The sequence below is a fragment of the Prionailurus viverrinus genome, chromosome A1 (genome assembly GCF_022837055.1).
Source record: "Prionailurus viverrinus isolate Anna chromosome A1, UM_Priviv_1.0, whole genome shotgun sequence".
In the NCBI taxonomy this organism is placed as follows: Eukaryota; Metazoa; Chordata; class Mammalia; order Carnivora; family Felidae; genus Prionailurus; species Prionailurus viverrinus.
In genome coordinates this window covers 198,253,881-198,325,969 of record NC_062561.1, presented here as the reverse complement: position 1 = coordinate 198,325,969, position 72,089 = coordinate 198,253,881, and the positions used below count along the sequence as shown (strand labels likewise).

General features: G+C 40.4%; 1 protein-coding gene across 8 annotated transcripts; it reads right to left on the bottom strand.

The window, feature by feature from the left end:
- Window positions 1-17,991: 17,991 nt before the first annotated feature.
- CSNK1A1 (casein kinase 1 alpha 1) lies at window positions 17,992-64,903 on the bottom strand. Of its 8 annotated transcripts, XR_007149969.1 has the most exons (12): window positions 64,226-64,903; window positions 63,503-63,609; window positions 46,122-46,248; window positions 41,383-41,481; window positions 38,893-38,976; window positions 34,483-34,622; window positions 33,041-33,119; window positions 31,972-32,046; window positions 28,785-28,891; window positions 27,677-27,789; window positions 23,626-24,030; window positions 22,415-22,874 (listed from the first exon to the last, which is right to left on the bottom strand). XR_007149969.1 is itself a non-coding variant. In XM_047848653.1 (11 exons), exons 1-11 carry the CDS (start codon window positions 64,346-64,348, stop codon window positions 20,512-20,514), a joined length of 1,062 nt encoding a protein of 353 aa, XP_047704609.1. In that variant the 5' UTR covers window positions 64,349-64,901; the 3' UTR covers window positions 17,992-20,511. The 8 variants fall into 8 exon arrangements, 7 of the variants coding, with proteins under 7 accessions (XP_047704609.1, XP_047704541.1, XP_047704600.1 ...); XM_047848653.1 differs by lacking the exons at window positions 22,415-22,874; window positions 23,626-24,030 and adding an exon at window positions 17,992-20,519 and having other exon boundaries at window positions 64,226-64,901; XM_047848585.1 differs by lacking the exons at window positions 22,415-22,874; window positions 23,626-24,030 and adding an exon at window positions 17,992-20,519 and having other exon boundaries at window positions 27,641-27,789; window positions 64,226-64,899.
- Between the last annotated feature and the right edge of the window lie 7,186 nt (window positions 64,904-72,089).

Sequence of the window (72,089 nt, the reverse complement as noted above, 5' to 3'; positions counted from 1 at the left end):
GGATACAAGGCTTTCGTTATGGTGCTCGTAAATGGCCCCTGTGTTCCGTGTATTTCTTCCGTGCTCATTCATAGAATGTTAGGCGAGTTGAGGAAATTGAGGCTTAAGCAGGCAGCACTGTGCGGGGTGAGGGAAGATGACCAGGAAAGAGCTATGGGTTGGCCTATTGGGCAAAGATCCCAATAAAGACAATTGTGGAGGCGTGTCTGATGGTCTAAGCCGTCACAAAAATAACCAGCGTTTGTCCAACCTCTGCCAGCCCTGAGTACCAGACTCACGGATCATTTTCTGTGATATTCAGAGCAATGCCATATAGTCGGTAGTATAAATATATCTGGATTCTATAGATGAAGACAAGAAGTAAAGGCTTAGTGACTTGCCCGGTCACCTTCCCAAGAAGTAGCAGATGAGCAGTTTGAGCCCGAGCCGGATTCTAGGGCCCAGCCCTCGCCCATGATGCTGGTCGGCCTTCCAAGCACTATGATGAGGTCCCCAAGTCCGGAGCGGGGCAAATGAGCTCCTCTCCAGCCTGTGCGTCCACAAAACGCCAGAGACCGGAGGGCTGAGCGAGTGTGGGGGCTCCCCCAGGTTCTCCGTTAGGCCCGACGAAAGAACTGGCCCACATCATGTAATCCTGACTCGAGAAGATGTGAGGAGGAATCTGTACGGCAGTAAAAAAAAAAAAAAAGAGCAAACTCCTGTGCTACGTGGAGAAACTTCATGAACACAACGCTGGGCCAAAAAAGCCAGGCACAGGGGCACCTGGGTGGTTCAGTCGGTTGAGCCTCTAATTCTTGATTTCGGCTCCCGTCATGATCCCCGGGGGCGTGGGACCTGAGCTTGGAGCCTGGTTAGGATTCTCCCTCCCTCTCCCTCCGCCCCTCTCCCCTGCTTTTGTCTCTCTAAAATAAAAATAAAAACTAGCCACAAAAGCACACATACTGTGCCAGTCACTTAGGTGAGGTTCTGAAACAGAGACAGCCAATTCTGTGACGATAAAGTCAGGAGCGTAGCTGCCTTTGGGAAGCCCCCCGGGGGGGGGGGGGTAGAAATGGCTCACATCTTGGATTGGGTGGTGGTTACCACTATGTAAAAAGTCATCAAGCTGCATGCTTCGGACTTGTGCCTTTTATTGTATCTCATTTATACCTCCAGTGGATCAGACAGATGTGAAGAAACCAGACGGTTTTTGACTGTGGCAAGAGGGGTGGACTCAGTTCTCTGAAAAATAAAAGACGGGATTGGAGGAGGGGGGTGGAGAGGGGGTGGAGGTGGTGATTGCCTGGCGGCGCTCCTCCCCCCTCTCCCCCCCCACCGTTTGGTCAATTCCCTCTTACAAAGTCTGTAGAGTCCCACACTTTTCAGGAGTTCCTGAGCGGGGAGGGGGGACGCCCTCTGCCCAGGAGAGCAAAGAAGCTTCTGTTGCTCTCTTAATCTATTTAGTCATTCCCTCATTTATCCACTCAGTGTTCACCAGGGGTTCGTGGGGGGCCTGCTATGTGCCAGGCGCTACGTGACATCCCGAGCACCCAGCAGTGAATGAACAGAGCGACAAAAACATCTGCTCTCATGTTGCTGCCTTCCTGGTGGGGTGGAGATGACGGTTACTTTAAAGTAACAGGTGAAGTATATAGTATGTTAGTTGGAGAAAAATAAAACAGGGAAAGAGGTGAGGACTGAAGGGCAGGTGGCATCTTCAAACAGGGGGATCCAAGAAGCCCTCCCTGAGAGGGGAACATTTCAGCACAGATCAGGAAGACTCTGGGGGACGGCCCCAAGTGCAAATGTCCTGAGACCGGTGGGTGGTCACGTTTGGCAAGAGGGAAGCAGTGAGGGGTCAGGTTGGCCGGAAGGGGCGATTAAGGGAGAGTCACAGAACTGCAGTCTGGGAGGTGATGGGAAGGTGGGGGGGAATGAGAGTCAGAACTTGTTCAGACCTGGGCATTACTGGACAAGAGGAGGAGTTTGGGACCTGGCTGCATATTTGTGAAGGATGACTCAGCAAGTCCCGTAGCTCACTCAGGGCACTGCGCCTCTGCTCTCCCACCTGAGCACCTCTGCGCTGGAGAGAAGGGGAAGGGGCCCGGTGCCCTGGGAGAGGGGGAGGCGCAGCCCCGAGCCCCTCTGGACAGGGCGCCAGGGCCTTTGGAGAATGCAGCTGCAGACAGGGACTGCTTCCTTGCAATGCCTCTGGAGGCTTTCCAAGGAGGCAAAGCCTGCCCAGCCTGGTTCAATAGAAACTCCTGCCCGGAGCCAGGGAGGGAGAGGTGAGGCAGAGACCAGATCATCCCAGGCAGGGCGGTGCCTCCTCTCGCGCTCCCAGAACTGCTGACCTCATCTCCTCTCCCTGACGTGAGAGCCCACATCTTGGGCCTGGGGGAGGTGCACAGGGCCCTGTTGGGGCACGACCGAGGTGTCCCTCCCTGCCACAAGGCCCTTTCTTCAGGGGGAGGGACGGAGTGAAAGGAGGAACCCCACATCCGTAGGCCTGCTCTCTCACCACCTGCCGTGTGGCTTGTGCACATGGAACTCCAGCTCTGGGCTCTTCTCCTCCCTGTGAAATAAGGGGCTGGCCCAGGGGCTCCTGGTTTTCGTTTAAAATTTTATATTTAAGTAATCTCTACACTCAAGCTGGGGCTCCAAGCCACACCCCGAAGATCAAGAGTCACATGTTCCAACGACTGACCTCCTGATTTTTCTTTCATTCTACAACGGGAGCCAGAGCGAGTGCTGCACCCTGACTTCTCTCTACACGGGGGCCTGGGCCTCGAGGAGCTCAGATCAGGGGGCTCCTAGAGCTCTGCCTCGGGTCACTCCCTGGCTCCTGAATTCTCTCAGGGTGAAGCACAAGCGTGTCCCAGGCAGGCTGACGTTTTGCCTTGTCCTCATTGCCTATGTCACCTCACCGAGGAAACGTGCCAGGCCTTACGCTGGAAGACACGGTATAGCTCTGCATTCCAGAGACCTGAAGTCACCCCTCCTCCCGCAGACACAGTCACAGGCTCCCCGTGACTTATGGAGCCAAAGCCTGCCTCCATAATCTGGTCTTCGTGACCCCCACAGTCGAGGCACCTCCCCGCTTGCCGCTCCCTTCTCCTGCCCGCACTGACTACTCAGCAGCCACCTCAGTCCTCAGAAGGACCTCACTTTCTAGCCCCAGACCCTCCTTTTGGCTCTGGCTAGAGTGCCCTCACCTCCTAAGGTGCCCTCACCTCCGTCAGCTAGGCCTCTGCTGAGTCCTTCATATGGACCTTTGTTTTAGGAAACATTGAGGTTTCCCGAAAGCCCCGTGGGGCAGGCACCCTCGCCTCCTCTGGAGTTGAGGGGAGTCATTGGCCTGGAGTCACAGAGCTGGTGAGCGGCCCGGAAGCCACACCCAGATCCTCTGAGACTCCTGTCCCCCGCCCGGCCTCCCCGAGGACCATGGCTATCTGCCAGCAGGGCCTGGGCCTCCTCCCGGCTGTGGGCCTCGGCTGCCTGGTGCAGGCTCTTTCCTTGCTCCCCCGGGAGCCTTTCCTCTTGTCCAGCTCGGAGCTGGGGGAGCCAGCTCCTCCCGGCGGCCGCCACAGGCCAGGGCTGGCCCTCCCAGGTGCCCCAACACCCCATCCTCGAGGCAGGTAGGGCCAACTCCTGCCCAGACAGGCAGCTACCATGACTCACCCACAGCCTGGGCGGTGCCCCACCTGCCTTGAGAAGAGCTGTGGAAAGCAGCTGGGTGGCTGCGAGCTGGCAGAATGGCCCTTCCGCCCCCTCCCCCTGCCCACCCGGGCCCCAGGAAGGCCCTGGCTCTTCCTGCCTGGACGGGGATGGGGGGCGCTTAAGGAGACAACGCTTCAGACCTCCAGATCTGCTCACCGCCTAGCGTTCTGTCTTCCTCCGTCGGAATCTCCCGGATCCACCATGTGCCCTGAGATCACGAGAAAGATTTCCTCCCAAGACAGGCCTCGGATTCTGGGGAATAGCTTCCTCTGGGATATTCACAATGGCCACTAATGGGTTCGTCAACAGCTGACTGTATGCTTGGCACTATCTAGACAGAAAGCTTCTATTGAATTCCCCGTGATCCTGGGTAGGAGGACACGACCGAGAAAACATTCGTATCCAGTCGTTTAGATGCAGGACTGCGTGTCCCTGGTAGAGAACAGAGCTAACCTGGCTCGCTGTCGGTGACAGAGCGAAGCCTAGTGAACTTGGCGTCTGTCGCCACCAGCTTCCGTGCTATTTCCAAGGCATCAAGCTGCCTTCCAGGAGCAAAGAGGATTCTGTTTCCGTTTCAGAGGAAAGGCTAACGATGCAAGAAGTCACCGATCTACACGGCTCTGAGGTGGCGACTCCATCCTCGTTAGAAACGGGAGCAAGCCGAGGAGAGGGTCCTGGTGAAACCTGAGATAATTAATGTGGTCAGAAAGAGGCAAGGATCCAAGCAGGCCCAGGTCCGAAAGCAAAGTTGATGCCTTGAACTAAAATGCTAACGGAGGCGAGTTGGGGCCAGTGGCACACAATTTTCTAGAGTGGTTTAGTGAACTGGGCAGAGCCTGCTCGTTGCCTACGTTGTATAAGAGCTGATTGTAAATGGCCCAAAAACATCACTTTAGATCACTGGATTGATTGGCTGATGACACAGGGTGAGTCTTTGTCCTGCGGAGACAGACAGCTCAAGGAGAGGAGTTGACAGAGTGGGAGGCAGAGAACAATCCCAATTTTCAGCTCGAGAGACTCTCCGGCCGGCACCAGATCCAGAGATTCCAACCCGGAGAGGGAAAGGGATAGGCCCAAGCTGGCAGAGAATGACTGGAGGCTTCCTGAGGGCCTCGGAGCCCGCAGAAGTCGGCTTCTGTTCTCACGGGCCTCCAACCAGGGGTCATATTGTAAACCGCTCTACCTCGTTCTGGAAGCTCCTTCAGGGAAACAGCCTTAGCAAAGAGAGGCTTCCATGGCACAGCACTGAAGGAAGGTCTAATGGAATTGTTCGTTAATTTTTTACAAAAGCTCCCCGAGTAATTCTTGGCATGTATCTTGGAAAGAATTCAAAGAAGCGAGTTGTAATGTAATAACCAACCCCCTTCCAGTCCCATATAATGGTGTGAGCAAAGGGCTTCAAAACTCAGACGTGGATGAAAATGAAAAGCAGGGGGCAGGGCTGGTGGCGGCGCCTATCTCAGCCCGGGAATAAATAGCGTTGATCAATGTATATATACGCGAGTATGCATTGTAAAAAATCCATCTCATTAAACAAAATTCAATGCTCCATATTCAAATCGCTACCCAAATTTCTAATGCACATGGGTGGCTCTGATCAAGGAAGTATCATAACCGCAATAGCATCTCTAGCCAGAGGAAATGACACGTCAAGGTTTATAGTCACAAGAAATTGCAAATTAAAATTGGAGGGGCGCCTGGGTGGCTCAGTCGGTTAAGCGTCCGACTTCGGCTTAGGTCATGATCTCGCGGTCCGTGGGTTCGAGCCCTGTGTCGGGCTCTGTGCTGACAGCTCAGAGCCTGGAGCCTGTTTCAGATTCTATGTCTCCCTCTTCCTCTGACCCTCCCCTGTTCATGCTCTCTGTCTCAAAAATAAATAAATGTTAAAAAAAAATTTTTTTTTTAAATAAAATAAAATAAAATTGGAGGAGGCACCTGGTGGGCCTCCGTCAGTGCAACTTACAGCTCTTGATCTCGGGGTCATGAGTTTGAGCCCCATGTGGGGCTTAGAGCTTACTTAAAAGACATCAAAATTGGAATTTAAGTGAGTATTTTTGTTTCAAAAAAAGCACAATAGGGCGGCCATGAAAAGACAGTAGGGCATAAAAATGAAGAGAGTGTATGATAAAGTTCTGTGATGAAGGTGAAATGGAAAAAGAGGAGTTGGAGGGAGAGAAAAGAATGATGTAAACGTTCTGGCCGGAACGTGTCCGTGAACTTTTTTCAGAGGATGAAGGTGGGCGGAGCTGTCCCCAAAAGGTGCGTCTGTAGTTCCTCAACAAGTGCCCCAACCCAACATAGCTGCTTGGAAAGAGGCCAGGCTGTAGATGCCTTTTATTGACCGCCTTTGGGGATATAGTTGAAGATCAAAATTTCAAAACTAGATTCTAATGGTGTTCAGAAAAGAGAAGCCAATGTGCTGCACCCTGCCAACACCTTCCAAGCATACCCTTTGCAACTACTTAAGGTTATAGGGGGGAAAAAGGGGGAAAAAAATTGATGTCCGCTTAAAAGTATACATTAATATATACCTGAAGGTGGTGCACCACTTTTCAAATGTCTTTTAGCAGACATAGGAGCAAAAGAGTATGAAGATAAAAAGTCTAAATCAGCACTGACAGCCAAGGTGACCATCCACACTCCACTTTTCACAAGAAACTTACCTACAGGGGGCTGTGAGTTTAAGACCCAGGCTGGGCATACAGATTACTTTAAAAAAAAGAAAGAAAGAAAAGAAAAGAAAAGAAAAGAAAAGAAAAGAAAAGAAAAAGAAAGAAAGTGGGGCACCTGGGTGGCTCAGACTTTTGGTTTCAGCTCAGGTCATGATCTCAGTTTGTGAGTTTGAGCTCCACATTGGGCTCTGGGCTGACAGCAGGAAGTCTGCTTGGGATTCTGTGTCTCCTTCTCTCTCTGCCTCTCTCCCCAAAATAAATACACATAGGCAGAAAGAGGAAGGAAGGAAGGAAGGAAGGAAGGAAGGAAAGAAAGAAAGAAAGAAAGAAAGAGAGAGAGAGAGAAAGGGGAAATGTGTGTCTGAATAATTGCAGAAATACAACAGCAAACACAGTTAGGAAAGTGCTGCAGTGAGGGCACCGAGGAGGGAATGGTCAACCTTTCTGCTGGAATTGGTGAAACTTTCTAGAAATACTCGAATTGAATTAGCGGGCAGACTGGAGGGGAAAGTGGAAGTCATCTGTAAGCACAGGGAAAGTACATGGAAACACGATGGGATAATGTGTCCTGGGAAATGCGTGCATATCTGGAGGGTAGAGGGTTGGGAAGGAGATTGGGGCCGGGATCGAAGTCAAGAGATTAGCTGGGTTAGGTTGGTAAGCAGGAGACAGATCCTGGAGCTCGGTCAGCGTCTTGAAAGGAGGGGGAAAAGGGTGTGGCACATTCAGGAAGAATGATGTGGAGAATGGATTGGAGAGGTTAGACCCAAGGCAAGGAGACTAGAGCAGAGTGTAAGGCAGGAGTTCGGATAAGAGGTGACAAAGGCCCAGTGTAGGCAAAACCAGTGAGGACAGTGAGTAATTGGGCTTGATAAGAGAGCCAAGGAGGCTCTCAGGTGTTCTGCTTACAGTTGCCTTCCATTCCCCAAGAGAGAATCAACTATAGGAGGAAAAGCAGGTTTGGGGAAGCAAAATAATAGATTCATTGGGAGACATGGTGAGTCAACTCTGATACTTGGGTGGCCGTTGTAACGCATGGATCTCAAATCCCGGGGTACACAGCATAACCAGCGTAACTAGCCACCTCAAGCGTGGGCTCTAGAGCCAGCTAGGAAGCAGATTCAAATATGTGTTCAAGTCAGCTTCCATGGGTTTTTAGGAAGCAGAAGGGATGGCAGGTTCTTAGGCACTAGGGAAGTGTAAGAAAGTCCTTCCGTTTCAGTCTTTTTGAAGGGTCAGCACGGAGGAAGAAGAAGAATTAAAATGGTCAGATTTAGGGGCGCCTGGGTGGCGCAGTTGGTTAAGCGTCCGACTTCAGCCAGGTCACAATCTCGCGGTCCGGGAGTTCGAGCCCCGCGTCAGGCTCTGGGCTGATGGCTCAGAGCCTGGAGGCTGTTTCCGATTCTGTGTCTCCCTCTCTCTCTGCCCCTCCCCCGTTCATGCTCTGTCTCTCTCTGTCCCAAAAATAAACGTTGAAAAAAAAATTTTTTTAAAAATGGTCAGATTTAGGTAGACCTGTAACACTGACCTTTTGAAAGCACGTTGTTGTTTTTTTTAATGTTTATTTTTATGTTTGAGAGAGAGAGTGTGAGCAGGAGAGGAGCGGGGAGGGGGGGGAGACAGAGGATCTGAAGCAGTAAGGAGAGAATTACAATTCTGTTTTCAAAAAGCTGAAACTGGGGAGCTTTTGCTGATCTCTTTAGGGGGCAGTAACATTTGATGGAGGAGCCATTTAAAAGCTCTGAATCTAGGGGCGCCTGGGTGGCTCAGTCTGTTGAGTGTCTGACTCATGTTCTCTCAGTCATGGGATTGAGTCCACACTGGGCGTGCAGCCTGCCTAAGACTCGCTTTCTCCCTCTCCCTCTGCCCCCCACCGCCTGTAAACAAACAAACAAACAAACACACATTTTGAATCCAAAAGCAGCAGGTAGACAGGGCACCCGGCTGGCTCCTGTGGTGGAGCATGTGACTCTTGATCTCTAGGTGTGGGGCTCAAGCCCCAGGCTGGGCGCAAAGCTTACTTAAAAAATACGCATAAAATCAGCACATAGACCCCAAAACGTATTTATTATTTTATTTATTTATTTGCATAGGTTCAAGATAGACGTGGCCCTGGCAACAGACATCCGATGAATCAACAGCACGCGAACCACTGCTGAAAGAAAGCGAACGCTATCCTGGATTCGGATTCTAATGGCAGTTTAACCGGTCACCTTCCTGTGTTAGGCTCCCGTGTACAAAGGACAAAAATAATTATGCCTTCTGCTTGTAAAGAAACTCTGCTCCCAGCAGGAGAGACACACACTCTTCTCTTCCTTATTCCTATGCCAACACACAGATATAGCCCCCCTCGAAGGTCAAGCAGCTGTGGGGCATCGACGGGCGAGTGGCAACTCTAAGGCCTCGGCAGATAGGCAGATTATTTCTTGCCGTGTTTACGGGTTTCCTAGCAACAGCGACTGCGTGGCTTGTTTTCCTATGTGACAAGCCCTGGAAGAGAGGCCAGGAGACTGTGCCAGAGGGCCATGGGAGTTTACTGGCTCCAGGCTTTGCCTTCCTGGAAAACCTAGCCTGGATACGTGAGGGTACAAACAGCCAGGGGCAGTTTTCTGACATCCAGCTTCCTGTACAGCAGCACTTGCCAACAAGCCGTGACCAAGAAAACTAGGTACCTAAATAGCTACCCTCTCCCCCACGTCGGTGAGCCTCCTTTGCAGATAGAATGGGCCTGACTGGTTCTGGCCGATGGTTTATTTAAAAAAAAAAAAGTGATACATGTTTGTCCCGCTCAGGCAGTTCATTGCTGACACATTTCCCTGCAGCATCAGCCTGGAAGGCCGAGGTGGAAGGCTAATCCCTCACACTAGGGAGAAATACATGTTGCATAAAGCCATTAGTCTCGAGTTTGGCCATTGCAGCAACTAGCATGAAGCGTCTTGACTCATCAACCACTCAGCTTCCTTCTCGACCTCTCCATATGGCACTGCTGAGTTCCCGGACGTCCTTTGTGACAATTCCCAATCTTCTTCGCTGGTTCATTTTGCTTTGCCCTTGTATGTCCCGGGGTTCTGTGTTCAACCTTCTTCACATCCAGCTGGAAATGCAGTCTGGAAAAACTCCCCTCGTCCTGGGATTTCAACTATCACTCCTATGGTGACAGCTTCCAAATCTACATCTCTGGCTTGGGGGCATGTCTGACCCTAAGCATTAGTTATTCAAAATGTGGGGTTTCACAGGGCTCCTAGAAAAGTGGTTTTGATTGAAAACAGAGTCCTGTTAAGATGTACAAATCGGGTTTCCCCCCCTAAGTTTACATTTTTTTTTAAGAGCTAGCAACTTAGGGGTGCCTGGGTGGCTTCAGTCGGTTAAGCGTCAGACTCTTGGTTTTGGCTCAGGTCACGATCTATTTCATGAGTTTGAGCCCCGCATGGGCATCTGTGCTGACGGTGTCCTTGGGATTCTCTATTCCCCTCCCCTACTCACCCTCTTTCTCTGTCAAACTAAATAAATAAGCTTTAAAAAAATAAAAAACAAAAGTTCGCAACTTAAAGGGACTGTATGTCAATCATTTAATTTTAACTCAAGTTCCGAGGATTACAAACTAGGACAAAGAAACATGAGTTTTGCAATCTGGAACCCTTATATGCTAAAAAAACCAATGGGGGTGGTGGTGATGGGAATGGTGTGGGTGTGGGAGGAAAGCCCCAGATGCAAGGTTTTCCCCATTTCCCACTATAGCTAATTTCTACTTACCAACTACTTTTGGCCTCATTCTCTTTTGCCAGTGTTGCTCAAACTTTAGCGAGCATGAGCAGTATTTGAGGGGTGCTAACACACAGATCGCTGGGCCCCATCCTGAGTTCAATTCAGTAGGTCTGGAGCAGGGCGTGAGTTTGTATCTCTAACAAGTTCCCAGGCTATTGGTGCTGGAACTGTACTTAGAATCATTGCCCTGTGCCTAGAGTAGCAGTTTAGTGGCAAAGGGCTCCAGCTGGATTCTTTCCTAGATCTGCTGCTCATCAGCTCTGTGACCTTGAGCAGGCTATTATTCCAAAGGGAGACCACAGCTTCAAGTTTCAATGATCTTATTGTTTACTTTCACGTAATGCTGTTCTTGTGCTTATCCATCTTAGCCTGCTAACGTGCCATATATAGAATTCAAAGACAAAAAAGCAGAGCATTGGGCACCTCCAGATTCTGCAAGCAGCAAAAACCCCCAATGAGGCTTAATATTCTCCTGGGTGACAATACACACCCGGAGTAAAATTAATGTATAATATTGTCCTTCCTGATGTTCAATTATTAGGATATTTTTATCTAAAGATAGAAATTGAAGATTGACAAGAGCCATTTAAAAAGACATTGAACACATTTATCCCATAGGGGCACATCATCAGCCTTAAAACCCAACAAAAGACTTGCCTTGATATATGTAATAGAATCCAAGGACTCCTAACTACCGTACCTAATTTATGAGGTTATTGATGCAACTGTTAGCAATCTGTGGACATGCTAGAAAGGGTTGGAATTGGTGCGAGATGAGGATATTCTGCTGTCTGCTCTGAAAAGCACCTCTCTGCCACCACCCGGCCCCACCAAAGGTCCAATACGTTTCATTAGTTTAGGCTTGCTGCTTGGATTTTGTCACACCTTCCCATTCCCCCCCTCCCCCCCCCCCCGCCCCCACCACTTGTCATTTTATCTCATGACCGTTCTCAGATCTCTTCCTAGACTGAAATCCCAGGGCTTGTATTCCAACTAAACTGTCTTTACTTCCAAATTACTTCAGCTTTTTGTAAAAACTTCCGTATGGCTTACATATTACTCACATAATCTCATTATAAGAGGTGTGAACCTCCAGCATTCACTGCCTGAAGCACTCATCTGGCTCTAAGCTGAAGGAGTGGGTATTCTGCCCGATTAAATTCTTCACATGGGTGTGATCTGCTACCATTCCTCCGGGATTAGCATCAAGGTGAGGAGTCTCCTCTGCTTGGTGAAATCTTACTCTTCCTTCAATAGGCAATTCAGAGATTATCTCCTCTGACCTCCGTCTATATTGCACCCATTCTGGTAACATCCCACATTGCATAGTCTCGTACGGTCACTCCTGAATTCCCAGGGAGTAGCACAGGGCCTAGCACTTAAGAGACTCAGTAAATGCTCTTTAGCTACTAATCTACTTAACTATAATCTATTCTAACTACTGAACTTGCACTTTTTGTACACAGGCTTAAAAAAAATCATGCATGCTTGTCATATGAAATTCAAGACAGAGAAGCAGTAAGTTACACATTCTTCATTTTGCAGGGGTTAGGGCGGTCAAGAACATTTTCGTAATTTTGGTGTCTTTATTCGCCCTTTTTCTCACACACACACACAATCTAGAGGCTAATTAGTTTTACTGTGTTTCTAAATCTAGACTAAAACGTTATACTCTTAATGGAGTTGCAATGTTACCACAGTGCAAACCAGCTTTGCAATTAATAAAAAATATTTACTTAGCAACTGTTGAGAGCAGCTTCTAAAAATACCCACCTCCCCTTTTCCAAACCTAAATATCTAATGCAACACTTTATCACCACCATGATTTGTGTTAACTGTCCACTGGCAGAAAACCAAAGTGTGCTGCCTGACACCCCCCAGAAATTGTTTCCAATGGTTATTCAAACTATTTACTTCCCTGAATCAGTAACATTGCAGCCTTAATATGGTCATGTTGAGAATGGACTACATTTTTTTCTACCTAACACATTATACTCCTTATATAAATGTCACTCTCGGGCTTGGTACAGTACAGGGCGGGGGGAAGAAAACCCCTTCAGTGAATGTACTAGCATATTAGAATAACCTACACAAACCTGGCCACATGAATATGCTCCAAAACCGTAAATGAAACATTCCCCCCAAGGAAAAATACCTTGACCAACCATCGAACAGAATGCGATTTTATCAGTGCATCCCATTCTTGGATTAGGTATGAATAACTTATCTTACAACACTAGTACTTCATCATTCTGATTTCAAAAAACGGATTTCAATTTCTAGTAAGACTGGTTAATAGCAAAATTGGCTGACATTTTATTAGCACACAGATGGGTACTTGGTGGTAACTAGGTAAAAGTTGGCTGATAAATGCATTATATAGAAGAATTCCTCTGGCTTAACAGCAAGTTAACACTAGGAAAAGAATGTCTTGGTGTGAGTTCTAGTCTTGGTTGTGGTAATTTCAATACATCTGTACGTCTTTTTGGGCTTCATTTCTTTCTTTTTTTTTTTAATTTATTATTTTTTAAATTTTTTCAATGTTTTATTTATTTTTGGCAGAGAGACAGAGCATGAGTGGGGAGGGGCAGAGAGAGAAGGAGACACAGAATCTGAAGCGGGCTCCAGGATCCGAGCTGTCAGCACAGAGCCCGACGTGGGGCTCCAACTCACGAGCCATGAGATCATGACCTGAGCCGAGTCGGAGGCTCAACCGACTGAGCCACCCGTGTTGAGCCACCCAGGAGGCCCTTTTGGGGCTTCATTTCAATCAACTTCCAAGAGACTAAAAACAAAAACAAAAACACCAAGATGTAGAATTTGGTCCTAAATGCGGGACTCAAGTATACGAACAGCCAAAATTGAGCTATGTTTATGAGGAACCTTTTATGGCACTGTTTTGCACTTTGAAACTCTTAGACTGCCATCCTATTCGATATGCATTTAAAGATACATAGACTAGGGGCACCTGGGTGGCTCAGTTGGTTAAGTGTCCAACTTTGGCTCAGGTCACGATCTTGTGGCTCATGACTTCGTGCTCCGTGTTGCGCTCTGTGCTGACGGCTCGGAGCCTGGAGCCTGCTTCGGATTCTGTGTCTCCCCCCGTCTCTCTCTCTGCCCCTACTCCACTTGCACGGTCTTTTTCTCTCAAAAATAAATAAACATTAAAAAAAAAAAGATACATTGACTATGTAAATTAAAGGAGGAAAGTGAAGTTCCTGAGAAACTACGAAAACATAAAGTACCTCCTGCAGCCCTGTGCCTCAGGATCTCCAAAAGTAAACAGGAGACAGGACTTACCTCATGGGAAGCTGTGACAATCAGGCAAATTAGTATTAGAAAGGTGCCTGGCATACAGCATTCAATAAATGGTTAATATTACTAACCTCTGGGTTTCAAATGGTGATAAAATTTTAAAAGGGCACCAGGTCTAACCATATAAAAACTAAAGGAAACCAGGTTTAGGTCTTGGCTTTATAAAACCTAACAGCTGTCACATCTTGGGTAGTCCCACCTTTCTAAATTCTTTTCTATCGGGAACAACAGTAACTGTCATGATTAAGGACTGACATGATGTCTGTTGGACAGCTTTAGTTAAGTTCTAGATGGATTCAAATTCTAATTCTGCAAGATACGCTATGAAACCTAGAATTTGTCTTTAAAATGGAGATGATCGCACCACCTTTCCAATGGAGGATCCGGGCCAGGTATTTTTTAGAATGCTCCTTGGCAAGTAATGCGTATTTCTACTTGGTAAGTAATACTTTTGACAACGTAAATGTTCGTGCTTATCAAACTTGCACTTGCTCCCTTTAGTAAAATATTGACTTTTCAAATGCAACATTACTCTTATCAGCATTCAAGAGCTTTCCTTTCTCCTCCTTTTATACAAATATGGAAACCATGGGTATTTAAGTTACATTGTCATCAGCATTTTCATATAACTGATACACTTTTGGCCAATAAGAACCTTTCAAGTGGCTCCAGCGTCCTGACACATACTCATCCTTTTTTTGTGATTTCCTTTCTTTCTGGCACAAGAATATTCCAGGTTCACCTTGTATTTATTTTCTCTACCCCAGCCCTGAAGTCAGACACTTCAAGAAGCCGTGGTTCCTTAGTATTTAGAAATCAAGACCTGGGCGCCCGGTGTGCTCACTGCTACTTTAGTAGCATGAGTTCCAGACCCTCAGCGAACACAGCTGGAAAATGAAACCATACACATGCACATGCGCATACACAAACACACACACACAACATTAAGGTCATGAAAGAGGAAGGGTGAGGAACTGTTCCAAACTTCAAAACATAAGTAAGTACGGTAAATGGCTCTTTTGTTGGACAACACAAATTGTCCTGGACAATTTGAAAGAAGGGTTATGAAAGACACTGGGACTACAGACGGAATTGGACTAGAAAACTGGGTCAATCTTAAAATGTTCTGATCTTGATTAATTGTACCATGATTAATAGTTTATCTTTGTTCTCAGAAAAATTAAAATACTTCCGTAACCTACTCTCAAATGGTTAAAAAGTGTATGTTTAAAGAGCGATATGCAGGGGCACCTGGGTGGCTCAGTCAGTTGAGCGTCCAACTTCAACTCAGGTCATGATCTTGCAGTTTGTGGATTTGAGTCCCGCATTGGGTTCTCTGCCCCTCCCCTGCTCATGCTCACTCTCTCTCAAAAATAAAGATGAAAAGAAAAATAGATGTGCAAACAGATTGGGCAAAATGTAAACAACTGTTGAATCTCCTGAGCATAAGGAAGAATCATTGTACCATTCTTGTAATTAAAGGTGAACTAACTCTATGCCTGATGTGGGACTCCAACTCATGACCCTGAGATCAAGACTGACATGTTCCACTGACTCAGCCCGCCAGACACTCCTTAAGTATCAAAAGGACAAAGCGTAAGCAGCACCTCGCAGACTGAAGGACGTTATTTCCACAGGTATCGGCTCAGTTCAGAGATGACCTAGCTCTGGCCTTGTTAAAGTTTGAACTAGGAGATTTAGTAGATAAATGTGCACAAGTCACTGTGTCATCGATGAAAAGGGGGATAAATTTTTTATCTTAAGAATAAGCTAAAACAGTCTATGTAACAGATTTTTTAAAGAAGTAAACTATGCGGGGGCGGGGGGCACGTGGGTGGCTCAGAGGTTGAGCATCTGACTTCAAGTCAATTAACTCACAGTTTGTGAGTTCGAACCCGCTTCGGGCCCTCTGTTGTCAGCAGACAGGCCGCTTCAGATCCTGTCCCCCTCTCTGCACTTGCCCTGCTGGTGCTCTTTCTCAAAAATAAACATCAAAAAACAAAAACAAGTTTTATGTCCAGCATGGGACTTAACTTCACAACCCCAAGATCAAGAGCTTCATGGCATCAAAGAAACGTATATATAAACACCTAAATTTTGCTATAGGCCAAGGGATTTTTGAGGGTTAATAAACGAAAGTAGTTTCATACAGCTGTTAAATTTCATCCTAATATGGAATCTCTCCCCACTTCTTCCAAATAAGATACCATGCTGGAAGACTGAGATTTGGACCTGAACCATAAATTCCTCTAAAATGTCTCCTTCAGTAAATAAGACGCTTCAGTATTTTTCAGGATTTTGACAAATAGGGCATACTCTGCAGATTCCACAGTCCTTTTCCCACTGCCACTGGATGATCTAATCCTTTCCACAGCTTTTGGGTCTATGCTAAAATGTAGAACTGTAAAGGTCTCTTCAGTCGGGAGCCTCAGTCACAAGTTTTCCACACTTTTTTGCTTTCTTGGAATGGCCCTGGTCTCCCTACAACAGCTTCAATGGTCTCCCTACAACAGCTTCCATACTTTGTGATCCTTCCAAAGGGCACCTGAATTTTATCCGTACCTTTAATGGTCCTGCAGCTACTTACTACCTTTCATAATTAGTCCCATCTTTCAGATTTTTCATGTGCTGCTCCATTTGTCTACATTTCTTTGCTAAACGCCTTAAAACCCTAAGACAGTTCGACGTCTCTATTAGGTGCTCTCATAACACCCAAATGCTTACTCTTTAGCAATGGTTACAGTGATACAAAATTGCTATTTCTTCTCTTATACTGAGCTGTTAAAAAGGGATGGTCTTGGGGCACCGGGGTAGCTCAGTCATAGCTCAGTCGGTTAAGCGTCTGATTTCGGCTCAGGTCATGTTCTCACTGTTCAGAGTTTGAGCCCCACATCAGGCTCCACACGGACAACTGGAGCCTGGAGCGTGTTTCAGATTCTGTGTCTCCCTCTCTCTGCCCCTCCCCTGCTTGCCCAGTCTCTCTCTCCCTAAGATAAATAAACATTTAAAACAAGGCTGGGGGGGGGGGGGGCGGGGATGGTCTTGGTCACTTCTGAATTCCCTGTAGCTTGGCATAGTCCCGGACAGTCTAAAATCGACTTGGAATGTGCGCTACAATGCCAAAACAGTTCATTTTTTCAAACCCTTCTGTATCCAAATATTCACCTATAAAAACATACATGGCTGGAGTGACAAATGGCCAAGTAGAATAAGAAATCCTGAATTTAAACACAAGATGAGTCACTACAACCCCTACATGTCCTGCTTGGCCTCCTCACTATGAAGGACACTGATCTAATCTACTGGCCACTTCAACACTCTCTCCACCTCCACTTTACTGTTCCTCCCATTTAGGGAGTTATTTAGGGAGTCAGAAGTTCTTTAGGGAGTCAGGTGCTGTGGCTCAGGTCTACGGTGGTACGGACACCAATGAACTCAACACTGCCCCAGCACTCAAATCGCCATTACAAACATTTCTTTGCGATTTTGATCCTGACGGGTGTACACAGTAGCCAATGGTAGCAGTTCCCCGAAACACTTCTTTAAGGGATCTGATCTGGTACAGGCAGAGGCAGAATGAACCAAGTCACCATGCCAGGCTGACAAATAGCAGAGACCAAACAACAGAATGAAGTATGAAGTCCCAAGAGGGCTCTCCCAACTCACAAGGAGGAGAATCTTCCTTGTCATTGTGGACTTCTAGTCACCGTGGGTCCACAGCCTCAAGCAACAGACACAATGCCATCTGACCAACAACGTGACCGCGGCCATGGACGGCTAGTCTGACAGCTCTCCTACTGTTCAACATTTTCACTACTTTTGCATTATGTCCTCATAACGGGTCTAACAGTCATTTCAGAAATCAAGTCATCTTACTTCAACAAGGTACTGTTTGATGATTCAAAGACCGATGAGATCAACTTACTCTTGATTCATCACCATCTTTGGCCATTTTAAAAGATGAGAAGAGCACGAAAACAACCCTGTCAAGGTACAGTCTCACAAGGACTCACTTTAAAGGGGACGGCAGATCTGAGATAAATTTTTGTTCATGACGCTTTGCTATATTCCTCGTAGAGACCCACTCACATTTTGATCACATGCTTATCCGTTGAAAAACTAACAAGAAAACGTAAAACATGGCTACATATCCATCTGGCTCAGGAAGAGCCCTTGTCAGACCACTGAATTTTCGGAAGCGGAGATGAAGAAGTCCAGGGGCACCCTTCTTAGAAGTCCTACAGTTCATTCTACTCAAGTCAGAAGAACCCATTCTCTGTATTTCAGCAAATGGTAGGGAGAACTAGCTTACTGGCTTGGTTTCTAAAATCTTGACTGCTATGTTTATTATAATGGAATTCAGTTTATAGCCATTACAGTATTCTTCGCTTGAAACATTTTTAGCACTGCAAGCACTAATAGGAAAATCTCTTGCTATTTGTTGATGGAAAATAATAGAAAACGCAAACCTCCCAAATTCCATTTGTAGGCCATAGGAGCATGAGCACAACCGTATGGGAGGAGATAACCAGTCTCTCCCTTCATATATATTCTTTTTTATTTTCTTGTTATACCTTCCCAAAACAGAGACATTCAACAGTAGTTAGAATGGCCATCTCCCGACATTTAAAAAAAACTGCACCCCCCAATGGGTGAACAAAGTAGAGTAGTAACCTAGAGTTCAGCTGAGTAAGCCACTGCGGAGCCTTAAGTGGTGAGGTCTTCCAATTTCAGAGTGATGTGTCTTCAACTTGTATCATCATTTTAGTGGAAAAACATAATTTAATTTTGGTGAAATGAGATTCATCTCCCGACAGGATTAGGAACAGCATTCACTGAATTTCACATTCTTCTTTTGTGAACTGTGAAGAAAATGAATGGTAGCTAGAAGATCAATGGGATTCCAGCTCCAGCTGCAGATGGAATGAAGATATACCAGGACAGAAACACCTATATTTTGATTTACAAAGCTAACAGCAGTTTGAAATCTGCAACTTAATTACAGACCAACTACACCACAACCTTTTCAAATGGCAAAAATACAAAAAAGTTAAGTGTTACAAAAATATTTCAGAAAAAGTGCATAGTCTAAGTGCATAGTAAATAAAAGCACTGAAAAATATCTTGCTAGAGGGAGTTCAGCTCGGAAAAGTTATTACCAAAGCTAAACATTTTTATTTTACACAAACTATACTCAAAAATAGCTTTATGAGACTGATTTCTGGCTAAAAGTATCAAAGGGTTTATTAGTCAAGAAACAAATACCTTAACTCACATGGGTGGATAGAAAAGAAACAAGTAAGCTGCCTACCCCAAAAGTTCGCACTCATTAAGATTTCTGCAGTGGGAGGGTGCTAATATATTCTGTAATAGCAGAATGTGGTGATCATGGAATTAATTATTGCTAAAGTAGATTTAAAAAAGAAAGAGAAAAAAAATAAAACAAATTAAACCTGACACAATCTGAACAAACCTGTCAATTTACAGTTTCAAGGTTATTTTACAAAATACCTACATTTACAACAGGCTCCTGGCAGCATTTTCAGACAAAGGTTCTTTTAATTAATCCTGACATGCTATAAATGAATAAATTACGCTATTTAAAGAATTACTGTCAATAAATTTTTCTTTCTATTGGGTCAGAAAGAGGAAAGAGAAGAGCGCATTTAAGATTAAGAGGAAGCGCACAGAGAACTTAGGGGAAAGAATGGGGGCTTAGGGAGGGTCAGGAATCATAGGAACCTCACCTGGCCACCTGGCGGGATGCTCTCCAAAGTTAAGAATCAATCTGCTCAAAGCCAAATTAACCAGGAATTTAAAGAAAAGCTACAAAATGGTAGTTAAACCCTTTAACGCTTTCATTCTTATGCACAATCAGTCCAGCGGTTAGTGCGAGGCCGCGGGAGTTAGAACTCGGAGTCCCGGCTGCCGCGGCACTAGGTACTGTGCCTGTAAGTCATTATAAAAGGAAAAATAAAGAATGCCTTTCCCCTTCAGACCAAAAAAAAAAAAAAAAAATTTTTTTTAAATAAAAAAATCTGAGGAAAAGTTGTAACACTAAATCTAAAATGATTCGCAAAGGAACTGTATGTAACAAATGGCTTGAAGTAGTCTATTAAAAAATTGGGGAGATTTTGATTTCATAGTGAGTCAGCAAGGCATTTTTGTTGTTTAAAAAAAATCTCATTTCCTTACAGAAACAGTTTTTAGTTTTTAATGAACTTGTAAACAAAAAAGCTCCCATTTCAAAATAAAAACAAAATCCCAGATCATATAGATGTTTACAGTGATTACATTTATCTAAGCAACATACATACATGTTCAGTTGTAAGATGTTAACTAAATTTCTGTGACAAATATGCTTTTTTTTTTTTAATACCAAGAACATTATAGAGTTAATGCAGAGTCCTAAGGATAATCTAGTAGTCACTAAGTTTTTCTTAAGTCTTCACTTTAGATGCTGTTATTTCTAGCACAGGTAAGCAGGCAGTCTTCCGAATGCTCAAACACTGGAATCTTTGGTTGCTACCGTATCAAGCTGGCTTGCAAACAAGAAGCCAACCATTTTAAGAATGTTTTAAGTGAACAACTTGCAAACCCCAGGGGTGGATAAACCCTAAGAACGCACAATTGTGAGCATTTACAACCATCACAACTGTGGCTGAAGACTGTTCATGCCGTTCTTCTGAAATGAGATCTCAAAGCAGTATAGTTCAAAATAAAAGATTTTAACAAAAATTGGCATATGCACAATTTCTCCACCAATTTGTGTGTCAACCATTTAGAGTTAACTTTTCCACTTGAAAAAATGCAATAGAAAACTGGACACCATGTTTCACTATCTCAGTTAATATTCACAATTACAGCGGCTACAACTCAGGACACGGCATCACCAATGCTGCCCAGAGCCAGTTTATACTGAAATTAAGTTCTTTACACCAAGTAAATGGTTGTTCACAACCACTGTCTAGTGTACATATGAACTAAAATTCCTAGATTTGGGGAGAAACAAATGCTGCTCCGATCATCTGCTCTGCTTCTTCTGTTCCTTGATTCATGCTTAGAAACCTGTTTAAAAAAAAAAAAAAATCGAAACAAAAAAAGAATGTTACAATTCCAAGTTACAAAAGATTTTTAAAAACCACACCCAAAACTGGGAAATTGGGTGGAACTGGGCCAATAATTACTTTGTTAGAATGGTGACTCAGAATATTTTCATCTATTTGAAAATCACAGCTCATCTTAAAACTACATACAAAAACTTTTCTGTTCTAGGTGCCTTTACGTAGGAGCGGTACACAGTGAATCAAAGCCTTCCCAGTCAGCATACACTTTTCAGGCCCGAGAATTACTGGGAATTCCAATGAGCCTGTTTTATTTATTTCTAGACTTCTAGTACCTAGAGCATAGAATGTGTTCAAATATTTATCAAACGAATGAAAAATAAGATGGTTTTGACTTAAAAATTACAAACTATAGTCTTAATCATACTATATGCAGGAACTTTTCTGCACATTATTTCTGATCCAAACAAGGAGCAATAAGCTTTAATAATAAATGTATTCAAGACATAATTGAGTTATTCCATAGAACACAAACCTGGTCAGTATGATTTTCATCACAGAAACCTTAAACCTTTAAAAACGTTGTACTTCCACCAATAATACATTTAAAAAGTTTTGCCCTGGATTTGAAAACCTAAACAAGTGAGGCTTTTTTGTTTTGGCTTTATTTACTTTGCAAGCCTTCCCACCCTGTAAACACTACCTCCCTCTGCCACAATTAGACTCTTAAGACTTCCACACATAGGCAGGTTTGAATAGAAACCAGCCTCGGGTAGTAACAGCTGCATGTTCCATCTGTGGCAAAAGACCACTAGAGCAAATGCTTATCTCTATTACCTACAAGCTTTATCTAAGGCAGAAAGGAAGTATGCCTATTCCTCAGCCAAAACACGAAAACCCCATCAGTACCACCTCTTCTCACCAAAAGCCTTCCCTTGAGGTGACCATGCCCCTTGGTTCATCCCCTTCCAAACCCCTATAGCTGGCCTCATTATAGCTCTTTCTAGCCCACTCTGATCTCTCACTTCTAAATTCAGCATGGAAACCATGTTTTTATTCATCATAAACTTCTCCCTTCTTTGTGCTTCTCAAACATTCGCTGGACCATTTCCAATGGGCTCTGTGGGACAAATAATATGCTTCTAAAATCTATGCCTCCCCACACACCCCACCCCCGCCCCCCGGAAAGATAACACCAAACATTTATATATCATTTTGGAGGAAATATGGGCTCACTTGTTAATTAGGAATTTGTTCATTTGAGGGCTGAAAGTCATCTTAATTCGTTTAAAAACATATTGTGCTAACACTGTGAGGACAGTGCTGTACACATTCTTTCGCTCTCTACGCCGACTAACAGAGTAGACACAAAATAAACCTCTGTTAAAAAAAATAAATAAAATAAACCTCTGTTGCCTGCCCAAGTACTAAATTCATAAAGTAAATGCCAAAATGAAAAATTTTATGAAGATTTCTGAAAATGAACTTCATCACAAGGAATATTCTATTTGGTATATATTACTAAAGAGAATTAGCAAGGTAAGCACAAAAAGAAAAGGCTGTCAGATCAAACCTGAATTAAAACCCTTAAAATTAAGACCATATTCTGTAACGTAATTCCAATGTTAAAATACAGAATACTGTGAAGCAAATTAAAACTATGAATTAGCTAATTAGAGGTGACCCTTACCCTGATGAGCATTTGATTTCAAGTCCTGCAATTATTCTTAAATATGATAAAGAAAAATGTTTACACAGCTACTAAAACTGTTTAACACACCTTGCTATGTGATTACGTTATACTGAATAATCTAATTACTACGTTGAATATCCATCCAAACAGCTTTAAAATAGAAACCGCTATCACTAACTAAAAACAAAACGTAAGTTACAATGTCAAAATATTAGAACACTCTTGTGTCTTTAATAGGGATAAAAATTAGATCTAGGTAAGAATTGTATCTGTTCATCTGATATTTGAGAAATTACTGGGTCAGTTAATGATTACAATTGCTTAGGAATCAGACAGAGGCTAGCCTAAAAATATTCCTGGAGGAATAGAGCAGTCAGATCCAGATGTAACTCTTCAGATTGGCCAATGGGAGGATACTCCACCCAGGGATCAATGTTTCTCCAGAGAATTGTCCTAAGATGTTACTCAAGTTTATGTAGGAAAAATCTCAATGGGAGCATTCAGCAAGTATTCAACATTCAATCTTCAAGTGCATTCCTTTTTCCAGTGTGCATTGATTCCTTGGTTTTTATCTTGTAATTTAGGTGGTGTCTCCTGGCTTCTAAAAGTCCAAACACCCATCTTCACTGCAACAACAGTTAAAATAAGGAAGGGATCCCTTTGCTCCTAAAAACAAAAAAAACAAAAAAAACAAAACAAAAAAAAGGGAGCAAAAAGCAAAGTCAAAATTGAGTTGGACCATCACTGTAACTACTGAGTTAATAGCTACATTTAAGTTTCTTTTCAAATCTGCAAAAGGAAAAAAATGTTTATGTAACTAGTGAGATTCTACCCCTTAATCCAAAATCTGAAAAGTATACATTGGCTCTTATTTATGAATGCATTTCTGATGTCCCTGATTTTTTTTTTTTTAAATAGAACCACAAATTAGTTCAAAGGGATATTTATATAATAGTAAGGCTTGAAGTTTGTGATGGGCTTTTTAAATTTCAGTATCCTTTCCTAGTGGAAGACATAACTTTTTAAAAGTAGTCTGAATGCAGTATTCACATTCATGATGTAATGCCATTTATTATTAGTTAACATGCCTGTGTTTTTTCTTTTTTGGTTTTTTTTTTTTTTTTGGCTGCACAGAAATCATAATCAATCTTGGAGAATTTTGAATCAGATTGGCACTATAAAAGCTCAAGAATAAAAACACAAACAGCTACAATAAGTTTTCCTATGCTAAACTAAAACAAAATAAAAGTTGGGAAAGAGATTTTTTATCACTACAAATAAGATAAATGACGACTTAGTACACACATTACCCCTTCAACTGCCTTTAAAAAAAAAAAAAAAAAAAACAGACTGGTATCTCTTTTTTTTTTTTTGTCTTCCCTATTACAGAATTCTGAGGTTGTTGAACTTGAAATACCTGTTACAATTGATTCCTTCCCCAACTGGTAGATGGTCTGCATTATACACCATTGAGTCACAGCAACACTGTACTCCTCTAGGTCTTCTGACTGTTGTGGTATCGTCCAGATTTTCTGACAAGTTCATGTTTGGTAAGTCCAGCCAGCCTTGGAGATGTGAGATTCATTCAGATGACCACAAATCAATTCTTGCACACTCGTCTTCATTTCCTGTTGGGTTACTGAGCTCTTTTCTCTCCAGTGGTAATGTCCACAATGAAAAAAGCTGACAAAAATTTCAGCAAGCAGATGCAGCTCCCTGGCACTTCTTTAGATTGAGTGTATTCAGAGAAGATCAGTCTCCAGATTATTTCAAGGTCTTCCCCTGTGATTTGGGTTACGTTGCTGAGTGACCAGCCACGTTCCTAGCAGCAATTGGTGAAGTCAGAAAAAGTTAAGCTAGACATAAATGGTAGGTGAATTCCAGTAAACACTGGAAGGTAATTCAAGGAAGACCATGGACATGGTAGGAGAATGTGATAGAAAAAAATTTCTATTTTTTGACTGTCAACAATCTGACATCCACGTATGTGATTATGATAAAACTATGCTTAATATCAACGGCTTGGAGTAGTGAACAGAGGGACTAAGATGATAACAGAATTATGTAAGGATCCACCTTTGGCTTCACTACCTTCTGAAATTCTCCCCATCTCTGACCTCAACTAAAGAAATGGTGAACTCAACTGGATTCTGAATGTCCTAAAAAGATTTCCTTTTCCCTTTAGTACTTCCTAAATGTCTTAAAAACTACTTTCCTGATAATCACATACAGTTGAATAAAAGGAAGCGAAATGAATTTGGAAGTGTCTCAGATGTGAATCTTTTATTTTTCTCTTTAACATGTATAAAAACTAATTATAATCTTGTGGCGTAAGAGCACCGAAAATTAGTACACATCATAGTGGGCTTTACAAGAAACAAGAAACACCTTATTTCTTAGTCTTTTGATGGGCCTTGGAATGGAGTACTTCAAAAGATCTTTTCTTTAGAAAAGTAATTAGGATAGAAGTCTAGTACACATAATAAACCCATCTTAGCTGAGTAAGTCAGACTTTAAAAGACTTTTTGGACATTCACAGTGAACTGCTGAAACAACTTATCACACACACACCTTTCCATGGAAGAAACATCCCATATACAATTTTCAAAAACTAAAACTAATAACGTAAAATATATTAATATGTCAACCAGTTCCGGGGATTTTTCCAGGAATAGATATCCCTGCAGTATACAGTTTCATGTGCTGAAGATACATTTAAGAAACCAAATTCTCTGCTTTGGAAAACCTCAGCGTATAATTCCGTGAACAAAAACTGATAGGATGTATTAGGTAAGTGCCTTCTAAAGTTTTAACCAGAAAAATGTATTATATGATGTTATCGTCACTGAAAGGATTTCTCGGAATTAGTGAAGAGTTGAGCTGCAGGGGAGCTCTTCCTTGAATAAAAAAATGACTGTAGTGGACCCTAAGAGAATAACATGCTTTTAAACACCCTAATTACATAGAGATTGAAATAAGGAGTAAGTCACCTAAAGGGACTCTCTTCAAAGTCCAGACTTCATAGGAGATTTCTCAATAGATGGTCTGGATAAATACGGCTGGGGTTAGGGAAGTAGGCTCCCCAAACTTATTTCATGCCACCTTCAAACCTGCCGTACACATTCATGGCTTTATACTGAGGGGATTTCACATGAGATCTGTCTGGGGCACTAAGTTCTAGATCCAAGACAAAACAAACGTTTCGAGAAGCCAAAGATCAAACACAATTTTGTTGTTTGTACTCCGGGGCCTGGAACATTTTAGTAGCAAGCAGTATTTTGCTTGGAATCAAAATATACCACCTGAAAATGTCTCTCTGAAAGCAGTCAATGGTAAATGATGCATTTTATGAAAAATCCAATTTTTCAATATTTTACAAGTTGATGTTTATGTAGTAATTTATATAAACCCTGTGTCTATGATTGCCGTGAAAATTTTGTAGGATTTTTTATTTTTTTTAGGTGAACTCTACCCCCAAAGTGGGGCTAAAACTCAGGCCCTGAGATCAAGAGCCATATGCTCTATTGAGCCAGCCAAGTGCCCCGAAAACTGTGTAAGATATTTAAAGTTGCTTTTATGAAAAATAGTTACAATACAAAATTAAGGATTAAACTTAAGTTTAATTACAATTTTTTTTCCAAGGAAACATACTAACTCACTGGATCCAACTTCTCATCTTTAAGACCTAGATGAGGCAGGACAAAAATTCTGCTTGTTTATTGAGAAAGAGACACACAGTAAACTAACAATGGAACTAACTCAAAATAAGGGAATTCTTTCTGAAGGCTGCTGAATGCCTGAAGTGAAATGTTCTAGGTCAGATGAGATTTCAATCTAATTTTAGTTCTAGAAACTGCAACTCGTGATGATCCTATTATCCCAGCTAGCTTTAGGCAAAAATTGGTTTCATTTTATGAAAAAAAGCAAATACCTTAATAGATGTTAGGCATAACAAGTCCTAAGTTTAGAGACGTTGCACTGGTAGGACCGTTTCTCAGTGATACCAGCTAGCTACCTAGCGCATCAAGAGTTTGGCACTCTGATTAGCTATATCATGATTAAAACACTCAAAAGGGACAATTAGGTCCCAACTGAGATGCAGAGGCAAGCATCAGTGTTTGTTATCCTGAGCGGAAATTTCATCATCTAAGAACCCCTGTTACGCTAAGCTTTCGGCTGTGAATCCTCCCCCAATACAGAAATGTTGAAGAAAAGAATCTCAACTTCATTCCTAACAGATGAGCTGCTGGGATGAGGATGACACCAGTGAATTCTCCTTCTTGAAAAGTAACCTCAGATCGGAACCTGTTTTTAAATTACCAAATTGTTCAGATACAATACTAAAAATATAGCCCAAAGAAGGCTAGGTTCAGACTAAAGCAGTCATTCAGAAATGAAATAATTAGAAACCACAAAAACCAAACCTTACCTGCCCACCCCTTCCAGAAAGTAGGCAGGTATCAGGAGGTAAGCCCCAGAAAGGGAACAACAGGGGTAAAGAAAAGCAAACAAAAACCATGAAACTCGGGAGTCGAACTGTATGGCAACAGTGACAAGAATGTGCCCCAACAGTTCTACTCCTTAGTAGCACCAAGAGTGCCAGAGACAGAAAGGAAAGAGACTAGCAGTTCAGTGGCATTTGCCCCAGTTTTTTCCAATTTGCAAGGCCTAACTGCAGAGTTCAATTCCATAATGAATTCCCAGACCCTGAGTATTTGCAAGGTTCCATAAAAGAAAGCCCAAAATAAAACAAGCGTTTTAAAATTAAGAACCTAGGTAGTTAAATAGCAACCAAAAGAGAGATCTGGTTCTTGAGTAGGAAAGATGTGTCGAGCTTTTCAGTTATTTGAGCATTTAAGAACATAAATGAGATGCTCCGCAACCGAGAAGATAGACACTTTGGGGTCAATGCCAGACGCACCACCTCTGGAAATCGGACCATGTTCACCATTTTTCATTTTAAATGCTACAGCATTAACATGCAGAAAAATTCTTAACACTGTTAGTCTGAAAGTCAAAATACCACGGCTAACCAGATTCATTATTAAAAATCAACAAGTGTTAGGTCTAGGATTTTGGATTGATTGAGTATACCATATTCCCAACACCAAATGTTTATTTTGGAAAGGGTTAATGAATGAGTAAAAAAGATGCAGTTGTTAAAAATGACCCAAAATCCCAAGAGAAATGATATAATATATACACACATATATGTATATACAAATACATATACATATATATATGAACAAGGACATTTGGGTTTAAAGTTAGTAGTCAAATTTTCCAAGGACGTCTCTTTGTAAAAACACAGAGCCAAATTTTTACTTCTTTCAAAACCACTTCCTCGATCTAACACTGTTAGAAATGAAGGAATTACCCAATTTTGTGTTCAATTTGTTCCCTGTCACGTCACTTGGTTCTTGGCTACTAACCTTTCATGTTACTCTTGGTTTTGTCAGTTTGCTTGCCTGTGGGGGTTTGGGCCTGCTGACCCTGCCCACTTGAAGAGGCTGCCTGCTGTGCTGCTTTCTGCTTTAACATTGTCCAATCAAATGTGTAGTCATACTGGTGGTTCAGAGTCCTGGAAAACAGAAAATGATGTGTTAATCCTTTAATAATAGAGTCTGGCTAAACACTCTACTGAACCTGCAAAACAGGGAGGGCACTTTTTAGAAAAATGGTAGTATTTTCTCTAATTATGGTAGCTCCTAAAAGAATTCTTTCCATATACATGACTTTTTAACTCTTCAGTTCCACTTTTTACAAGTCACAACTGAAGGAAAATGATGTCACCACACTTCAGTCTGATGTATTCAATAAGAATAAATCTTTTTCAAAAAGAAGCTGACTTTTAAACTTTCTTGAAAGAGGCAGGAGAGTGGTAATGAACAGCACTCAAGCTATCAATTATCTAGGGAAACATCCAAATAGGAAGCACCTTCTAAGAACAAATCAGAGTAGGTATGAGAATGTAAGCTTGGTGGGTGGGTGGGTGGATGGGTGTATGTGTGTGTGTGCGTGTGTGTGTAGATGTGTATGCTGGTGGCTTGGAAAGTAGACTTTCCTGGACTTAGAGAATTACCCCAATTCTTCTTCTCTTCCAACTAAGATTTCCAGCCACATGCACTCTATCTCCCTCCCCCATCCGCTCAAGACCATTTCTGGGTTGCACCAGGGAACCCTAGAGTATGAGGCCTGGTCCCACACCATCATACACCCCCTAACGATCTCGTATGTAAATTGCTGTTAATTTTGATATTAAATAGGGTTCCATAGCAAAGTTAGTGTTCCAAGGACCACCAACAGTCACTTGAATTGCAACATGAGTTACCATTATCATGGAAAGATTAGATTCTTTGAGTTTGAGTCAACTGTTTCTCCATCCCAAGCTAAAATAATTTCAAGCACGTTTGTATCACAATGGAAACATGCCAAATGAACTCAAATTTCTTAATATTTTATTCATATTGGTTAGAGTCACTTTATTTTGCTACTTGTCAGAACACATGTCTTGGGTGGATTTGATTAATTTCCTTCCCTGGAGTCTCTAGTCTTAAAAACACCTTAAAAACTGACCTGAAAAGAATGCGGAATAGCTGCCTCAGATACATGTAATCCGGGGCTTCCTCAAAGCGCAGCCCACGACAATAGTTTAAGTACATGGCAAATTCTGCAGGAAACCCCTACAAGTTCAAGAGTTAAAACACAAAGTAAAAAAACAAAACAACTTATTTAAGACAGAAAAATAAATGCATTTAAAAATGCAAGTAAAACTTGTTTTTGAGGACAGTGCTTTACTACTACTTTGCCATAAGATCTGAGAACGCAACTAATATGACTTGGTATCCTCATAAATTTAATAAAATTTCATTGTTCTGACCACTTCATCATGTACAGAGAAAATATGGTTCCTTTCCCTACAGTATTATGTCCTTAAATAACTTGGAGAACCCACTTGTTAATTTATTACTTTATCAACGTCTAACAACTCAATGGAAAACAATGAACAAATGACAAAATCGAGGCCGGTAATGTTATTTGCCACAAAGGCACAGTGAACAGGCACTTTCTCTCAGACTCTGAAATTACTTTCTTTTTTGTACTAGAATATACTTACATAAACAGAAAAGTAAAATCACCGAGAGTGCAATCATACAAAGCAACCACTATTGTGATACGGATCAATCCAATGCTTTGTCCTACGAAGACTGGGATTGCCTTTTCGTTTTTCCACAACTGTTATTTTATTTACATAATTTACATATTACTGTTTTGCCACCAACATTATATTCCAAGTATCTTTCTGTGTCATTTTCCAACCTCTTCATAAGCTTCTGAATGGCTGTACAATATCCAAACGAGTGAATACATCATACTTAACTAGTTCCCTGTAACTGGCCATTTAGGCAATTAAAATCTTTCTCTTTTCTAAACAATACTAGTAAGAACACCTGTGGGCATAAACTTTTTCCATTTTCAGTTTCTTAGGAAAGATTCTCCAAAATGTATATAAACATCTCTAAGCCTGTATTTTTTGTTGTTGTTGTTTACTGATTTTTGAGAGGGAGGGAGGGAGGGGCAGAGAGAGAGAGAGAGAGAGGGAGGGAGATGCAATCAGAAACAGCTCCAGGCTGTGAGCTATCTGCACAGAGCCCAGTGTGGGTCTTGAAGCCACAAACCATGAGATTGTGACCTGGGCTGTAGTCTGATGCTTAACCGATTGAGCCACCCAGGCGTCCCTGAGCCTATAGATATTAATCACCAAAAAGATTTTGCCATCACCAATGTAGAAATGCAAAATATTAAAACAAAAATCCCTGCATCCTTCCCCTCAAATGTATGTGAAGAGCTTTACGTTAAAAGAGACAGTCTCTTCCCACAACCTTCCAATTTTGAGAAATTTCTCGTATCCAGAAAACTAAGGTAGGATAAAATGGATATACTTGTAACATTCATCTTTATTGACTGCATTTATGTAAACAGCTTTCATTCTTATATTATTTCACTGTTCGAGAATGGACAGCTGAAACTAATCAGTAGATTATACATTTTATTTAAATTCTTAACAAGACATTAAACAGCACATACCAGATGAGCCTGCATTTATGTATTCCAAATAGAGCTAAACAACCAGAAGTAAAAGTCAAATAGTATACTTCATGCACTGCTATCTTATGACAGCAGGCAAAACCTTCACAAAAGAAAACTACCAATGCCGTAACTAATACAGATATGAAGTAGTTACCACTGTAACGAGACTGAAAACAATCTCACTACTTTTTAATAATACTAATACTCTGTGTTCACTGCACCCTGACAATTATATGTGGCTAATCCAGAAAGTGAGACCTAGTTCACAATTTCTAGATCAAAATTATACGTAACCCAGAAGCAGACGATGTGCTAACACTCCCTTTCTCTTCCTGAAACATGGCTGACTTTCCCGGTAAGCCAAATGAATCATTCTGCTGCACAGAAATAGTAGTGTACAGAAAATATGTTTTGCTTCCTGAAGTATACAGATTTTAAAGTTGGGGGGGGGGGGAGGGGAGAGTGCGCCTGGGTGACTCAGGGTTAAGCATCCATCTGACTCTTGATCTTGGCTTAGGTCATGATCTCATGGTCCGTGAAATCAAGCCCTGCATCAGGCTCTGCCCTGACAGCACGGAGCCTGCTTGGGATTCTTTTGTCTCCCTCTCAAAAACAAACTTAAAACAAAAAAAAGTTATCTGGGGGCACCATTAAGACAAGAACATTTTATTCATGGACCTACAATGTATTTATTAATTTAAAACAAATCCCGAATCTCAGAAAAGAACATAGTCTCTTACCCACCCCAATCCCTCCTTTAACTGTAGATCTGGAGAAGGAAAAAGGAAATTTGCGGATAGGGAGACATAAAAACACCACTTTCCCCCTTCCACAAAGTACTATTTCAACTCCATGTTGACTTCCCAACACCCAACTATATAATTATATACGGTCTTCTAATTACGTCGGTTACGCCACTGTTGTCTCAAAGATGACCAGGTGGTTTTCTTTCTATGTAAGAGACCACGGTTATCCAACATGAAACCGACAGCTCTCCATTCTCAACTCCTAGGCTTCTCTACAAAGCTTGAGATTTAAGAGAAATGAGCCTGATTCCAACTGTCGCCTATATTGTCCACCACTGGCTATTTTTGGAATACTGTGATATGCCTTTGTCTCCCTACTCCTTGATATGCCTGCCAACTGCCGATATCCATTATTTTCTGGCACCAGTTTAGGGATGAGAATATTTATTCTCTCATGAACTAGTGAGGTTCCACTAGACAACTTTACATGCCCTTTTTTTCCCCCTCTAGTTTTTAACAGATTACAGAACCCAAACAAATGAGAAACATAAAATATTTATTTGAAATGATTCCTAAAGGGATGCCTGGATGGCTTAGCTAGTTAAGCTTGGGTATCAGCTTGGGTTGTGATCTTGAGGTTGCGGGATGGAGTCCCGCATAGGGCTCTGTACTTAGTGTGGAGCTTGCGTGGGATTCTCCCTCTTCCAATCTCTCAAAATAAGTAGACATTTTTAAAAAATAAAATGGCTCATATATTCAAGCTACTCTTAAAGATACTTAGAATCATCAAAAAGTAAATTAAAAACAGTAGTAGCTAGCTACCTCATAGGATGTTTAAGTTCCAGGACAGGCAAATAAAATGCTCCCTCTTCTTGGATTATTTATTATTTAAAAAAAAAAAAAAAAAAGGCCTCAAGCACACTTGCCTTACATAAAACTTCAACAGGAGTGGACATCTTCTTTTCACTTATCTTTTCATATTTTTGCTTTTTTGTCGCAGCCTGTGGAAAATAAGAATCAAACCACATAGACATAGTCAATACTATCGAGAAGAACCGTGTTAGTTTAACCCACTAGACATAAATGTCAACATGAGATTCAAGAGAAATCATACCTTAGAATTAAAACCAAATCAAAGTAAATAAAACACACCCAACCCCCACCCAAACTCATAGCTCTTTACCGGTGTTTCTACCTCAAGAACATTTTTAGCTATTAGGAAAGGGTAAGTCTAATAGGAACATGATTTAAGTAAAAATGGGTGAAGTCAAATCTGAAATGTGTTTTCATAATCAATAGTCAACACAAGGGCAAAAGTAAAGGCAGCTCAATACCAACAAAAGCGCTCATCATTTAGTAACATTAGTAAGTTACGTTATGTCAAAATACTTCTCCAGTGTAAAATTGACTCATTTTTGATAGAGCTATCCACACAAGCACTGAGCAATTTATCTAATTCACAGATGCTAAATAAACACAGGGACCATTTTCCTTTAAAGGAACAATAAAGTATCAGAATAGCCATTAAATTCTAGGACACAGTGATTTTATCATTAACAGACACAAAAATCAAGGTGAAACTCCTAATTAATAGGAGCAAATGTTAGGATAATTAAATAATATAGCTAGTAGTATTACTAGACGAACCAGTTTTACTACACATAAAAGTCTTCCTTTTCAACACACTGGCAACACATCAAAATCAGAAAGCCTCCACCTTTAATTAGCCCACGTCAATTTCCATTCGGATAAAGCTACTGGTTACCAGTGGTATCTGCTTACTGTCCCAAAGGAAATTGTTCTTCAGGCCTGACAATGGGATTCTATTAATTCTTGCTGAAGCGATCAGATTTTATTTTCCCAATAAAAGGTTAAAATAAAGTTAATTCACTCTCAGAAAGCTTTAGGTTTCAAAGGGACCTTAAAGCTCATCTCCAATGTGTATTTTTATTCTTAAAACAAAACAAAAAGACTGGTAATGGAAGTCTGGTTTACCTTTAGTCCTTGCCAGGGCAGGCTGGTTCTATTAAAATACATCAAAACATATCCTAATGATTCCATGTCATCTCGGCGACTAGAAAAGAAAATGTAAATTTACGAGCTGGAATTATTATGGAAAGCATCTGGAAAAAAAAAGCCAGGTACACAAGAAGTTTTCCCAAGCGAAGAGAAAGAGCAATTTGGTGGCTTGTGAAAGAAGGTACTTAGAGTAATAAGAAAGTTCATAACGAGTTACTTCTAAACAAAATTTTCTCACAGAATACAAAATTATAAAATCCAACACAGTCCTGCAATTTAATTTCTAAAGAGCAAAAAGGATTTAGCGAGACAACTTTCTAAATGAGGTTAATGAAGAAGATAGAACAAAGCACAAAGTAGCAGGACACTTTTAAGTTTTGCAGAAGCTCCTAAAAACTAACTTGAGGGATGCTGAAATAAATTAGCATTTCATTTTTTTTAAGTTTGTTTATTTTTGAGACACACACACACACACACACACACACAGAGACAGAGAGAGAGAGAGAGACAGAGAGAGAACACAGCAGAGTAGGGGCAAAGAGAGAGGGAATCCCAAACAGGTTCCTTGCGCACCAACAGCGTGGTGATGGGGCTCAAACTTACGAACCATGAGATCATGACCGGGGTCAAAATCAAGAGTCAGATGCTTAACTGACTGAGCCACCCAAGCTCCCCAATTAACATTTTAAAGCCAATTAATGATGCATGTGAATATATATATATACATACACACTGAACATTTCCTAAGCTTAAGATCCTTCTCTTGAGGTTCCCGAACCTAGAAGCATATCATTTATCATTTCTATGCTTGTTTTAAGGAATAAAAACTGATCGATAAAAGAGGAAGGGAAGATGAAAGACCAGAAAAAAATAGAAGATAGAAGAAATAGAAAAAGCACCGAGATCATGACAATGTTTACTTCAAATCAGATCCTATTAATTTATGTAGGAGTGAAAAGCAGAACGTGAGATGGCCCACCAACCCCCTCTTAGTTCATTAGGACTCAGGTAACATTTTCCTTGTAAAACTAAATAACTAAAACATTATTTTCCAAACTCAACTTGCATCACTAAAATATAAAAATTCAAGATCAGCGCGAAGAAAATAAGTACTACTGTCTTCAGTTGCAAGTAAACAAACAAACATCAAGATAAAATTACATTTATGCTTCTAATTTTCCATCACGGAGTATTTTCTCCCCAAGAGACAACCTTCAACAAAGAAACAAAAGGTCTCTCGTTTAACTGGCATCACAGCACTGACTAAAGCTCAACAGGTAAAAGAATTAATAAGCGTCCTTCAAATCTTCAGCCAAGAGACATCTTTAGGCATCATAAGAAACTAGTTAAAATATTTCCAAAACCCATTAGTGGCTTTTGCTATGGATATGAGAAACACACTCATTTTTCAAACTTACCTCTGTTCAATACCGAGATGTGCATTGATGCTAGCATATCGGGCGGTGCCAGTGAGATTTTTATCTTCTCTGTATGGTATGTGTTGCCTTGTCCTGTTGTCTCTGTACTTTTTGGCCAAACCAAAATCAATAAGGAATAACTTTAAAAGAAAATAAAGGGATATTAGGTTTCCAACCTTGCTCAGTTGAACTGCTGCTTACTCATTCAACAGCATCTATTCTATCTTGTTCAATTATATCAAAATAAAGTATCGTAAGCGAAACAGATAATGAACAAACTTAACATTCCAGTAAGTTTTTACTAGTTCTCATCAATAAATCAAGTTAAAGCAAATACAGTTAAATGGTTGATCCTTGTCAGCTGAACCAACTTCACAGGCCCAGTTTATTACATACTCGGGAGCCTGTCTTTAGAAAAGTAGTGAAGAAATATATACATGCTTCATAGCAGAGTTGAAAAGCGTGCTGTGTGCCATAATGAAACCTGACATCCTGTTACTGTTGGTAAACAAGCATGAGGTTTCAAAAACTGAACGTAAGCTATCTGGAATTCTTCCATTTTGCAAAGGCTATTCTTCCTTCAGTATAGCAACAGAATGTTCATTATCTAAAATAAGACAACTTGGAAAAGTTTGATATTGACAACAAAACCAAGATTTTTATTAACAAAAAAAATAAGCATTTTTAAAACAAGCATGCATTACATTCTACTGCTTCCCACTGATATTTATCCATTCATCAGGTTAAACTTCTGGGAAATATAAATATGGATCTAAAATCTTAAAAAAAGCACTTAGTATCTATTTACACCAAGATAACTTACAATTAGCAGTTTAAAGGAGCTAACTAAAAACAAGACTAGTATTTTAGAACAAAATAATGTTTAGTGCTATCATGTTTATATGGGACACATGGGAGTAAGATATGTTTCTAATGTAGCTAATTTTTGAAGGAAAAAAAAAACCCTATTTTTGACAAAAAAGAAAAAAAAATCCAGTATTTATTTACGTACCTTCTAAAGCAAAATAAATAATCTTTATTTCAAATTTTAGTCTTTATCATAAATTCTCTTATTAAAGTTATGTCTACAAAGATTATCCAACAGGCAGGTCTAGGTGCCCTTTTAGTACCTAGCCCTAGACCTTTTTTTCCCTAGTTGTGCCTACGTTTTCTAGTTTTTCTTTCCATTAGGCAGACTTTGGCTCCCTTCTGTCCAGTTTACAATCTATGACATCCTAAGAAACCCATCACCTAGCCTCTTAGGGTGTGTGTAAGAATAAAGTAATTGAGGGGGCCTGCGTGGCTCAGTTGGTTAAACATCTCACTTCAGCTCAGGTCATGATCTCATGGTTTGTGAGTTGGAGCCCCACGTCGGGCTCTGGGTTGACAGCTCAGAGCCTGGAGCCTGCTTCAGATTAGATTCTGTCTCCCTCTCTCTTTGCCCCTCTCCCACTCATGCTCTGTCTCTCTCTCAAAAATAAATAAACATTAAAAAAAATTAAAAACAAACAAAAAATAAAGTGATTGATTTGGGTGAAAAAAAAATCTGATCAAGTGCCTCTCTTAGGAGGGTAAAAAACACTTCTATGGAAGGGCACCTGGCTGGCTCAGTCGGTGGAGCATGCAACTTGTAACCTTGGGGTTTTGAGTTCGAATCCCACGTTGGGGGTAGATATTACTTTAAGAAAAATCTTTAAAAAAAAAAAAAAAGGCAGGCCTTTTTTATACACTGGATGGGAAAAGACATTGAGGTTTGAGCTTATTGTCACCAAGGTAACAAGGACATACCTATTTTCCCCTGGTCTACTATGAAAGAATGAAGAGCAAATTTTTAGTAAAATTTAACTGGATCATGAGACCTATCTAGTAAGATTAAATTCACTTCCTCGGCAATCGCATTATTATACGACCAAGAGAAAGTCTTAGAACACACAAAGAGAAATAAAGCTCACACTCCTACTTTTCTCTTGATATGAGAATGGGTTCAGTACACAAATATTAAAATAAGCAAAATACATTTCTGTTAAGCAAACCAAAAAGCATGACTTAAGTTCTGCAGATTCACACTGAAAAGAAAACAAGGCAAAAACAAACACAAAAAGACATCCAGCTTCACAGTATTTTTTTAAATGCCCATAAGAATTACATGAGTTTTAAACAAAAGGCAATTAAGACAAAGACTCTCCTCTAAAGGACATTTCCTAGGATTGCTTCTTTTAGTACTTCAAAATGGAGGAGAAAATAAGCATAACTCTGACAAATTAGATCTGATAGTGTCCTTCATGTCCAAGTCTACATTCAGTTGCTCCATTTGCAACTCAGTGACCAGACATTTTCTCACAACTTTTTAAAAGATTGTTCCATGAAAGCTCAATGTTCTCTAGTGTTCTTTCTTTCCACAATGCTAAAGGATGAAATGTAGTTTTAGAAAACAAAAAATAAATACAAACACTGTCTTCTCAAATATTTCAATCTTTAATATCAAAACAAAAAACTACAAAGGAAATAAAACAACTTAAATTTTCTCCTCTTATAAAAACTGAAAGTAAGTCAGGAAAAATAATTTCACTGCTAAGCAAAGGTGAAAGTAAGAACAAATAACTGAAAAAGAAAGCTACTTAACATAAAAAAAATTTTTTAATCTCTTGGTAGTTCATGATCTTCTGGTACCTATCAAGCTTCTTTAGTAGTTCTCTGCTTTGAATTTAAAAATGAATATACACAAAATGGAAGTGTTTACATGACACCATGTTTCCAAGGATACAACCAAACAGCCGCAAATATGTAAAGGGAGAACCAAACAAGGAAAAGTCAATGTTCAGTAAGTCATAAGATAATATATTTTTATACATTTGCATATGCAAAAGAAGTCTAATTTCTCTGGTGGGTCAAGCTGCTTTTCTGTGAATTTTTATTTTGTGTTCTAAGTAAAATTTGTGCCTGTTTTACAGAATGCAGTCTATTCTTCAAAGGCATGTGGGAGTGAATTAATGTTGGGCATAGTGGGATAACTTCATTCAGCAGAGGTGCATTTTATTTTAGCAGAGGTGTTTTTAGAAACACTATCGATAATTTTAGTTTTTAGTTTAATCTGGCAATTTTTCACCTAACGAGGGTCACATTTCCTTGCCCTTTCAAAACATTCACAGGATCACTTTTCCTCACAACCCAGCTAATCTGTATGTAGAAAATATAATCGATTCAATGTCATTTTATGGAAGTTACTAAATGATTATGTTATAAAATAGAAGTTGTGTGAATGAATGGATAAGCAAAAATGGGGAACTAGATGCTTTACAAAGTGCCTAATTACCCACCATCCTCTCTCTCTCCCCACCTCAGATCTAGTCACAACAGTTACTATTTCTCCGTGAATAAAAATAAGTTTGAGTTTCAGAAACCAGTAACAGCAGAAGATGATCCCTGGAATAATGCTGGGCAGTACAGAGAAGGATTAAATGATTACTCAGATGATGCATGTGGTACAAAGTATGGAACATACTTTGAAACTATACCAAATTCAACTTATCTTTTTTGATTACTCATGCCAATACTTCCTTCTCAGTGTATACTAAATTGACTGATTAACATTCACTTCTTTGCTCAAGAGCTTAACAAAGTTGGCCAACTTCTATGAAAAAAAGAAGTGGAGACTTCCACTTACATAAAAAAATTTTTTTAAGAAAAGTACTGGGGTGTTTATTACTTAGCCTGTCAAACACTCAATCATCAGGTTATGCATTAATTTATCTTGCATGTTATTAATGGTAATTGTTTGCTAAGTGCTTCAATTATGTTACTGTTACATTGTTAGACTGCAATGTCTCCTAGTTCCAGAGCACATGATGCTCTTTGAGCATTTAATGCCATTTGGCTGAAGTCGGAGAATTCACATATTGAGGTAAAATCAATTCTAGACACACTAGATCTGAAATCTGGTCTACACTTACCTGAAGTTCACTAGGGAAGGGGAAGAGAATTGAGGCAGAATATATTCATCATACAGCACTGATGCAACTGAATTTAGATATATTTCATGCATTAAAAGTTCTGCAACTCCAAATACATTCTTAAAAACTAAAGTCTAGCTCAAGTTTACCATTAGATAAAGAATTTCAATACTAGACCAACATATCATTTCCTCATGTGGATGTTACAGATCTAAACATAATCCTGTTTTCATTTAGGTTTTCTCTACACTTTACAAGCTTTAAGCAAAAGCCACAAAAAAACATCTTAGTAATGTTATATGTTTGCCAAGTATGTCTGAATAATGCCAACGTAAGAGATGCTTGAGCAAGATCTACATTCTCCAGAATTAAAACAAAACAAAAATAATCAAAAGAAAACAATAAAAAAGAAAAGCACATGAATTTGGGATTGAGGTTGGAATAGGAGACAGTTTCAGACCTGGTTTAATCCTGAGAAAGATGGGTCCTGAGAAGTACTAACAGTCATGCTTCTTTTCCTCTTCCCCACTGGAGATTCTAAACACTAAACAGACAATAGAGGGTGGCAGTGCATCAAACAGTATTGCTTACATTGCAACAATGGCCGGCGCAGACAGGCAACACCGAGGCATTAGAGAAAGAACAGGGTAGCCAAATGCCATCCTTCTTCCACCAAGCACTGTAGCTTCTCAGTTTTCCAAATAAGAATCACATGCTCGAGAACATTTGAATTCTGGAAAATACTCAAGTTTTTAATGCCACTATATTGTGTCACTGCCTGAATCAGGGATAGCAATGGTGACATTTGGCTCTTTAATAGTTTCATCAAAAATGGGGAATTTGGCTCTGCAATATTTGGTACCACAATCTGCCCTTCCCCCAAAAAAGATTGTACAGGGGAAAAAAATCTTCAGTAAGGAAGAGGTAGAAGGCATTTAGTCACCTCAAAATTGGTTTTCATAAGCATGCAGGGCTGATTACTGGAAGAGATGAATAAATTCACTAAGATCGGAGTGGTCACTCCTAAATATCAAATTCAGAACAATTTTCCAAGTAAGAAATTTGACTTAAAAAAAAAATCAACCTCAAAAGCCCCCCATTTGTTCCCACGAATAGAAAACTACTAGAACAAACTAACCAAAGACTCCAGTCTCATAAAACTGGCATGTTTTTCAAACTACAATACAGAAAGAAAACACTAAAAACCAACTACAGAAACAAAACACTAATCTAAAATGTTCAAGAACAACATTTAGAATTTGAATCTTAGTTAAGTGAAACACTGCACTTCTACCCTAGGGACTCTCTGAATCTATTAACAGCAAGCAGCTCCACAATATTTTTTAGTATCTCTAAAGAGGACACAAGAGCCTAAAAAGGTTTTCATCATGGGGCAAACTGGACATCCTAACACAACTATGTAATTAACAAAGCTATTTTTAAAAGGGGGGCAGGGAGCAAAGAGTTATTATCTAGGTCATCACTTAATTTTAAGACAAAAACCATGTACTGCAATGTCAACATGCAGAACACAAGATCACATGAGGATAGTGGGTCTTTTATCAGGAAGAAAATAGGGAAGGGGGGGGGGGGGGGGGCTGGGAAATGGCCAAAGATCAGGGTCAAACTAACAGACATGCCCCAAAAATTAAGACCAGTAAAATTTTTTTCAATTAAACCACCAGGTTTTACAATAACAATTAAGAACCTGGATGCTTCAGAGAGAGAAGCTACATAATATTTAAAAATAAACAAAGATGCAATTTGGGAATGGCAAGGTAAGTTATATGTAGATATACACACCTTTCATTATTTAAAGGTTAGCTTACAAAAAAATTTAAATTCCTAAAACTTGGTCAGACCAACATCAATGTCTCACGCATTAGCAAATAACACCAGTTCTAATGGTAATGGCTACAAGTTGGCATTCATACAGGCAAACAAAGGTAAACATTTATAGCCAGACCTAAAAAACACCAAACACTTCCTAATGACTTAATAAAACAAATGGGAATCTTCCTTCCAAAAACAAAACAAAAAACCCCACAAAAACCAAAAAGCCCCATGTTGTCCTGAAGTTGAGAATTTCTATCAGATCATCAGATCATAACATGCTTAGTGCATTGCCAATGCTGCCTGTCTGCCCGAGCTCAACATTGAATCGATAAATAAAGCAATTCACTCAATAAAACTAATCATTGCAGAAAAATTTCAACACAATTAGTTTCTAACTGCAATCATGCGTCACTAGCTCAAACCCAATCACCCCATACGTTCAACCATTCTGAGACCCCAATGAATACTAATTTTGTTGTATGAACATTCATTTCACTTGACTATATTTTCCTTTAAAAGGGGGAGAAGGGGTAGAGAATCCACCCAACTTGGCACCCAAGTAAGAAACTGTCAACTACTTTTGAAGCAGGCCCAAAAGTTAACCTTTTGAATACACAAATCCAAGGACTGAAGAATTCTCATTATGATCATGCTCAGTCAGCAAATGTTAACGCCATGGTGACAGATGGGTCAGTGGTCCCCACGCTGGCACAAGCACATATATTGCAAAAACCCACGCTTCAGTGACAAAGGTTAAAATCTGATTTTAGCATTCAGGAAAAAATGTATATGGGGTTTTTTACTATTTCAACGAATGAAAAATAGATACAACTTTTGAATAGTTAAATAACAGATGATTACATTTCATTAGAAAGCCCTTGGGAATTTTATATTTCCATACAGATAATTAACCTGGGTTGGGTAAGTTGGAAGAAAATTTATTTCAAGTTACTAAGTTAATAAGAGTTAGCTGATTATCCTTTAGCACAATCTTTTAAAGCAATCATCAACAGCAAATACAATTTCCTATGACTTTTTAAAGATTCAAAGTTTACCAAAGCAATTCTTGGAGTTTTTACTCTTTGCTCTTTCATGCAGAGAACATTTGACTAACCTTATTACAGTGACGCCCAATACCCATTAGGAAGTTATCTGGCTTAATGTCTCTGTGTATAAAATTCTTTGTATGCACATATTCAATTCTACTGATCATCTGGAAAAAAGGAGGGGGGGAGAGATAATCATGTGATTTGAATTGTGAAAAAAGAAAGCAACACATTATTTCTCAATTATTTCAGTATCTCAATTATTTTTCAAGATCCCAGGCATTAAATTCACAAAAACAGTGCTAGACAAAATTAAATGTAAAGGGCAACCAGGCTCCCCATATATCTCTAGACTGATGAATATCTAAGCATAAACCCGCCCCATTCTTTGGCATGTTCTAGTATTAACGATTATAAATATGACAATCATCTAACCTGACAGAAAGAACTGATGTTTGCAATTTTTTTTTTTTTAATTTTTTTTTCAACGTTTATTTATTTTTGGGACAGAGAGAGACAGAGCATGAACAGGGGAGGGGCAGAGAGAGAGGGAGACACAGAATCGGAAACAGGCTCCAGGCTCTGAGCCATCAGCCCAGAGCCTGACGCGGGGCTCGAACTCACGGACCGCGAGATCGTGACCTGGCTGAAGTCAGACGCTTAACCGACTGCGCCACCCAGGCGCCCCTGATGTTTGCAATTTTTAAATTATAAAATAGTAAGTTTAGAATTGTTTCAGTTAGGAAAAGCTAAATCATCAACTTTCCACCCCAATTCTATGCCACCTGAGGTAACCTGTGTTAGAATAGCCTGGCATTATCCATTTCTGTGATCTTAAACATACATACATTCACGAACTCAAGACACACATATAATTGGGAACAGAAGGTGCTGACCAACTGAAAGATAGAAGTTGCTACTGTTTTAAATTGGAATGGGAGCATCCTATTCATTTTATTCTTGTTGGCTTGTTTTTAACTAAACAACCCAAACATTCCCAGAAGTCAGTAGCATATACAACATAAACATAACACATGGGGACATATACATGCTGGGTTTTACTTCTTAGATGCTTTTTGAACTCTCCCATGTTTTTTCTCCACACTTCAGTAATAACATTCAAATCACATTCAAAAACTGAATAGGAAGCCTGTCATTCCAACAACCTCTTCTTAATTGCTTGGACATTCTGCCAAGTTGAATGGTATAGGTCTTTGGCATTAGGTTCTCCCCGATCATCCCAACTTAAATTATTTCCATTGTTCCCAGTATCTTCCCACTGTAAACAATAATGCTATTAATATATTTAAATATATCCTTATCTGGGCATCTGGGTGCCTCCGTCAGTTAAGCACCCGACTTCGGCTCAGGTCATGATCTCATGGTTTTTGAGTAGGAGCCTGCGTCGGGGTCACTGCTGTCAGCATGCAGAGCCTGCTTTGGATTCTCTGTCCCCGTCTCTCCCTGCCCCTCCTCTGCTCATTCTCTCTCTCAAACCAATTGATTCAACCAATTGATTTAAACCAATCAATCAATTCTTACCTACTGGTGCTTTTATTCCTATGGACTATAAACCCCATACAATTAATTGTAGGGAGAGTCCGTTGAAGCAGCTATCATTTTGATAGGTGGCATCAGAATGTCTTTCAACACAGGCTCTAACAATTCATTTCCCAGCAGTACTTAAGAATATTCTTCTTCCCACTGGCAAACTTTAATTCTTTCTAAATTCTGTCAATGGCAGGTATTGACCTCACTTCTACTTCCCTAACACTTGGTTTAAAAGTCTTCTCATTGGGGCGCCTGGGTGGTGCAGTCGGTTAAGCGTCCGACTTCAGCCAGGTCACTATCTCGCGGTCTGTGAGTTCGAGCCCCGCGTCGGGCTCTGGGCTGATGGCTCAGAGCCTGGAGCCTGTTTCTGATTCTGTGTCTCCCTCTCTCTCTGCCCCTCCCCCGTTCATGCTCTGTCTCTCTCTGTCCCAAAAATAAATAAACGTTGAAAAAAAAAATTAAAAAAAAAAAAAAAAAGTCTTCTCATTTACTATCTTATGAACTATCAATCTATACTCTGTCCATTATTTTTTTGGCTTGTCCTAGTCTTGTCAATTTTAAGAATTCTTTGCACATAACAATCTTTTTATTTACGTTTGTTATGTAAATACATTTTAATTTTAAAAAACTGTCTTGTAACTTTATGGCATCACTTTTAATCCCTTCTGTGTCTTAATTTTCAAATTATCAAATATGTCTAAGTGTCTATAAGATACTTAGAAGCATCTGAAAATGTTTTCAATATCCAAAGACTATTACCTTTCTACCCATATGTTCTTGCTCTTCTCAGTAGTATGTGTCAGGATTCTATTTTTTATTTGTCCCCATTTTTCCTAGAGCTTTTATTACCATACAGATTGTGAACCTTGACAAGTGTCTCTTGAAGCCAAATTTGTAATCTCTAGCTTAAACTATTTATACTCAAGGAAGTAGCTGTATACAATGTCCAAACAGTACTTTTAGTTATAGCAGCAACTTGTACTTTATTAACGGAACTAAAACAAAACATTCAGCCCACTTAATGTACTTATTTGTCCTAACTAAGTGATACCCATCATTAAATCAGGATCATTAACTTGTTGGGAAAAGGTTCGGCAAAGATAATAAATGGCACCAACTACTTACCTTCAAGTGTTATTAATGTATCATATACACAGCAAGACTTAGCAGTTACCTCCTTAAACCACTGCTTTCTCACGACACCCTTCCTTGAACTACTTTTTTTCTGTTAACAGTGTACCCCATATAGACTTCTATCACAGAAATCTTGAACATCGTATTTTTTGTTTCTCTAACTTCTACACTCCTAGAAGAAAGGGACTAGAGTTCTTATTCTTCTTTGCATCCTCCAGTGCTAAGTAAAGCAGCAGCCCCGAATAAATGTTCTCTGTATGAATACCTCTGTGTTACTGAACTTACAGCATATAAACTCTTTTACTAGGATTCACTCATGTTACTTAAAACATAGAAGGATTTTTACCTTTCAATGTTTGAATTCTTATCATACCACAAATAAAACAATGTAATTTGCTAATATTGGTTGAGCCCCTCAGTTTTTATGTTAACCTTACTGGAAATGTCGATGCTGATTACAGAGACTGAACATTATTTTCTAATCCTTTGGTTTTATACTCTTACCATCTCATTTTACTTCAACATCCAATCTAAATTTTAAAAATATTCTCTTCCACAGCACTGAGTTTAACCTGAAACATTTCCATCATTTTCCTGCCCTTGTTTCTTGACCAAAATTTAAAATCATAAATTCCTTGGGGCGCCAGGGTGGCTCAGTCGGTTGAGCGTCCAACTCTTGATTTCGGCTCAGACCATGATCTTACGGTTCCGTTGAGACTGAGCCCCATGTTGGGCTTTCCCCTGACAGCCTGAAGCCTGCTTTCCATTCTCTCCCTCTCCCCGCCCCACCCCCACCCCTCCTCTACTTACATGTGTACACGCGCGCTCTCCCTCAAAAAGATAAACTTAAAAAAACTACTTAAAATTACAAATTCCTTGACATTTACCTATCATCTTTAACCATATTATCCACTACCTGAAGGCTTGTTCCTGATATCATTCCCCCATCTTAAAACTCTTTAAAATCATTTTTCTTATTTTGTTAAGACAAAAAAATAAAAGTTCTGGCTTTATATATATTATATATATATTACACATACATAACATATATATACAATATGTAATATATATACTATATATGTGTATATATATATATTATATATATTTTTTTTTTAACAAAGTTTATGTATTTTGAGAGAAGAGAGAACCAGAGTGGAGGGGCAAACAGAGTGGGAGACAAAGGATCCAAAGCAGGCTCTGTGCTGACAGCAGAGAGCCCATTTGGGGGCTCAAACTCCCAGACCATGAGATCATTCATGACCTGAGCTGAAGTCGGATGCTTAATCTACTGAGCTACCCAGGCACCCTGGCTTTAAAACAATTTAACCTTCAGCCAGTGCATGAATTTAATTCATGACATTTTCAAAATTTCCCCGGTTTTGCTTAAATACTAGCAATGGCTGAGAATTCATTACTTCAAGAAACATTTACTTGGTCAAAAATTCTTCCATAAATTATTTCAGTACTGTTTTCCTCAAAACTATAGCTTTCAGGGGGCGCCTGGGTGGCTCAGTCGGTTAAGTGTCCAACTTCGGCTTAGGTCATGATCTCACAGGTTTGTGAACTCGAGCCCTTGTCAGCAGAGCCTGTTTCAGATCCTGTCCCCCCCTCTCTGTGTCCCTCCCCTGCTCATACTCACTCTCAAAAATAAACATTAAAAAAAAGTATTAAAAATTAAAAAAATATATATGTAGCTTTCCTAAGGGCCCCACACATAATGTACAACATCCAATTCACTTATCCAAAACTTCTACATATTTATATTTCCCTCCATATATACTGAGCCCTTTCAAAAATCTTATAAAGAAACCTGCTATATTCTACACTGAAACAGACTGCATCTGATGTAACAGCTTGAAAAGAACTTTTCTACAGGTGAATAACAAACGAATATAATCCATTTCTATCCTATGACCACAGGAAAACATCTTTAAGTTGTGTTAGAGAAAAGTACACTTGAGTGCGCACAACCTATATATATATATATATATATATATATATATATATATTTTGCTGAACATAAGATTGACACACAGGATTATACACACTCTGGTTTATGAAAATTTACATTACAGTTAATAGTAGTATTCTCAATTTTTATTTTCATCCACATTTCACATACCTGGTCAGCTAACATAAGTACAGTTTTCATTGTGAACCTTCTTGAACAGAAATTGAAGAGGTCTTCAAGGCTGGGTCCGAGAAGATCCATGACTAGCACATTGTAGTCTTTTTCCTGACCATACCACCTAACAAAAGGGGAAAAGAGAGGGCTTTATGAAAAGCTGATTATCATTTAATATCACTAAATTTTCAAAATTCTTAAGCCCAAATAATAGGATAGTTTTTACTTCTCCGGATGCCCGGGTGACTGATTATGGCTCAGGTCATGATCTTGCAGTTCATGGTTAGAGCCCCACATTGGGGCTGCAGTGCAGAGCCTGCTTGGGTTTCTCTCTCTCCTTCTCTCTCTCTCTGCCCCTCCCCTTCATGTGCATGCTATCTCTCTCAAAAATAAGTAAACATTTAAAAAAAAAAAAAAAAGATGGCTTTACTTTTCTAGTTAGGTTCCTCAAAAAGTTAAAAATAGAACTGCCCTATGACCCAACAATTGCACAACTAGGTATTTACCCAAAGGACACAAAAATACTGATTCATGGGGGAAACACCTGCACCCCAATGTTTATAGCACCATTATCAACAATAGCCAAATTATGGAAAGAGCCCAAATGTCCACTGACTGATAAAGAAGATGTGTGTGTGTGTGTTATGTACATATACACACATGCACACTCTCTCTCACACACAATGGAATATTACTCAGCCATCAAAAAGAATGAAAGCTTGCCACTTGCAATGATGTGGACGGAGTTAGAGTGTACTGTGCTAATAATAAGCAAATGACTCAGAGAAAGACAAGTATGATTTCATTCATATGCAGAATTTAAGAAATAAAACAGATGAACATGGGGGAAGGGGGCAAAGAGGGGAGAGGGGAAGACAAGCCATAAGAAACCCTTAACTACAGATAACTGAGGTTGGATGGGATAAACGGATGATGGGTATTAATGGAGGTCACTTGTAATGAGCACTGGGTATTACATGTAAGTGATGAATCATTAAATTCTACTCCTGAAACCAGTATTATACTATATGTTAACTGAGATTTAATAAAAACTTTGGGAAAAAAAGAATTTGCAGGTAACCTTAACCATTTGAATTCTATACCTATCTGCCACTGATTCCTATGACCTTTAGCAAATTCCTTAATCTCATCTGATACTACTTCCTATTTGAAGAAATAAAGGAAACTATACTGGTCTTACAAAGCAAAGATCTCTTTTATTTTAGAACTCCTGTCCCATTTACTACCATGTTGTATTTAATCAATAATTACTTGCTCTTTTTTTAAAAAAGTAGTCACATTTTTGCTTAATTACAGAAAATAACCAGTATTACAACAAAGATGACATTTGCTTTTAATTGGAGCCCTGTTTTAATTATCCAATGCTTTATTACTGTGGATAAATATACAATTTGTCTCCAAAAACTCCAGGAATATCTACTTTTAATTTTAGAGATTCCAAGGGCTAGGAATCACTATAATAAATGATTTCAAGTTCCTATATTCCTGTATTTCTGGTAAGGGTACCTTCCTAAAAATAAGCACTACCATTTAAATTTTAAACTTCTCTAGATTATTAATTCTGCTTGAAAAGAAAATTGGCCAGTATAAAAGAAAATTTTTTAAGAACAAGTTATTTTACAACTACACTGGAATAATTTCTTCGTTAACTCCAATAAAAACTGATACCACACGGATAAGGAGCCCGGAACAGTCTACTACTTATCTAAAAGCTACTTACTCAGTTCCTACCGTCACCTCCATGTTTCCCACTTCTATCTTTTTTTAACGTTTATTTATTTTTGAAAGAAAGAGAGGTGGGGGGGGGGAGGAGGGGCAGAGAGAGGGAGACAAAGAATCCAAGCAGGCTCCATGCTGTCAGCACAAAGCTTGATGCTGAGCTCAAACTCACGAACAGAACTGAACCATGAGATCATGACCTGAATGGAAGTCGGGACGCTTAACCAACTGAGCCACCCAGGCGCCCCTCCACTTCTATTCTAAACTAGCTTCTAACTCTCTACTTTCAATTTCAAAATCTTAATACCCAGATACCAAAGAAGTCTTCCTTAAGTAGTCTGTTCCACACTGGTCTCCTATTTCACAGAATTCCCATAGCCACTGGGATACTACTTATATCCACAATCAAACCCTTTGACAATACAATATCCTGGTGCCTTTTTTTTTTTTTTTAATTTTTTTTTCAACGTTTATTTATTTTTGGGACAGAGAGAGACAGAGCATGAACGGGGGAGGGGCAGAGAGAGAGGGAGACACAGAATCAGAAACAGGCTCCAGGCTCTGAGCCATCAGCCCAGAGCCCGACGCGGGGCTCGAACTCACGGACCGTGAGATCGTGACCTGGCTGAAGTCGGACGCTTAACCGACTGCGCCACCCAGGCGCCCCTCCTGGTGCCTTTTTTATGTGAGTATAATATACGTTGCCAGTAAGTACACTATGATAAAGTGATGTACACAAAACAACGTAGGTACTCAAATACCTATTAGATTAAAAAAAAGAACTGATTTGATTTGGACCTTATTCTTACTAAGTTTCAAAACATGAAAAAAAAAAACCAAGCAATATAATAGATGAAAAGCTAAAAAAAAAAAGTGCAGGAGTCTCATTTTCCATTTGTTTCAAATCAATGCCTTCAGACTCAGTGTTACCTGAACAATCAATGAAGTAGACTGAAGGTATATAACCATTTAGAGCACAAAAAAAAATCTACCTTAAGGTCTGAAGAAGATGCTTAGAGAAGGCAAAGTCCACCTCTTTGCTCTCATGTCCCTTCCTCCAAAACCAATATCTAAACTAAACCTAGTTAAAAAATTAAGACAATAAAAAGCAGAAATGTAAGAAAATACATGCACAAGTCACTGAGGCTGACAAAAAAAAAAATGCCTAAATAATTCAGAAAACCAAAAAATCAATAAGAATTAAATCCTTCCAAAGAAACCTTGTGAAATAGTCTGTTACCAGTTAGATCCTGACAAAGGGATAATATTTTGATAGGGAAGGTAGAAAAGGGCATCCTAGGCATGGGCAAGAAGAGAGACAAGGACATGGCGACCAGTTAGAAGTGTTATAGTTGGAGGGTTGAAGCTAGGGTTTTCTTTTCTCTGAGAAATCTCTTTATGAAAATAAAAAAACCCTTAGAAAATAAAATGACGAACATTTTTTTTAAGTTTATTTAGAGAGAGAGAGAGAGAGGAAGAGAGGGAGAGAGGGAGAGAGGGAGAGAGAGAGAGAAAGACAATCCTAAGCAGGCTCTGCACTGTCAGCATGGAACCTGACATGGGGCTCAAACCCACTCGAACCATGAGATCATTACCTGAGCCAAAGTCAAGAGTCTGACGCTTTAACCAACTGAGCCACCCAGGTGCCCCATGAAATAGGTATTGCTACAATACCTAAGGACTTCCAAGAACTATAAATCAGTATAACTATCATAAGTATTCAGTTCAGCTTAAAGCAACCAAATACGTTCTATCTCTACGCCTAGGATAGTTAATAACAGAAAACTTGTTTCATGTAGGTCTTCCCCTTTAGACTATTAGTTTGATTGGTGTGATGGTTAATCTTATGCATCAAATTGACTGGACTAAGGGATGCTGGAATAGCTGGTAAAACATTATTTTGGGGTGTCGGTGAGGGTGTCTCCAGAGATTAGCATCTGAATCAAGATTAGCATTTGAATAATAGAATAAGTAGAGATCACCTTTCCTAAAGTGGAAGGCTTGAATAAAAAAGGGAATAAAACTAAGGCAGAGGAAGGGAAAATTCACTCTGTCAGAGCTGGGACTTCTATGTCCATGCCTTGGACGTCCTTGGATGTCCATGCCTCTGGTTCTTGGGCCTTTAGGCTTGGGACCAAACTACACCGCTGGTTTTCCTGGGCCTCCCAGCTTGCACACCGCAAACTATGGTACTTCTTTGCTTCCACAGGTGTGAGCCAATGCCTCATAATAAATATTTCTGTATATCTATATATAATCCAGTGGTTCTCTTTTCTGGAGAATCCAGACTAATACAACATAGGCAGCCACTGTATGTGTCCTGTTCAGAACTCTACATTTCCAGTATCCAGCACAATGCCTTCCCCGCAGGGAATGCTCAGTAACATTTGCTGAACTAAAGAATGAAAAGCCATATTACAGGCTCTAACAGGCTAAGGAGTGCTTGATGTGGCAGATGAGGAAAACAAAACAAGGAATACAAAAACACTCTGTACTGCAAGTATAAAATCATCAGGAAGACTCTACTCATATTTGATTCAAATTAACCAAGTAATTACAAAAGTTTAAAAGTTACATTCAGGGCGCCTGGGTGGCTCAGTCAGTTAAGCGTCCAACTCTTGATTCCAGCTCAGGTCATGAACTCAGTTTGGGAGTTCTAGCCCCATTTCAGCTGAGCGTGGAGCCTGCTTGGAATTCTCGCTCTCAGGCTTTCTTCGCCCCTCTTCTTTCCCCACTTGAGGCGGGTCTCTTGTGCACACGTTCTCTCTCCCCCCCCCCACCCCCAAAATAAATAGGGGCCCTGGTGTGGCTCAGTTAAGTTTCCGACTCTTGGTTTCGACCCAGGTCATGATCTCATGGTTCAGGAGTTCAAGCCCCACATCGGGCTCCACACTAAGAATGTTGAAACCTGCATCTCTCTCCCTTTCTCTCCAGCTCTCGCTCTCTATCCCTCTCTCTCTCAAAATAAATAAACTTAAAAAATTAAAATTAAAATTAAAAAAATATATATACATAAATAGATATTTAAAGGTGATGTTCTTAACTGGTACAGGTCTGTTCCTGTGCCTTTTACCTTCCCACCTTCAGGTCAATAATCTCAAGGTCTCAAAGTCTTTACTGAACACTAAAAAGTATGAGTGTCGAATCAGTGCTGTAAGATAGCATCTCCAGTCTCAAGATATGGTCTATCAAACTTATTTTCTTGCCAACTTACCATCATCCAATCTTTATGTTCCTTTTTGTGAGGGTAGAAAGTAAGATCTAATCTACGGATGGTATACCTGGGTGCTTGCTCAGTTGGTTAAGCATCCGACTTTGGCTCAGGTCATATTTCACGGTTCATGGGTTCCAGCCCCGCATCGGGTTCTGTGCTGACAGCTCAGAGCCCGGTGCCTGCATCAGATTCTGTGTTTCCCTCTCTCTCTGCCCCTTCCCTGCTCATTCTCTCTCGAAAATAAACAAACATTTAAAAAGTTAAGAAAGAGAGAGAGAGAGAGAGAGAAAGAAAAGGAAGGAAGGAAGGAAGGAAGGAAGGAAGGAAGGATGGATGGATGGATGGATGGATCTGGTCTAGTACAATCTTTCTGATTCCCCTCCCCACAACCCTAAATTACCAGACTCTAACAGAGGGGCACTCTCAACCACAACACAACCCCGCTATTCTCCATTTAAATACAAGAGTCTCAAATCCTTCTGGTAGTGTGTTCATTTGATTACTTCTGGAAGCTGCAGGCATCTGTGAACTTGAGTCAGATGCTGTAACTTCTAACCTAAAACTGTCAGTACTTATTAAGCTCCATCTTACTAATGGCATTCATCACGAAAACAGAACCAATAATGCAAGACAGGTTCGACTACATTCCCATTCATGGTAACTCTTCAGCCCTTTCTGAAACAGAACTAGACACAGAACTAAATACGGGTTACCTCTTGGTTTTCTATTAATTCTCAATAAACAAGATTGCTGTATAATTCTCATTCTCCTTAAGCTTCCCTGGCCATAAATGCTCTGTAGATTTGTAGCCTTTATTTTATTTTTAATACAAGACACCTAGAATTTAATGACCTGCCACCAAAAATGTAAGAGCATCCATCTATTCCTTCTCTTGCAATTTCACATTTAAAATGCAATCCAGATTTTAAAAGGGTAGCAACATGTAATTTTTATCCATAATCCTTTGGATTTATAACTTGCAGAAATACCTCTAAAATGGTTTGAGATCTAGGGCATTTTCACTAGAGAAAAGACACTCAATACCATTTGGCTACTGTAGGAAACTGAAGAATCAGGTTTAAGAAAGAAAACACTCGAAATACACAGAACTACAAACACACACACAGATTAGATGGATTTCTCCATACTGGCAACTTACTTAGACATGAAGTAACTAAAGTTTTAGCTGTAGGGATGGCAATCAAAGTAGTAACTGATAATATGATGATCCCAAGAAATTTTAGATATTAATTCAATCTTTCAATTCTTTCTTAGAACTGTTCAACCTTTTTTAACTGGCTGATTTTCCCACCTTTACAGTCTCACAAGCCTGGGGAGGGCATTAATAAACATGGAACTAACTGGGAATTAAACAAGGCTAAAAAGAGAAAAGAAAATAAATATTGGGGGGAAAAAAAGGAAATACTGGAAATCTACCAAATGAATGACCAACCTTGCATTAAATGTTATTCAGCCACAATGACAAAGAACTTGTCCAAACAAGTTGGAGAATGGAGGTGGAACAACTCGTTCTACACCAAAATTTTTAAAACTTTTTGGTGCTTCGGAGCTCCCACCTTTGCTCATCTGACAGTCTATGGACTCCTCAGAATATTTTATTTATTTATTTATTTATTTATTTATTTATTTATTTATTTATTTATTTATCTCAACATTTTTATTTATTTTTTTGGGACAGAGAGAGACAGAGCATGAACGGGGGAGGGGCAGAGAGAGAGAGGGAGACACAGAATCGGAAACAGGCTCCAGGCTCCGAGCCATCAGCCCAGAGCCCGATGCGGGGCTCGAACTCACGGACCTCGAGATCGTGACCTGGCTGAAGTCGGACGCTTAACCGACTGCGCCACCCAGGCGCCCCCTCAGAATACTTTAAATGCAGAAAATACACAGCATTAAAAAGGAAAATTACGGGGAAATTTCACTACAATGAAAGTACTTAAATTTGATACCGTAATGTATCTTTATTAATGCATTAAATAATGATACACAGGCAAATCTAATTAATACTATAATTCTGAAGCAGCAATGACTGTAAACAATATTCTGAGATTTCTGCAACAATAACGTGTTATGGAAATATGGTGATAAAGCCGTAAGGCACTGCTAAAGATAGTGGAGATTTCTTGCCTACATTTATAATAGAAATAGATCTTCCCCAATTTACCATGGGGTTATGTCCTGATAAACCCATCACAAGTTGAAAATATCCTACGTCAGGGGCGCCTGGGTGGCGCAGTTGGTTAAGCATCCGACTTCAGCCAGGTCACGATCTCGCGGTCCGTGAGTTCGAGCCCCGCGTCAGGCTCTGGGCCGATGGCTCCAGTTATGGCAACCCAATCTATCTTTTCTGACAAGCATTTTCCGACAAGCATGGTTGATCCCTGAAGTGTAAAATGGCTGATGGCCAGGTAAAGAGATGGATGGGAGTTAGGAGGGTGCCTGAAGTTTGGTATTCACAACAAACTGGAAGTAGCCAGCATGGTTGGGACACAGTGAAACAAGGTCACCTTTTTTCTTGCTTACCACTTAACTTGTTGAAAACCTAGTTTCCATCTGCCATCTCACTCTCATTTTTTTTCTCGATTCCCAGCAAAATAGTTATCATTCTCACCATACTACCCAGAATTATATTTCAAAGATCACAAATGGGGGTGGCCTGGGTGGCTCAGTTGGTTGGATATCTGACTCTTGGTTTTGGCTCAGGTCATGATCTCATGGGTTCATGGGTTGAAGCCCCATGCTGGGTTCTAGGCTGGCAGAGCCTGCTTGGGATTCTTTCTCTCCCTCTCTCTCTGCCCCTCTCCTACTCATACTTGCTCACTCTCTCTCTCACTCTAAATAAATAAATGAACTTAAAGAAAAAAAAAGATCACAAATGATCTGATTTCTGTCAGTCCTTACTGTCACTACTCTAATATCGGTAGTAGTATTACTGGAAGACAGCATGTGGAGAAGTGGACAATAAATATACCTACAGCTTTCATAATACCAATTATAAAGGCTTTATCAAATTTTTAAAAGAGCATTCTAAGTAGAAACAAAGTGGATCAGTGGTTGTCTAGGGCTGACAGGATATGAACAGTGATTGTTAGTTAATGGGTTCAAGTTTCTTTTGGGGATGATGAAAATATTCTAAAATCAGGTTATGGTGATGGTTGCACAACTCTGTACATACACTAAAAACCAATCGACTGTACACTTGAAATAGGTGGTTTATGTATGTAAATTACCTCCTTAAAGGTTCTTTCTCCAGGGGTATCCGGCTGGCTCAGTCAGTAGAGAATGAGACTCTAGATCTCCAGGCTGTGGGTTCAGGTCCCCACACTGGGTGTAGAAATTACTTAAAATCTTTTAAAAAAAAGTTTTTCCCCCAAATCTGTTCCTCCAATGTCTGATTCAATACTTATTAAGCACCTACTATGTATCTGAAACTGCAGGCATCTTTAACAAGCTCTGTAAGTAATAATTATGTATGGTTCAGGGTACTATTGTGGGCTAATACTCAAGATACCATCCCTTTGATGTTAAGGAAACATACCCACACTGAGATTTATACATTTCCTCTTAATTTTCAGCAAGAGAGACAAATTCACAACAATATGCCAAATGCATGGCATATGCTCAAAAAGAATGGAAGTCTCACAAAATTTGTCTCTAACTGAAATGTGCCCAGTATTTTAAACTATGCCTGGCACATAGTAGGTACTCATATGTTTCCTGACTGAAAGAAATTCTTGCTTATCCTCTACAAAATACTGTAGGAGGTATTGTGAAATTTATTCAGTTCACCAAGACACTTTTGAACATTTGAGCTTTCCTTAGAAGAGTAGAAGCTAACCTTACTCTGTTCTTTAAGAGGGATACAACGTTACTCTGTTCTTTAAGAGGGATACAAAGTATTAATATCATGGAGGTTCCAAATGGGAACACCAGGATTTCAGTAAGTGGAACTCTCTGGTAAGAATAATTATAACTGGGTGCCTGGGTGACTGAGTCAGTTAAGAGCTGGACTCCTGATTCGGGCTCAGGTCATGATCTCATGGTTCGTGGGTTCGAGCCCCACCATCGGGCTCTGCACTTACCGATGTGGAGCTTGCTTGGGATTCTCTCCCCCCTCCCCCCCAACCCCCCCTCTCCCCCACTCGCTCTCTCAAAATAAATAAACTACAAAGATTCTCTCTCTCTCTCTCCCTCTGTCCCCCCCCACTTGCTCTTAAACAAACAACAACAAAAAAGAATAATTGTAATCAAGTGCAAACAGCCAAAAAGGAAACAATCTGACCTCAATACATAACGAACAGCAGAGTAAAGGAAAGGAAAAGAAGGGTATTTATGTAAAGGTATAAACTCCAGTCTGCTTAGGAGAATTTCATTAATTTAGTTGTTACCAAGAACAATGTATTAGACACTTCTAATACAACTAAAAGACCTGGAAATTGACACTTAAAACTTACAATAATTTCATGCTATTACCTTCCAACAAGCAGCTTATAATCAGATCTTACACTCTCCTTTCTGTGAAAGTCACATTAAGGACAGAATAGTCTGGCAGTCTAGGCAAATACAACAGATTAAATACTTAAGAGTAGCTTCCAGGTGAGGTGAAATATAGTAAACCTCAATTTCAGGTTAATTTGCACATCTCTCCACTATACACTTAATGAAGGCACAAATGAACAAATGAAACGTATGGATGACCTATACGATGTGTGCTTAGCCACTGTCACCATCTTGTCCCCCTTAAAAATCCTCCAGTACAAAAGTTGCAAAGTCCTTATGTTGATCTAGAACCAAAAGAAATTGCAAAAGGCCAACACCACTAAGAAATACTAAGAGATGTTAATAGATACTTAACTTGATAAATGTCCACAACAGCAAGACTTCACTGTGAAATTCACGGACATTAGCATTTAATAACATGGTAGTAGTTTTACACACCATTCAAAGCTGAAGGAACTAGTACAATCACATTTCCATTTGTAAATTGGCAGCCAGCTACGGAGTTCAGCTGAATACTTAAGAAATACTAAATACTACAAAGATGATAAATACTCCCACTAGGAGCTATGCATGCATCAGGTATTCCTGAAGTTTTATAAATGTGTAGAAGCAAACTTTCTACAGGGTTCCATTAAAAAAGGAAATGCACATAAATAAAAGCAGAATTTCATTATTATGAATCATTAGTGCCTTTTTTACCCAACACTATTCTAAGAAACGTAAAAGATACCTCAGCGAGACATGGTTCTTTCCCTCCAGAAATTTCTAGAATGCTTTCTTGTGGAATGTATCTGAGACATGTGAGTACAAAAATGATTTCAAATACTGGTGTTAGATACTTTTCAGAAATCAGAGCATTTGATTGTATGGGATTATAGTGTATTTTCCAGTGCCATGTTTCTTAGTATAGGATTTCCTGAATTAACCCAATTCACAGGAGGAGGTAAATAAGTCTTATCAAATTGTAGTTCTAGAAAGATGGGACTTGGTGGGTTGTGAGCAGGGAAGCACTATAACCTTGAAATATGGTGCAGTAAAATGGTTCCAAAAACTCTGTTGCACATTAGAATCACCTGGGGAGCTTTTATAACTCTTGATGCTTAAGGCATACCCCCAAACCCAATAAATCAAAACATGTAAGTGGTGCCTGGGTGGCTCAGTCCACTAAGCATCGGACTTTTAAGATTTCAGCTCAGGTCATGATTTCACAGTTCAAGAGTGTGAGCGCCGCATTAGGCTCTGCACTGGTAGTATACAGCCCGCTTGGGATTCTCTCTCTCTCAAAATAAATAAACTTAAAAAATTTTAAAAATAAAGAAATAAAACAAAATATGTAAGGTTAGGAGCCAAGTGTCAATTTTTTTTTTAAAGCTCTCCATGTAACTCCAATGTGCAGCAAAGTTTGGGAACCAATGGCACAGTCTGAAGAGGCAGTTAAGATCTATTTAAACAACACATTAGCTGTGTGACTTTAGGCAAATTAACCCCTCACTCTCACACTTTGTACGAAACCCCCATTACAGGACTGTTGTAATGACATAGACCATGTACAGTGTCCAAACAGTCGATTCTACTTTTCTTTCTTGCACACAGATGGAAAAGGAATGTTTAGCCAAACTGAATTCAACAAACTACCCAGTTGTTTCAGTAGTATGTATCAACATCATAAATTAAGACAACTACATATTAAAGTTAGAGAAAATTATTGCATCAGAGAATAGAAGAGCCGTATTTTAGCCTACTAATCCCATCAATTTATACAATGCATTAGAAAACTTAAGACCTAGTTAATCCTACAAAATCCCTTTTATAAATGAAAGCTGACATTACAAATTTTAGAATTCATTCTAGGTTTAAACCTAGATGACATCACAGACAGATCTCTAACTCTTGACTCTCATATAGTGCTCTTTCCATTTCCCTTTACATTGAGGATCAGAATGTACTCTACAGCTAAATCTTTTTGTACAATACTTCCAAGGTCCCCATTAAAACATATCCCACCGAGGACTTTCAGAAAAGGAAGAGGCAGTATTCTGGTTCGTCTAAGGAGAATAAGGCTAAGATCTCAATTGCCACTCAATGTTCATCACTCCCACCTGATTATTTCATTAGACAAGTTGTACAGCATACTTTGTGGTGCTAAAGATTACTAACCTGTAGTCTTGCATGTGGACAAATCAACATCATATTCAGAAAAAAACTATGTAGAAATAATCCAAAAGACCAACTTAAAAAAAAAAACAACAAACCTACCCTGTCACAAAATGTAGTTTACCAAGGATTAGCAGTATTAAAAAAAAAAAAAAAAAAAAAAAAAAAAATCAGGGGTGTCTGGGTGGCTCAGTGGGTTACGTGTCCAACTCTTGGTTTTGTTGGCTCAAGTCATGATCTCATGGTTTGTGAGATCAAGCCCTGGCTCAGGCTCCGTGCTGTCAGCACGGAGCCTGCTTGGGATTCTCTCTCTCCTCTCTCTGCCCTTCCCCCCACTCTCCCTCTCTCAAAATAAATAAACATTAAACAAATGTTTTAAAAAAATCAAATATGCTTTATCTCAATAGAGAGTGTGGGTTATACCAGTGTATACATTTGTCAAAACTCATTTGATGGCACATTAAAAGCTATGCATTTTACTGTATATAAGTTACATTTCATTTTAAGTTACATCTCAGTTTTTAAAAAAATCATTAAAACATTCATTAGTCCATGTTATGTGATTACTGATCATTTAAATTTCAAGCCACCTGACATTGTTTTGGAAACAAAAACAGTGACAAAACCCATCATTTTAACTAAGTAGTCATTTTTAGTTTGAAAGCTACTCACCTAACCTCAGAAAAACTGTTAAAGTTAAGGACGGATAATAACATACCAAAATAAGCTTAAACGATTCCATTCGTAACATTTGTTTCAAATTCAATTTATAACATTTATAGACTTCTGGACATTAAAGCTTCTTATGGGGCGGGGCGCCTGAGTGGCTCAGTCGGCTAAGCGTCCGACTTCAGCTCAGGTCATGATCTTGAGGTTCATGAGTTCGAGCCTGCATTGGGCTCTATGCTGACAACTCAGAGCCTGGAGCCTGCTTCCGATTCTGTGACTCCCTCTCTCTCTGCCCCTCCCCTGCTTGCTCGCGCTCGCTCTCTCTCTCTCTCTCTCTCTCTCAAAAATGAATAAACATTAAAAAAAAAATTTAAAGTTCCTTACTGAACACTGACAAATCAGGAGAAAAACCTCATTAACTGATACTTTAGGTACTCTGAAACAAAATGATCTAGCTCTAAAAATGATTAAAGCCAAGGCAAAGTACATATTCTATACATGGGCTCACAAGTATTTACTTCTATTTAAGCTACAAATCAATACTGCCCAACAAAAGTTCTCATCCTGCAATCCATGGAGCCAAAGAAGGCAATAAAAATTATTAGCATCTAGTTAAATAATACAAACAATAAGTAACTTGTATTTACAGAAAAGATTTTCAGCTTCTCTGAGACCAAATGCCATAAACAGAAGGAGGCAGAGCATGGCTCTGTAGCATCACATGAAAAGGTGTGAATGAAGTATGTGAACAGGCATGATTTGACCTTGACATAAAGGTAAAAATGGCTCAGAAAAATTAGGAGTTAGGAGACTCTAGTAACCTTTCTGAGAATCAGTAGTCTAATTTGCATTGAGGTATCAGGCTATATCTCTCAGGTTTCATGCAGCTCACAAATGCTGCTACTTAATGCTACTTAAGCATCATTACATTATTCCATAACCAGAAACCCATTATAAGCCACCATAAAGCATGTTTAGTATATTGTGGATTCAGTTATCCTGAGTTAAAAATCACATTTTTCATGCATCCAGTGATCTGTAACAAATAAAGACCTATCCAGTACAGATGGCATCTTTGTTCTCGGATAACAGCATTAGAACTTATTTGCAAGATATATGCTCAGTGCCAAAAAAGCTAAGATTAAAATTTAAGCTGCTTTTAACACTGAAGAGTAAGGATTAACTAGTACTTTATAAATATCTTCTATAATTCTTAAGATTCAGAGAGAGCAAAAAAACAAAATGGTTAAAAAAAATAAGGCAACAATTCTCCCATGCCCCTTCCCATCTTCTTTATTTTCCAATTAAAAAAATATATATTCCATTAATTTACTTCCTTCTAAATGGTACTGATAGTTTATCTGATGCAGATGGCATTTTTAATAGTCTTGAGTGGGGTTTCTATACTAAATTAAGATTCAAAGGTAAAACCTACATGACTGAAAAGTCATCCTAAAATTTCAGAGCTGGAAGTTCTGAGATCAACTAGGTCAACAACTTCTATTTAGGTTGGGTACCTTGTTCAAATAAAATCCTACCCAAAAGCTCAATTTGCAAAATTGTTTTTCTAGAAGAGTAGGAAACCCTAAACCTTTCTGTCCACTATTTTCCTTTCCTATTCCAACAGAATTAGAAAATTACTAACTTGGTAAAATCCTCTTTGCATGTCCTAGATGAGGAAACTAACTGGTAGGCCCAAAGAGGTTAAAGGATTGACTGACCCCAGACCACTCTGTCAATATCCCATGACAAATCTAGAGCTTGATAGCATAAATCCTTCTTTAAAGATCATGTTAATTCAATTCAAATTGAGGGGCACAAACAGAAGGTTGTAAAAGAAATGCAGTAATTGTTAAATAATGTTTTAGATGTTTGTTTATTTTGAGAGAGGGAGGAGCAGAGACGGAGGGAGAGAAAAATACAGTAATTTTTAATGAGCTTCCAGAAGTCAATTAACGATTTTAGTTTCTCAACTAAAGAATGACCCTAGTTTCTTAAAAATATGGAGAGTGAACACCACCCTCATTCCTGGTCTTTACACCAGCACTGGATGCTATGCTTCGGTAGAACAACAGTTCCCTTACTATTTTTTAATTAGGTCTGCTATGTGGGCCAGGTAATTTTGAGCCCTTGTTTTAGGATATCCCGAAGTATCTTAAAATAAATTGGTGGGGAGGCTGGGAAGAAAATGAGTTACATGTAATTGCAGCAAATTCCAAATTTTTTAAAAGTAAGCTCTATGTGCAACATGGGACTTGAACTCATGACCTCGAGATCAAGAGTCACATGCTCTACTGACTGAGCCAGCCAGGCACCCAAAATCTAAATGTTTTATATTTATATCCATATAATAGGATATATAGGATATCCTATATATCCTATCCTAACCTAACATATATCCTATCCTAACAGGATAACACACAGACTACTTTATTTCATCTCAATAAACTAATGTCAATTTACTTTAATATTTACCAAGTAAATATTTATTGTATATATGCTATATATAGGTAACATGGAAACAGTGGGGAACAAAATGAAGGGGTGGGAAGTTATAACCACCCAAAAAAAGAATTTATGTAAGTCTTTCTTACCCTTTTCACTTCAGCAGAAAAACAGTTCTCTCACACTTTATAGCTAATGAACCACTACTGTTCCTATGTACCAGAGTCTACCACTCCTAAAACGAATTTACTCTTTCCCCACCCTCATCCAATTACTACTTTCTGCATTAGAGACTACTCCCAGAAGCCACCCGGTATTCTTGGATGCCCTCCCCAACCAGTTCAACCAAGCTTTCTTCCTTAAAGCCAGATCCTGAAATACCATCACCTCTCCCAGGAAGCGTTAATTTGAAAGCCAGGTTAATCTCTCTTTAGCTCCACCCAGTTTATAACTACAACTCTCTCTGCACTCAACATCTTATAATAGATGCCTATTATTTTGCTCACAATTTCATTTATTCATGTGCTTATTCAGTATATTAAGCATTGCTCTTGTTGGTCTAGATCAGTACTGTTCTTAAAAAAATTTTTTTTACATTTTATTTATTTTTGAGAGAGAAAGAGAGACAGAGACAGAGCACACGTGGGGGAGGGGCAGAGAGAGGGAGACACAGAATCCAAAGCAGGCTCCAGGCTCAGCTGTCAGCAGAGCCCAAAGCAGGGCTCGAACCCATGAACCCTGAGATCATGACCTGAGCCGAAGTCGGACGCTCAGCCGACTGAGCCACCCAGGTGCCCCAGCACTGTTCTTAAATAAAGGCTACCAGATAAAAGGGTTTAGTACTGAAAATGCCAGATGCTTAATGCTTTTTGAAAATTATTTTGAAGATGTTAAATCCAACCTGATTTGTGAAATTTATAAAACCTCCCAACATGGATGAATCTAAAGAGCATTATGCTAAATGAGAGATGTCAGACACAAACGACCTCATACTACTGTATGACTACGTGTATGTGAAATTCTAGGTTAAACTACAGGGATGGAAAGCAAATCAGTGGGGGCCAGGAGTGGAGAGGTGTGTTTAAAGGCAAAAGGAAAGGAGTTTAAAACTTTGGGGCTAATGCAATTGACTTTTTATTTTGAGGGAGAAAAAAACTAGACAATGTAATAAAATTCTTTAAAAAAAGGGAGGGAGGGTGGGGAATAGGAATCACTTAAAATCTTCCATCATGTTGGATTTCACATTATCTACCTTATAAAATAAATGATTTATCACTTACAACCAAAAATATCTACCAGCATTGGAGATTTTTAAGGATATAATACTATCCTTATTACTCTGATTGTTTCCACATCTGAATTAATGTATGCAATCCAGTCCTTAATTCATAAGAAATATAAAGTGGAATAGAAAAAGAGGTTACAGTGACTATGATTCCACTCAGTTTTTAGCTCTCTCTGGTTCTTTTTGCAAATGTTATTTTTGAGTAATTGCTGAAAAATGGCTTGGCTTTAAACAATCTGGCCTCTGTTCTAGGTAGATACTCTTTAATCTCAAAGTCAAATTAACAACCTTTAAAGTTAACCATTTAAAAAAAAAAAACCCAATGCCTAGTCATCTCGTATCATGATCACTATTACCATTTGCCTTCGCCAGTATCCTATCCCCCAAAAGACTACAATTTCCTCGATGTGAGGAGTTACCGACCAAGTAACTCAACAGGTTAAAGCTACTTACCGCACTGTGGTTATGTGATTAATCTTCCTTTTAATACAACTGATCTGAGTCAATTTCAATACAGTAGTGCTCAAACTGCCTTTGCCATTACTCATAAAAATTTAGTGCACAAACTGAAACGCGGCTAACATTATCCTTCGTGAAAGAATAATTAACACTTTTAAAGGGACTATGAGGGATTCCGCATAGTATAATTGAACAATTTCACGTCGCATCTGCTGCAGAGATCACAAACAGACTGTCATTATGCCATCCGCTTCCTTGGACCCCACCGCCGCCTGCAGCTTTATTCTTGGCTTTTCAAAGGTTTAATCCACTCAGGGCTGCTAAAGGGGGAATCAAGGAAGGGTCACTTGTGAACCCCAGCATAGAAAAGGGCAGGAATATGTGGTTGAGTCACGTCGTTCCGCCATTTTCTAAGCGGAGGAGGAAGACATGTTGGAACAAAAACACAACAAAAGAGCAGCCATTTCCCAAGCCAGCTCCAATAGCAACCCGAACTGGCCGAACCCGGTCACTTGGCAGCTTCAAATCCACTTCCCTGGATAAACCTAAGAACATCAGAGGTGCCGGCGCAAAGAAAGCAGCAGACAACCCTTCCGCGTAGGGATCAAAGACGACCCGCACACTTAACTGCAAATGAAAGCCTCGGGAAGAATGACGGAAGCTAAATGGAGCACAGTGTAACAAAGTGAAATTCTACGCGAAGTTGGCAAACTGAAAATTTACTCAGTGATTGTGGCGTCTCACGGTTCACAGGAAACCACCGGCTACAGTAAACCCAGGAAACTCAAACACCAAGGCCCGGATCCAGCCGGTGCTCCTACCTGCCTCTACCCATTTCCCCCATTTCCGTACTTCCCTCCGTGCGCCGCCTGTTTGCTTAGGGGTTCTTACCGTATGTGGGGGATGCCCACCCCACCTTGAAGGATCTTATAGAGTTTGCTCTCGTACAGCAACTGGGGATGCCTGGCCTTCTGAGATTCTAGCTTCACTGCCACTTCCTGCAGGGGAGAGAGGGGACGATGGCATCAACATCCCTAAGGATTCAATGTCACTTGGGAAAGGAGGGGAGACATTAGGAAAGCTCCGACTCGAGACTACAAGGGGAAGTACGAGGCCCAGAGAGAAAGCTCTCTTTCAAATTATAAAACGAGGCAACCGGCCTCAAAGGCCTCTTCGGGGGATAGTGACGAAATCGGCACGTCCTCGAAGGTGCAGGAAAATGATTCATCCAGAAAACGTAATGAAAGGTTTAGAAGGAAACTGACGATCGCAAGCAAGAACCCCAACAAAATAATTCCATATAGAGAGAAAAACACGGGGATCCCAGAAATACGGTTTTGCCGTTCTCACCTTAAACGACGGCTTAAAAAAGTTCGATTAAGGTGCATTTTCAACAAGCTGGGAAACTTCATAGTTCTCCCAACCTTTCTATCGGGTTCTTTGCCTTTTAGGGAAAGAGAGCGGGGGAGGTTCCTAAGCCGGGAAAACTGGCTCCCTCTGGACTCCCCTCCCCAGTACGTGCGTGCGGTGGGGAAAGGCCTGAGCACTTTGGGGGTTGGGGTGGGGAGTGAGGGCTGGCGCAGCGTGGTCGTGAACCCCACCCCAGGTGATTACCTCGCCGTTGGTAATGTTGATCGCCAGATAAATGTCCCCGAAGGAGCCAGACCCGATCTTCCGTACCAGTTTATATTTCCCTCCGACAATGAATTCGGCCTTGGAGCCGCTGCTGCTCGCCATCCTGAGAGACGAAGATGGAGGCTGGGGCCAAGCCCCGACACCTCTGAGGGGAGAACAGAGGCCTCTGGGGCTCGTCCACTGAGCAGGCTGCGGAGGAGGGCGGCAGGAAACGGCAAGCGCTGGCTCTTTCCAGGCGTTACAGGGCCCAGACTCGGTCAAGGGGAACCTGATCACCGCCGCTCAGTCCGGCTTCTCTTTGCCAGGCCGCAGTTTATGAGGGGGTTCTCGCGGTTACCAGGCTGGGCCACTTGTTCCTGGGCGGCCGCCGCTGCCTCGCTTTCACGGCGACGTCGCGGGCTGGAAAAGGGGCGCGGTGGTTTAGGGCGGCGATACCGCTGCCACCACTGCCGCCGGCTCCCGCCCGGAGGGACTCCTGTCACTCCGCCGACGCCGCCATCTTGTTACTCCGGCTCCAGCCAACACAAAATGCCCCCAGTCCCCGGGAGCCGCTTCTTCACAGCGCAGAGCACTCTGGGAAAGGGATCTCAGGCGCTAGCCCCGGAGGGTCGGCAACCAGAGGGAGGGCGGAACCGGATCCGTGAGAGTCGCGGCCCACGCTTCGAGCGTCACCCCGTCACCGCCCAACTGCGCCTGCGTAATGCAATCCTGCTGCTTGCGCAGGCGTGCAACGGGCTCTCCTCACCCCCGCCCGGGGCTCACTTCCACTTCCGGTTGTTGGCTCTTCCAACCTTGCTACCTGTTAAACAGTCAGGTCGAACCTGACTGGTGTCTGAAAGGTCCCGTGGCCCGCGGCCTCGAGAGCTTGTTAGGGAGGAGTCACCTTCGTTTTTCGTGGAAGATGGGAACTTCTGGCCTCCTTGGGAGTTGGGTGCTGACCTTTGCTCCTTATCTGAGGCCCTTTTTTAACCTTCGATCTTTCCTCCGGCCACTCCCTCAGACCGGCTTATTCCAGCCCAGTTCTGTTTTGCGAGAGGCTGTCACCTCTGGTGGAGAAGAAGAGCAAAGCAGACGTAGCTGGGCTGCGATTGTTCAGGGTTCCCCGTTTTGGCTGAGTCTATCTAGCTCTTTAGTCTTAAGAATTAGAGTTCTGCGCTTTATGGAGTGTTGGAGAAACTCATATTACAGGAAGGGAAAAGAAGGAAGCAGGAGTTATCCTGCCGCCCTATGTCTTTGTGTTGTTTCTCCACTGATACAGTTGGTCCCCAGGGAAAAAACCAATACCCGACTCAATTTTAGTGGCAGATCAGTCAACAGAATAAAATTTACAACTGTGGGAAAACTGCATATAGAAGTTATTATTCCACCGCCCCCACCCGCCTCCAAAACAACTCCGTAGTGACTGGTCATATTCAAAACTGTAGTACTGATCCAAAACACATAGGGTGGAAATAACTATCACAAAAATAAAATTGATAACGTTTAAAACAGCAAACTGTAATGTTACTGTTAACGTGTATAGAGGAAAACTTTTTACTATAAGTTGATTTTAAAAAATGTTGACCACATTTTGGTTTATAAAATTTGACCCGAGAAAATGGCTTAGTAGTAATGATCACAAAAGAAAGCTCCGCAAGCTGATGCTATCAACTGTAATATGAATCAAACCCCACTTGTAGAAGTTTAAGCGAAATCTCTCAAAATAGTTTCATTAAAATGGAAATGGAAAAAAAATGTAGACCCGACTGCAACCTTGAAAGCTGATTAAGTAATTAGTAATGGGGTTCATCCTGAAAGATAACTAAAATTCCTCCATGTGATTCTGATTCCTACTTAAATACTTGTGTTCATAAAGCTCTAGTCCAAATATGTTGAATGTGAAAACAGATCCCCTAAGGTTTAGAATGAAGTTTTGATGCGCTACCTAAACTCCTGCTGCCTGTCTCCCAAATCAGCACTACTAGACGTTTTCCTTTAGTGACTCTAAAGCACGGTTGGCCTACTTAAAATTCCTTGCTATTAGATTCTGGTCTTTAAAAAAAAAGAAAAGTCAGGTGTAAGCATCTTGAAGTTTCCAGAGATAGCTACTATTCTGCTCATTTTCTACCACAGACATCCAAAATTTAATGGATTCCACACCTTGAGGAGATCCCCACAGGGCAGATGGGGCATACATTTAGAAGGATTTTTTTTTTTGGAGGGGGGAGGGGGTCTGGTGAGGATACAACTCCATTGTGGAATGGGAGATGGGATGGGATGGAGGCAGAGGTGTGCATGGAATGGACTAGATTAGGGATTTCCAAAGGTCGGTGTAGGGACAAGGGCAAGACTAACAGTTTTCCATAAAGATATTAGGAACGTAAGAGCAGTATAACGCATTTTTCTTTGATTTTATTTAATTTCAAGTTGTACTTTATTCTTAGATATTTGTCTTCCTACACATGTCATTAAAGTGCCCTGTTAGGTGCCTGGATGGCTCTGTTGGTTAAGCATCCGGCTTCGGCTCTCGTGATCTCACCATTCACGGGTTTGAGCCCCACATCAGGCTCTGTGCTGACAGCTCAGAGCCTGGAACCTGCTTCAGATTCTGTGTCTCCTTCTCTGCCCCTCCTCAGCTTGCGCTCTGTCTCTCTCTTCCTCAAAAATAAATAAACATTAAAAATAAATTTTAAAAAAGTGAAGTGCCCTTTTATAGGAGCACCTGGCTGGCTCAGTCATAAGAGCATGCAACTCTTGATCTTGAGGTGGTGAGTTTGAGCCCCACATGGGGTGTGAATAGATAAAATGAATAAAACATTAAGAAAAAAAAAGCTAACAGTTTTTAAAAAATAAAGTGACCTTTTATAAAATGGCCCTAATAGGGGATGGTTGTTTTGTTCTTTTGATCATACCCTTATTTATCAAAGTTAAAAGTCAACCTGTTTATGCTTGCCCTCCTTTTTTGTTGTTGCTATTTATTTTGAATTTTTATAGGCTTTCAAAATCAAACACTCTAGTACTCACTAGTCTAAATGACTTTTAGACGACCTTGCCACTCTGAGATGTGATGATGATTTTATGTATATATTTGGTGAGCCTCCTGATTTGTCTCCTGCCTGTCGTAGTCACTATTCCAGCACTGACAATTTCCAGCAAAATGCTCTAAAATGCCGTAGGAGTAGCTGTAGCCTTTTCAAATGTGATTTCAGTTGATTCCATCTAAAGCTTTAAATGTGTCAGATTTAAGAAGGCAAAAGCTGGGGGGGGGGGGGGGGTTAATGTAGAAAATAAAAGTTTTTAGGTGTTGGCTATGACTCAGCCTTTTCCTTAAAATCATGCATCATTTGTGGTAATTTTCAACCTCAGCAATTGAAGAATTACCTGTTTTTAGTGCTACTATTAGAGTTACAAATCATTCTGTACTTACTGAATCAGCAGCAGCTCTGGTATAATGGAGGGAGACTTCCAAAATGTGCCAAAATGCAATTCCTGGATCACATGAATTCACTAAAAATATAACGAAAAATATAGACTAAAAAAAAATTTGAGAGCTTCAGAGAAATTTAGAGATCATCTAGTTCAGTAATCATATTGTTAAATGCTTTGCCATGGACTGTAGCTTCACACGTATCACTTGTGTCGCACTAGGACAAAAGTGGCTTGTCCAAGATCACACAGCTCTCAATGGCAAAGAAAGCACTAGAACCCGGACGTCTAACCAAAGGAAAGAGAAAAAGGAGGGGTAGAATGAGAATTGGAACAGTTGTGCCCCAGTGATTACTTTTATGTTCATGGGTCAAGATGAATTGAAAACCTTTTTTTGTAAAGCCCCAGTGTTTACCCAAGGAAAGGGCACTGGTAACCAGAGAGCATTTTGAGTAAAATGTTAAAGACAAGCACAACAATTATAGATGGATGCCGTAGGGAGGAAATTAAAAACAAGAGTGGTCTGCCTATCTCGGGGGTGTTTGGTACAAATAAACAGAAAAAAAAAAATGAAATGTCTTAGAAGACGTCAAACACTGTCTCAGGTGTTGTTTAACTGTTAAACTGCCTTATGCACAATCAGTATCAGATGAGTTAGTGGAGTGATTGAAAAAGAGACCATCGGGGTGCCTGGGTGGCTCAGTCAGTTAAGCGTCTGATGTCAGCTCAGGTCACGATCTCGCGGTCCGTGAGTTCGAGCCCCGCGTCGGGCTCTGGGCCGATGGCTCAGAGCCTGGAGCCTGCTTCCGATTCTGTGTCTCCCTCTCTCTGCCCCTCCCCCGTTCATGCTCTGTCTCTCTCTGTCTCAAAAATAAGTAAAACATTAAAAGAAAAATTTAAAAAAAAAAGAAAAAGAAAAAGAGACCATCAGAAACGTCCTGTTAGGTCAGAGTGATAATCCATTTAGTCTCTTTTCCACTCTTTGACAGTGACAGCAATTTCTGTGTCCCTTTTTATCTCAGGTCCCTTTCCCCCCCCTCTGCATTGTTCAGGAGGCTTTGTAAAAATGGATTGCTGCTTCTATGGTAGCTACTTCAAACACATTTGACACATTCTTATCGTGAACATTTCTTACTTTCTATGGAGTCATTAGCCATAATTTCAATTAATTTCATTCTTTGAGCCCATTTATGCTTTTGACCCATATGGCTTCAAGATTCTGAAGATTGATAAGTTCCTATGTATGCGACCCAATCACTTTTTAATAATCATATACACCTATATAAGTATTTTTGTTTGTTTATTTTTGAGAGAGAGGGAGAGACAGAGCATGAGCAGGGGAGGGGCAGAGAGAAGGGGAGACACGGAATCCGAAGCAGGCTCCAGGCTCTGAGCTGTCAGCACAGAGCCCGACGCGGGACTCGAACTCACGAACTGCGAGATCATGCCCTGAGCCGAAGTCGGACACTCAGCCGACTGAGTCACCCAGGCGCCCCTAATTATATACACCTATAAATGTTCACTGTTCTTCTTCTTATGTCAATTTTATTTGAAAATTTTAGAAAATTTAGATAAATCAGAAAAAAAAGAAAACAAAAATCTCTTAAGAGACAATCACCAAATGTTAACATGTTGCTGTGTATAAATGTCCAGTCTTTTTCTCTACATATTGTGTGTTTGTGTGTGTGTGTGTTAGGTGTATGTATAGCTATCAAATATGTGCATATATACGTATATTTAATTTTATTTTTTTGTAAATTTTATCTCTTAATATTTACAACAAGTAACCATAGGACCCATTCAGTTTTGACACCTATTTTTTTTCACTTCATAATTTATTGGAGACATGTTTCCTGAGGTTAAAAAGAAAACCACAGGCCCAAAGTAGCCTCACTTAAGGCCCCAAGTCAGTAGACCAGGGCTTAATACCTAATCTAATTGTAGTTTCAACCTCCCTCAGAAATGTAAGTCTTAACCCGTCAGTCAGGAATTTTCTGATAAGCGCCAATGAGATCATCTGTCTCTTGGACCTCCTCTACCTCCCAAAGGAAGATGAGGTAATCTGTATAATAAGACCCCTTGCCCTTTTCCCTCGGGGAAGGTGATGTTCGTGGAGACAGTCCTTTCCTTGCTTTTGCTTGTAATTTTCTTGCCCCGCCCTCCTTCCTATAAAAAACTTCCGTTTTGTACAACTCCTCAGAGCTGCCCTCTACTTGCTACACGAGATGCTGCCCAATTTATGAATCATTTAATAAAGCCAATTAGATCTTCAAATTTACTGGGAATTTTTTTTTTAACACATAGCTAAGTAATCTTCCAAAGAATCATTAAAAAAATTTTTTTAATGTTTTTATTTATTTTTGAGACACAGAGAGACAGAGCATGAGCAGGGGAGGGGCAGAGAGAGAGGGAGACACAGAATCCGAAGCAGGCTCCAGGCTCTGAGCTGTCAGCACAGAGCCCGACGCGGGGCTCGAACTCACAGACTGCGAGATCATGACCTGAGCTGAAGTTGGACGCTTAACCAACTGAGCCACCCAGGTGCCCCCAAAGAATCGTTTTCATTGTCTACCTATAAATATGTGTTGTGTTGATGGAACAGCACTTGACCAGACCCAACTGAGTATTTTGGTTATTTCCAAATTTTTGCTAGTATAAACAATGTTTTAATGAGCATTTGTACAGCTATATCTTTGCTCACATCCAAAATTAATTGGTTAGCGTATATTTCCAGAAATGCTACGAGTTTTAAAACCTCTTGAATGAGGGCACCTGGGTGGCTCAGTCGGTTGAGTGTCTGACTCTCGATTTCAGCTCAGGTCATGATCTCGTGATTCGTGGGATCAAGTCCTGTGTCGGGCCCTGTGCTGTTAGGGCAGAGCCTGCTTGGGAATTCTTTCTCTCTCTCCCTCTCTCTCTGCCCGTCTCCTGCTCTCTCTCTCTCTCTCTCTCTCTCTCAAAATAAATAAACTTAAAAAAAAAAAAAACCGTGTCATGAATAACCACTTCTAATTGTTTCAGTACAGTCTGTGATGATTAAACCCATCTTCATGGGCTATCCTCTCATTTCTTAAATTTATCTACAATTAAATCTTAATTTTTTTCTGTCTACCTTAAAAAAGTTTGTTAGGGTTTTTTTTTTTTTCCCCTGACGACCTGTTGTTGTAAAGCCTAATAAACTTAATTAGAAGATTTCTTTGCAGCTGTCCTATTCACTTCCCCACCCCTTTCAAAATCTCAAGAATGTTGCAAGTCTGTGGTTTACAAGGATGTACTCATGCAATTGAAAATGACCCTATTATGGACGCAGCTAGCAAGACACTTCTGTTGGCCATTAGTGAAGCAATTGCGTTCTACAGATATTTAGATTTAGTTGAAGGAGAGGAGGGGACAATTAATTTCCGGTAAGAAAGAATGAGGTCAAAGACCTCTCAAAACCAAGACTGCCTGCAGTAAACAAAAGAGGAAAAACAGGATAATCTCTTATGTGTTCAAATCTCTCATATTTTGCATGAGCTCAAGTATTCCCACAAAACTAAGTGTGCAAAGTGTTAGGGATGGGGGAGAATTGAACTTATCAGTGTTCTAAAACTTAGATTGACCCAGAGTTTACTACAGACATTTTTGAATGCTTGAATTAGGCATCTCAGGGTATTTTGTTAAATGAGAACATGTCCTTTTTCACCTATGTCGTTAAATTGCTGCCACCTACGTTTAGAGTAGCCGAGGACCTGGAAGTTTTCCTAACTTTAAGCAAAAACCCATGGAAACAATACTAGAGTAATGGAAACTAATTTTATTCTTAAGAAGTAGTTGAGGCTCCTGGGTGGCTCAGTTGGTTGAGCATCCCACTCCGGATTTCCCTTCAGGCCGTGCTACCCGTGTCGTGGGATTGAGCCCAGAGTCAGGCTCTGAGCTCAGCACAGAGATCCTGTCCCTCCCTCTCCCCCATTCACACTTGCTGGCTTGCTCTTTCTCTCTCTCTCTCTCTCTAAAAAAAAAAAAAAAAAAAAAAAGTTTTAAAGAATTTTAAGAAATAGATAACAAACAAAATATGTTGTCAAAAACCTTGGGGTGGGAGTGGAGAAACAAAGTGCCCTTTTACTTGGGTATTTGAGGACTAGGTTAAATGATGCAGGGAAATGTATCCGGACCTCAGTAGTCATTAAAATCTGAATTTTTGTTGTAACTCTACCTTAAATATTTTCTAGGCTTCAAGGTTGTAATCTTTTAAAAGAGAAGTCAGATTCTAAGGGTTTTTCTAGCTTTGAGCATTGTGCTATATACTGAAAATGCCTTCTATATTTTGAAGTAGAAAAAGGAAATAAACATGCTGTTTCTCTTTTACAGCTTCTTAAAATTCAGATAATAGATCAAATTCTCACGGGAAGGTCCTTACCCGTGCCCCTTAACACTTGTCAGGAAAAGCAGACTCTTT

Bases quoted from the DNA above. Each gene is read 5' to 3' on its own strand.
- CSNK1A1 (XM_047848491.1), bottom strand. From the start codon at position 64,348: ATGGCGAGCAGCAGCGGCTCCAAGGCCGAATTCATTGTCGGAGGGAAA. The intron at 38,977-41,382 runs GTTAGTCAAATG...TTGTCTGTTTAG, and splicing joins TTGGGCGTCACTGTAATAAG to TGTTTAGAATCTCCAGTGGG. The intron at 34,623-38,892 runs GTCTGAAACTGT...TTTCTTTTAAAG, and splicing joins CTTTCTCAGGATTAAACCAG to TTATTCCTTATTGATTTTGG.